At 40.7% G+C, this 54,347-nt stretch overlaps 2 long non-coding RNA genes across 2 annotated transcripts, besides 1 other annotated feature; both read right to left on the minus strand.

The window, feature by feature from the left end:
- Positions 2,132 to 2,301: an enhancer, noted in NCBI's record as "experimental_70957 CRE fragment used in MPRA reporter constructs". NCBI's record gives its function as "activates a minimal promoter by MPRAs in K562 erythroleukemia cells, with activity observed for the non-introgressed 3:66745376 variant allele {active_cell/tissue: K562}" and the evidence as "EXISTENCE:reporter gene assay evidence [ECO:0000049][PMID:34662402]".
- Positions 8,234 to 25,496, minus strand: LOC105377142 (uncharacterized). Its single transcript, XR_940935.3, has 3 exons — positions 25,395 to 25,496; positions 25,209 to 25,291; positions 8,234 to 8,450 (listed from the first exon to the last, which is right to left on the minus strand). It is a non-coding gene; the product is annotated as an uncharacterized LOC105377142 (long non-coding RNA).
- Positions 25,497 to 37,642: 12,146 nt separating this feature from the next.
- LOC105377143 (uncharacterized) lies at positions 37,643 to 45,601 on the minus strand. The gene is made up of 3 exons (NR_135533.1): positions 45,492 to 45,601; positions 40,062 to 40,212; positions 37,643 to 37,870 (listed from the first exon to the last, which is right to left on the minus strand). It is a non-coding gene; the product is annotated as an uncharacterized LOC105377143 (long non-coding RNA).
- Positions 45,602 to 54,347: the final 8,746 nt, after the last annotated feature.

Below are 54,347 nucleotides of genomic sequence, written 5' to 3' on the forward strand. Positions count from 1 at the left end.
CAATATGCACCTCGCACAAAGGGCTTTGCACTTCCTGAAGTTGTTCTGCACTCACGATTTCACTGGCCCCTTTTTCACATGTGGATGAGGGAGACGAGGAAACTCAGGCCAGGCAGAGTTTCTGCTTAGCACTAGGGTGAAAGGATAAGATTTGGAATCAGTGGGCTCGCACTTAAGTTTTTGCTCTGCTTTTCTAGCTGTATGGCCCTGGGCAAGTTACCAAACTTCTCCGCGCTTGTTATGTCTTATTTGTGAAATGTGGCTAATACAGACTCAAAAGGTTATACTCTATGATTTCATTCCTATGACATTTTAGAAGAAGAAAATCTCTATCAGAGGTTTCCAAGGGTCAGGGCTGGGCTGAGAGAAGGCCTGCCTACAAATCTTTAGCACAAAGGAAAGTTCTGAGGTGACAACGGTTCCGCATGTTCATCATGGTAGTTAGGAAAACCCAGAAGTAACTGTACAGCAAAAACAAAAAGTGAATTTTACTGAATGTAAATTCAGAACTATTTATCCGATAAAAAAATAACTAGACTAAAAAAAACTCCTCTCTGGAAGGTTGCTGTGGCATTTGAGTTTATACAGTAAACAGCAGGGAAACAACTGAAACCTACTTCTTGATATTCCTACTCTGGTATTTCTAGGTCTGCCACTGCCAAATAGAAGCATAGGAAATGGAATCAACCAAATTTAATTTCAACTCTCAAAAGCAGTGAAGAGGAAAGAGGCTCATGATCCAGGGCTGGAACTGGAATGCTGATGTGGTGACAGCTGAGAACAGGTGGGAGATGGGAACTGGCAAACTAATCTGTACGTGACTCTCCCTGCACGGTGAATTTACCACTAAGAGAGTTTGCAAACCTTCTCCCTGTCCTCTCTGCTTGTCCGTGGTGTTCTTCAGTGTACCCCAGCCCCAGCTCTTCCTTGCCCCACTGACTCTAAACTTTCTCACCGTTTCACACAGATCTAGTTGTGTCTTGGTTATTTGTTTCAGGCACGCTGCCAGCTGGCATGCTCTGTCTACTGCTACAGAAAACAAATCTCTCCTCCATTTCTCATGTGTTACCAGCCTAACAAATACACTACTGTCTATGTTTTACACTGATTCGTGCAAATGACCTGGCTCTTTTCACGCGGAGTGCTTTCTGCAGGCTGGGATTTAAAAAAGATGGTGTGGTCCTCTGCCTGGGCAAAGAGTATTTTTAGCCGCTAGGTTTTAGTTAATTACACTAGCTGTTGCTCATCATGGCTCTTGGTTTCTTTTGTGTTGCTGAGGGGAGCGGGGTCAGCTTCTGAATCTAAAGCATGTGGCTTTGAAACATAAGTAAATCTTTCTTCAGGGTCCCAGCTCTAGTTCTCAGGGATTTCCTCATTGCATTTTCATTTTTAGGATGTTCTGAGGTTGTTTTTTTTCTTTTTTCTTTTTTTTTTTTTTGAGCCTGTCACCCAGGCTGGAGTGCAGTGGCACCATCTCGGCTGACTGCAAGCTGCGCCTTCCGGGTTCACCCCATTCTCCTACCTCAGCCTCCCAAGTATCTGGGACTACAGGCGGCCGCCACCGCGCCCAGCTAATTTTGTTTTTTTTTTAGTAGAGACGAGGTTTCACCTTGTTAGCCAGGATGGTCTTAATCTCCTGACCTCGTGATCCACTCGCCTCGGCCTCCCAAAGTGCTGGGATTACAGGCGTAAGCCACCGTGCGCATCCATGTTCTGAGTGTTTTTGATGCGTTTGTGGTGGGATGCGAGGAGAGAAGTGGTTTCCTCCTCACACCTTGGGTTCTTTTCTATCTTTGCTTGGGAAATTGGCTTTTATTTGCTTTGTAGCCTCTCCTCTCCTTCCTGTTAAGAAAGTGATTATCCATGCACAAAATGGAAAGTTTTCAGGCTCAAGCATGCTTGTGAAGGGGAGTTGGAGATTTGGAATTGTTTTGGTGACCTCCAGGAATAAAACTAGGAAATTCAAGGGAGCTGGTTTGTGAAGGCTTCTAATTAGAAGTGCCCTCAAATGCCTTCATATGTAGTGATGTCCCTATCAACAGAGGCATTCGAAAGGAGGCTGGAGGGCCACTTGCTGAGGATACTTGAGAGAAGCTTTATGCATCCTAGAGGGGTTGGTGCTTTCAGAGTTCTCCTAAGCTCAAGCCTCTGTGATTCCACATGACTCCTTAACTTGGAAAGTAAGACACAGACACAGAAAGGGCATACAATCAACCTTTTCTGGAAATAGGTTAAAACAGTGTAGGGGCCAGGTGGAATAACTCACACCTATAATCCCAGCACTTTGGGAGGCTGAGGCAGGAGGATTGCTTGAGTCCAGGAGTTTGAGACCAGCCTGGGTAATAGAGTGAGATCCAATCTAAACGACACACACGCGCGCGCGCACACACACACACGCGCCTGGGCAACATGGCAGAACCCCGTCTCTACAAAAAGACAAAAATTAGCCGGGCATGGTAGCGTACGTCTGTAGTTCTGGCTACTCAGGAGGCTGAGGTGGGAGCATCACTTGAGCCTGGGAGGTGGAGGTTGCAGTGAGCCAAGATTACACCACTGCACTCCAGCCTAAGGGACACAGTGAGACCCTGTCTCAAAAAAAAAAAAAAAAAAAAAAAAGAAAAAAGAAAAGAAAAGAAAACCTGAAACTAACAAAAAACAGTACTGGGCTGGATATCTTCTGTCTGTCTTTCTTGCTTGTTCTACTTTCCATCCTTTTAGATTTTTCCGTGTCCTGAGAGGCTGACACATATGGGTCACTTCAACAGGCTCCTGTGCCCTCTGGCTTCCAGGGGATTTCAGCCACTGGGGAACCCAGGAAGATGATCGGAGGGGAGGTGGACAGTGAGGTCGGGGATTTTTCTCATCTCTTTCTCTATGGATTTGGGACATGGTGGGTAAAATATCTCTCTCTCTCTCTCTCTCTCTCTCTCTCACTCTCTCTCCCGTTTCTATCGCCTTCCCTGTCTCAGTTCCACTTCCTTCTCATGTCTTTTCAGGCCTAGGGATAGTGAAACTCTCAACTTATTCAGTGTGAGTAGGCCATCTCTTTCTTGGCAAGACCCTGCCTGACACAAATATTCAACACCTACTCTGTGCAATGGAAAATATGGCATAGTTCTTTCCCTCAAGTGCTTTCCAGGATGGTTATGGAGATAGGATGAAAATCTTGGGAGAGGAAACAGATACATTTTTGTTGTGGTGGCTTTTGACACCATGGGCTCTGTAATCCTAGGACATAAGAACTGTGCCTATATACATGAGCTAACCAGACGAAATTCTGCTAAAAATCAAACAGACCAACGTTTCCATGAATTCGATCAAATAAATGTCTTATTTCTTGGCTTTCTGACAAAGAATTGACCGAATATTCCTTCTGGATGAGCTGTTTCAGCATAGTCTTCAGACATGGCCTCTGGCAGCATTTGTGGAATGACAAAGTTAACTTTGGGGGAATGACACACAATGGGGACCAGTGGTTTCTGGCAACCCCGGTGTGATCTGGGAGGGTCAGGATCAGAGGATGCATGTTGCAGCTGGAGCCCAGGATAAGGTTAGTATATCACACTGTGGGACCCACAGAGCTGCCTGGTCACAAAACAGAAGGAGTCTGAATTTCCCCAAGAAGAGGGAGGCGCCTGCAGAATCATTAGTAGGAACAGAAAGCCAGTGCCCCTTCTGGGAGGAGTGAGCGGGGAAGAAAAATGTCCTCATGTATTCATGAAAAGACAAAGATGCACACAAGGCTTCACCTTTATACCCCACTTTATGGAAATGGGCAAAGTGGTTTGTACATAGAGCACAAAAAATTGCGCACGGGTAGCTTTGACTTTCTGTCACAAACTCTCAGTTTTCCTTTAAACTAAAATGTGTCAAGTCAGGGGCTGTGCTGCATTTGTTCACCTTATCTCCAGGTCTTAACACAGTATCTGATCCACAGAAAGTGTTTAGTGAATCATTGTGGAATGAAGGTAGAATTGCTACGTCTTCCTTCATCTAAAGCAACATTTCTCTTATTCATCAAATTGTACGATTTTAACTCCCCATCTCTCATCATTTCTCCTCCTATTTCTAAGGAGTTCTACCTCCTATGCAAAGTCTGAGAATCCCAGGGGTGTTCACTGGCATAAGTGAGTACTGTCCTCTACAAAGAAGATCTTGGAAAATATCATTGATCTATCCGTGATGCTCATGTTGTGCTACTGTTGTTATTGCTGCCACATAGTATGGCTCTTGAGAGCAAAGGTCCAGAAATGTGGGGTAGTCTTGGACCACAGAGAAAAATTTTCCAGGTATCCATTGCTGGCCCAGTAGCAATCTTGCTTGGTCTTAGAAATGGGGAAATAGGCCGGGTGCAGTGGCTCACGCCTGTAATCCCAGCACTTTGGGATGCTGAGGTGGGCGGATCATGAGGTCAAGAAATCAAGACCATCCTGGACAAACATGGTGAAACCCCATCTCTACTAAAAATACAAAAATTAGCTGGGTGTGGTGGCACGCCCCTGTAGTCCCAGCTACTCAGGAGGTTGAGGCAGGAGAATCACTTGAACCAGGGAGGCACAGGTTGCAGTGAGCTGAGATTGCGCCATTGCACTCCAGCCTGAGCGACAGAGCGAGACTCCATCTCAAATAAATAAATAAATAAATAAATAAATAAAAAAGAAATAGGGAAATAAAGGCTTTCTCTCCCTTGGTTAAATTCATCATAATCTATTCTACACAAACTAGAAGAGCGCTAGACCCTTCTTTCCTGGTCACTTTCTATCTCCTAACCCTGTTTCCTTCATGGTACTTATGACTAGTTGAAACTATATTTATTTGTTATTTATCCTGTCTCTCCTTCTCTAGAAGCTAAGCCCTGTGGGAGTAGGGAACAACAGTATCCCCAGCACCTAGAATGTTCTGGGCACATGGTAGGTACTTAGTAGGCTTTGCTGAAGGATTGAATGAAGGATAGGTCACTTCATATTGGGGTATGGGCTCCCAATAATATATGTAATTCTTTAATATACAGCTCTTTTAATATGTGGGCACTCACACATTCTTACTCCAAGACAATGTTTGGATAAGGAGGGATTGCTAACTTGCAGCCACATATCATGTTCAGAACTAACCTACCCCTCCGTGGAAAACATAATCCTGCTTTGAGGTGAATCAACGAGCAAGTTATGGTGAAATTTCTCCTGTGCTCCCTGGCCTCATCTGATCCATCCTAGTCTATCAGAAATACTATATAAAGCAGAACCTCAGAAGGTAAGAGGTATCACTGCTTTTTCCCAAGATTCCCATTGATCCTTAAGTCAGAGATGACTACTTGTCTACCAAAACCATTTCGCTAACTTTCTGCACCCAAGGTGGACTGACTACCTTTCCCATCCTCACATGCAGAGAAATGTCTCTGTGACAGTCCTACTCAAGGTAATGTGGGCAGAAGTGATGTCCATGGTGAAAATTCTTTTCTTTGAGTCTACGAGACTGAGAGGATCTGGCAAAAGCCACAGGGCATGGTGGATCCAAGATAGAGCTTGGATCTCTGATGCTGTCCTCCTGAACATTAATTTTTATGTGAGTGAGAAATAGAACAATTGACTTGAGCCACTGAGATGTTCAGATTTATCTGCTATGGCAGGTAGGTAGTTGCCCTAATACAGTTCCTACAGAAATTTATCCCCTACTCCATTAGTATTCTAGGAGCTTTACAGAACAGGAGACATGGGGGAATGCTAGTCTTAAGCCATTACAAAGAGGCTTTACTTGCCTTACATCTGCTAACTCCAAAGGGCCAATCAGATTCTCCCCAAGAAAAGAAAATGTGAGTGGATGTTTCCACCACTACAAACAGAAGCTTCTGGAAATGTCTACATGAAAAAAATTTTTTTAAATCTCATTGGCACCTCACTGCTAATGAACAAAAGTACACACATTTTAGTGATGGAAATACCTGCTGTGGGATGAAACTGTATGATGTAGCAGAAAGCATTTTCGGACCAAGAGACTTAAAACCTATTTTTAATCCTTATGGTTCTGTCTTAACAAGCTGCATGAAGCTTGGACCCCTCTCTTTACCTCTCCAGGCTTCATGTGGTATTAAAAATGATCCATGAAGGTAAAACACATTAAATGGTTCAGGTTTTGTATACTGTAATGGGATGGGTAATTCAATTCAACAAACCTTGATTAAGATATGTTGGAGATGGTTGATCTAAATGAGATAAGATGTCTGGGAGCAGTGGCTTATGCCTGTAATCCAAGCACTTTGGGATGCAGAAGTGGGTGGATCACCTAAGGCCAGGATTAGCTGGGCATGGTGGCGCATGCCTGTAATCCCAGCTACTCAGGAGACTGAGGCAGGAGAATCGCTTGAACCTGGGAGGCGGAGATTGCAGTGAGCCAAGATCATGCCATTGCACTTAAGCCTGAGTCACAGAGTGAGACCTCATCTCAAAACAAAATAAAATAAAAATAAAATAAAATAAAATAAATAAGATCAGACATAGTCTGACCCCCAAGATCTTCCAGTCTACTGGAGGAAACAGATAGTTGAATGACAAACTGTAATCCCTAATAAGCTGAAATAACAGCAAACTATCAGCAATGCAATCTGGGTGTGTAAAAGCAGTGATTACTTTTGACCTGGAGAATGAAAAAGGCTTTAACAATATTCCTAATGTTCTTAAGAAAATGGGTAAATTTTCTAAACAGGACTTACAAAGACATGTATGATTTGCCCCCACCACCCCATTCCTCCCATGGGCTTCTTTGGCCTTCTCTCTTGCTGGTACATATGCAATTTTCTGTGCTCCAGTGATAGTTACCTATTTTGAGTTCTTAAATTTGCCACATTCTCTCCTCCAAGTCTTTGCACCCTCCTTTATCACTTCTGCTTCCATTGCATAATGTGTACTATCTTTTATGCTTTAGTTCATGAGTCACCTCCTCCGGGAAGCATTCTTTGACTCTCTCAGTTCAGGTTAGAATCCTTTGTACCACTTAGCATTCTATTAGTTGTAAGTAACAGATACTGATTAAAATGGTATTAAAACATGACAAGAAATATGGAGAGACACAGAGCTAGGATTAATTCTGTGATATAACAATATCAAGACTTGGATTCAACTTTTCTGCAGTTCTCTTGACTTTTGCCTCATGGTCACAAAATGGCTGCTGTAGTTCCAAATTATGGCCTCTGACAAAACAACCAAGATTAGGAAAAAAGTAAAATAACTTGTGTTGATATTACTCCTCAAGAAAAATCCTTCCCAGAAGTGTTTCAAAGATTTTCTCATACATCTCTCTGGCCAGAAGGGGCTTATATGTTCATGTCCTAGCTGCAATGGAGGCCAGAAAGTGAGAGTCTGGGATTTCCAGAGAAGGAGGTATTGCAAGTTTGGAAGAAATAGGATATGCGAGACTGTTGTGGAGGTCAAAAACAGGGCCTCCCTCTGAACTGCCACAGCCCCCGTTCCCACTATGGCTCATCATTATGTTGTATGTAGTAGTTTACTTGACTATATCCACTAGCCTACAAGCTTTGTTAGAGAAGGACAATTGTACTGGATGAATGAAAAAGAAACAGCGTTATTATCACCAACCCTTCTAATAACAAAAGTAACAAACTGAAATCACTTCAGTCTGTGAGTAGTAAGTCTTCACCGTGCAGAGGCTTCCTGGTGAGATCCTATCCGGTAAGACCTCAACCTCAGGGGCTACTATTGATGGACAAAACATAACAAAGTACAATTCCCAGGCCTCTACCAGGTGGTTAAACAAGGTGGGAATAGTGAAAGCAGAAAATTTGAGAACTGGTAGAAGCAGAACTTCACAGCTGAACTGGTCCGGTAGAGACCAAACAGGAATGTGTAAGACTGCGGATTTATTTTGGTTGCAAGAAACAGAAACTAACTAACCAGTTAGTTGAGACAATAAGGAACATTTTTACTCTGTCCATAACAAGAAGCCTCAAGGTAAGGCAGCTGAGGGTTAATTCTGTCTCGTCATCTATAGCTTGGCTTTCCCAGGGTTGCAAGGTGGCCACCATAGTTGCAACCTCTACATCAACAATGTTCGCAAGATGACACATTTCCCCAATGCCTCTTTTTAAGGGAACGTTTACCTTTTCCAGAAATCTCCAGAAGAATTTATTTCTCTTTGGGCAGCTCTGGGTTACATATTTATCTATAAAACAATCACTGGTATGTATAATGAGATAATCATAATTGAATTAAACCAAGCAATGTTTTCTTAATTACACACGGACATCCCAATTTTATTGTGTATAATGAAGAAAATCTTGTTCTCCTCCAAGGAAAAACAAAGGGAAGTGGAATGACTATTGGATAGGTAGCCAATGACATCTGTTACAAAAGGTTACCTTGGAACTAAGCAAATTCCAGTTTTCAGTGAGTAAGTCTTACAAGGCTGAATCTCAATCCACACCTGGCACTGCAAAAACCCTGCAAAGGAAAGAATAACCCAGGTTAGAACGTTTGTCAACTGGTTTCTTCTGCTTCTGTCTTATATAGAGATGCTTATCATTCTTCAGAATTCCTAGGACATGGATACAGAATAATCTACGACATTCACAACCTCTGGGTTACCTCTTTGCAGATGGGCCAGTTTTGTCATTTCTAAGCACCAGGATTCATGTATCCTGAGCTGTTTCAGGAAAGGAAGACACAGGCCCCCGTCTCTACGCCTGTGCTTTAGGTCTGAGCCTGCATCCTACTCATTGATATCTAAGCAGCATCTCCCTTTCTACCTTATCATTTAGAGGAAAACTTCCTTATTCCAGATATGGAACTCACTTTGGTTGTTCTCAAACTCTGAGGCAATATCTTCATTAAAAGTTTTAAGCCAAGAGAAGATGTTTCCCACCAGGTGGAAGCAAAACAGCTTCAGAATAGATCTTGGTCCAGCTGGTCTTAAGGGACAATTAGCGTTGTTTACTTTCCATGACCCAAGGCATGTCTAAGTTCAGGCCAGTAACTACTTCTAAGCTGGAACTTTACCCATGGACACCAAATTATTCTGCTGCCTAGTCATCTGGGTCCCTTTTATTAGATGTTTTGAGATTCTAAGTCCGGGCTCAGTGGACCAAATCTGGCCTGCCACCTGTTTTTTGTAAGTAAAGTTTTATTGGGACACGGCTGCACCCATTCATTTACATATCATCTATGGCTGCTTTTGATCTACAACTGCAGAGTTGAATAGTTTTGGCAGAGATCCTATGGCCTCCAGAGCGTACTGTCTGGGTCTTTGCAGAAAAGTTTGCTGACTTCTGTCCAAGGGGGAAAGAGCAAGTGAAAAGCATGAAGGTTCTAAGCGGGATAGATGCTCCAAATTCATACGTAAACACTAAGCAAAAGCTACAGAGATGCTAGAATGGGTTCAGATGGTTTGAAAGTCAGCACACTGGGTCAAGCTGGGTCTTACGAGGACTCTGCTCAGCCAGTGATATATAATGGGCACCTCACAGGGAGCTGAGCCAGTTCCATGTCTCCCTGGAAGAAGCATTGCACTTCACAAGTGTTTATGTTCTCAAATGTGAAACCTGGAGACGGTTTTCTAAATAGGACTTTAAATGCTCCAGTCTGGGTGTTTTTGCAATCTGACACACACATCCATTAGAGCTGCTCCATGGAGCCTCTGGACTGACCGTAAAAACTCAGCCACAGACCTCCTTGGTTTTCAAACAGGAGCCCAAGAAAGACCACAACAGAAACCTGTTTATACAGTTCAGGTTTTCTTAGTAACACAAGGCAGAGGTCAGACAAGTCTTAATCACTTGCTGTAAGAATTGATTTCTGCTGGAACCTAAGGCAGACAGACTTATCTGCTTAGGGTTGTGGTTTCTTATCCCTTCTTAATAAAAAAATAAATAAATAAAATAAAGCCATGGAAGATGGCTGGATGTGGTATCTCATGCCTGTAATCCTAGCACTTTGGGAGGCTGAGGCAGGTGGATCGTTTGAGCCCAGGAGTTTGAGACCAGCCTGGGCAACATAGTGAGACCCCATCTCTACAAAAAATAAACATAAACGAGCCAGGCATCGTGGTGTACATCTGTAGTCCCAGCTACTGGGGAGGCCAAGGTGGGAGGATCACTTGGGCCCAGGAGGTAGAGCCTGCAGTGAGCTGAGATTGTGCCACCTGTACTCTAGCCTGGGTAACAAAGAGAGTGCTTATCTCAAAAAAAAAAAAAAAAAGAAAGAAAAAAAGAAAAAGAAAAGAAGCCATGGAAGATAATATTAATCACTCTTGTTTTAGACACTGCGCTAAGCGTTTTATGTGCATTATCTTACTTAATCTTTACAATGCTCCCGTGAAGAAGGTACTATGCTATATGACCTCCTTTTTAGAGATGAGGAAGGTGAGGCCTAGCACAGAGTTCCTTGAGTCTGGTGAGCTTGTGAAAATGCAGATCACTGGCCCTACCCCAGGGATTCAGATTCAGCCTCTCTGGGGTGGGACCTGAGATTCTGCATCTCTAACAGGTTCTGAGGCTATGCCCATGCTTCCGGCCAGGGCTGCACTGAGCGCACTGGCCTAGAGTTTAAGGGAAAAGCTAACTCTCATGACCATTTGTGGCAGGATAAGCTCTCAAACCCAGGTTTGAGCATGTGACTTTTCATTCTTTTAATCAGTTTTCATAAACTGCCTCCCATGAGCTCCGAAAATAAGTGAGTGAAAGGCATTTAAACACACACCCAGGAAATCAGGTCAGAAACTCAGTGGTTGCTATTTCTAAAATGACCCAAATCTTTCTCAATTCGTGTCTCGAAATTTTGGCCATGTTGGGAAGTCATATTTGAACAATATATAACCACACAAGCATGTAAATAATTAAATTGGAACTTTGGCCTGGCCTAGAATAGTAGATCTGCTAATCTTCTCCAAATTATTAATTCTAAGAAGTCTTACCCAAACTAACCTTGCCTCCATGCTTTCTTAATGTACTCTCAGGACTTGAGAAAGAGATTGTTGCCACACAATGTTGCTCAATAGTTTCAGCTCTATACATCAGGCTTTCTCTTCTCATAAAGATCAGAAATTGCTTCAAGGGGTTATTTTCCCTGTCTTAACATCTTAATGCTGTATTGTGCCTGAGTAAACAATATTCAAAATGCTATATAGTATACAGAATATCTGGCAGTATGGCATAATGTTAAGAATGTGGGTTTTGCATTCAAACTTTGAATTCACATACAGGCAATGCCACTTACTGTGTGGTTAAGTTCCTAAACTAAGTCTGTTTTCTTATTAGTAAAGTGGAGACCAAAATACCCCTATAAAGTTGTTATATCACATGTAAAGCACTCAGCCATGACATATGGAGAGGCCTAAAAATGTGAATTACAAATTATTGTGTAATTTATTATATATACAATTAGATCATATAAGTATATATTTATATCTTACAATTATATATTGTTACTGTAGTAACATAATTACCTTACTACTATATTAATGTAAAATTAATTATATAGAAGAATCATTATATTAATATTAACCAATATATTATTGATGTAGATTAATATTGATATATAATGTATATTATATATAATTATTTATAATTGTAATATTTTATAATTGTAAACTTTGTTTAAGCTCTAGAAAAATGTGTTGACTAAATGCATCTTTCTTTGTTGCTTTTTTTTAAGACAGAGTCTAGCTCTGTTGCCCAGGCTGGAGTGAGGTGTCAACATCTCAGCTCACTACAACTTCTACCCCCTGGGTTTAAGCAATCCTCCTGCCTCAGCCTCCCAAGTAGCTGGGATTACAGGTGCACACCACCACGCCCAGCTAAGTTTTGTATTTTTAGTAGAGAGGGGGTTTCACCATATCAGCCAGGCTGGTCTCAAACTGCTGGCCTCAAGTGATCCTCCCACCTCAGCCTCCCAAAGTGCTGGGATTACAGGCAGGAGCCACCACACCCGGCTTAAATGCATCTTTGAATCTAGTCAGTTTTAGCTGAAGAAACACACAGCCGTGGATATGTTAGTCAATTAATGTTAGCTGCAGACAAGGCTGTAGTAAAGAAGGTTCCAGGCTTACTGGCACATATCCCTTTGCTAAGATTATTTTCCTTCTGGAATAACCTCTTCTTCACTTTTTGCCTATCCATTCTTCAAGTCTTTCCTCTGCTATGAGGCCTTCACAGATGAAGCTCATACTCTCTCATGTCCATGAACACAACACCATTTGGTCAATTCCACAGATGAATTTATACTCCCTTCAATTTTTTCCTGTGTACAGCCTTGTTCTCCCAGCCAGAATATATTCTCCTTGAGAGCAGTTATTCATGTCTGACTTGTTTTGTACCTGCCAGACTACTCGGTAAGTACTTGAATACAAGCACGGGAAAAAACAATAAATTTAAATATATTTATTGAAAAGAAGCAGGGTCTAAATTGTGATGCAAACATGTTAAGCCCTTGCAGAATAATCATTAGTTCTATTTTGCAAAATAACATTGCATTCAAACCACTACAAGTACAAAGCATGGTTGGGCTTTATAGCTCTAAAGAGGCTAGACAGAGAAATAATGAGGCCATTCTACTGTACTGCCCACAGCAACAACACGATTTGGCATACACTGGAGACTGGTGGTATAAACATTTCTTAGTCCAGATCTTAAAAGGGACTGTAATCCTAAACTCACCTCTCCTTTAACAAAGTTATTATGTTTTGGCATTAGGCTAGATTAAAATATCATATGAATTGAGCAGCTGAAGCTTGGATCTGGTAAAGGGGGACATTAGGGTGATGCTCTGGGAAGCACAATGAACTAAAAACCTACTGGTAGACAAGGTTTTGTATTTTAATTCGAACACTTGGCTCCTTATGTAGAGAATTTTCAACTAACTTGAAAAATTGCTGTTGAGACAGGAGCCTGGAACATCTGATGGCAGTGGTTATGTGTTCACGGAAAAATCAACACTACCCCCTGGACTGATGTAATCACGTTGCTTAGAGTCACTTGAATCAGGATCTGCTGACCCATCTTACTTTTTTGCCCGTAGTGGTGGAAGAGAGAAGTTTCACTGTATGTGACAACTGACAAGTAGGGAGGTGCTTCTCAAACTTTAACATGCACGCAAACCACCTAGGGATATTGTTAAAATGTAGATTATGATTCATTAAGTCTGAGGCAGGACCTCGGAGTCTACATTTCTAATATCTCAGGTGATATTAACATTCCTAGTCCAAGGACTGCGCTTTGAGCAGCAAGTAGGTAGAGGATGCGGGAATAGTTAATACATTGCTGCATACACCAACCAGCCTCGATGCAATGAGGAGGCATCTGCGCTGTTTTAAGGGGGATGTGTATTAGTCTGTTTTCATACTGCTGTGAAGAAATAGTGGAGACTGGGTAATTTATAAACAAAAAAAAAGGTTTAATGGACTCACAGTTCCACGTGGATGGGGAGGCCACACAAATCATGGCAGAAGGCGAAGGAGGAGCAAAGGCATATCTTACATGGCGGCGGGCAAGAGACGTGCCAAGCCAAAGTGGGAAAAGCCCCTTATAAAACCTTCAATCTCATGAGAACTTACTATCAGGAGAACAGCAGCATGGGGGTAACTGCCCCCATGATTCAATTACCTCCAGCTGGGTCCCCCCCATGACACAAGGGGAAAATGGGAACTACAATTCAAGATGAGATTCAGGTGGGGACACAATCAAAGCCTATCAGGATGGAAACATGAACCTTCTAGAAATGAAGATCAGGGAGGAATTCAGTAGACTTTACAATGAGCATCATATCTAGCATCCTTTGTCAGAGACATCAGGTTCACTAGCCCAAAGGACACTCTTTCCTTTCTAAATCTTCAAAGTAGTGACTTTAGAGAAGTAGCTAGTTAAAAGGATGGCAAAAGAGTGCTACTACAGGCAGTGCACATGAGCCTGGAGTCAGACAGCCTAGCTCTGACTCCCAGACCTGCCACACAGTCATCGGCTGTGATCTTCGGAAAGGCGACTTTTCTCCCTAAGCCTCAGTTCACATAACTGGAAAGCAGAGATAATACTCGTAGGGCTGTTGTGAAGACCCCAGAAGGAACACATATAAAGCACTTCATTCTATGCATGGTGCATACTAGTCAATACATCCAAGTAATTTTTTTAAAAAAATTAGAAAACCAATCAATCAGTCAAGAGTGATTGAGTACTTGTTTGTTGGACACTGTCTTGAGGCAGTCCTAGGGAAGAAAGAGTAAGGAAGAGAGAATTAAGAAGAGGAGAAGGAGACACAATCACAGGTCTCAAGTAAATCCCAGAATATACGTGGAGAGGCAAACACATACGCATGTGGAATTATTTAGTATTTCCACAGCAACACGCCAAGACACATCACAAATAGAGTTATAGAGCACACATAAGCCATTTGAAGAAAGCAAATGTTTAAAATGATATCACTGGAGACAGGAAACTGAAGGAGTCCCTAGACAAAGTCAGAGCTGTATTAAGTTTCTTTTTTTAATGTTTCATTTTTCAGCAGGATATTGACAAGAGCTGCTGTCATATGGAAACTATTTTTTAGAAACACCTGGAAGAACTAATTTGGGGGATTGAATTTTTTTTCTTTAACACAGGCTTAACATATAACAAAATACAAGGTGTGTCTGAGATGCAAACCTGGTAAGAGATTAGATCATCAAAGCTAAATTACCTTAATTTCCATATTATTTCTGAGAATAGCTTGAATAGACCTTTTGGGTCACAAGCCACCATTTGTGAAGAACTCATAGACATTTTTGTAAGGCTCACAATATTCAAAAGGCTATTTTGATATTTTTCTCATAAAGACATCTCTGCAAAAAAAAAAAAAAAAAAAATCAAAAGAAGACCAGGAGCAGTGGCTCACGCCTATAATACCAGCACTTTGGGAGGCCGAGATGGGTGGATCATGAGGTCAGGAGTTCGAGACCAGCCTGGCCAACATGGTGAAACCCTGTCTCTACTAAAAATACAAAATTAGCTGGGCGTGGTGGCATGCGCCTGTAATCCCAGCTACTCTCGAGGCTGAGGCAGGAGAATCGCTTGAACCTGGGAGGCGGAGCTTGCAGTGAGCCGAGATCACGTCACTGCACTCCAGCCTGGGTGACAGAACAAGACTCCGTCTCAAAAAACAAACGAAAAAAAAAAAACCACCATAAAACCAATTTAACACTTACTGGTCTAGAAAAATCAGATCTGTTCATATACATGGGTAAAATGGTTTTTAGCTATCCAAAACTACAATTTTTATTCGTGGCATGTGTGAGTGCTGTACAATTCACATAAATCCCATATTTGATTCTCACAAGAAACGTAAGACACAAGGACTATTATCACTTCCACTTTATGGATGGTGACATTGAAACGTAGAGACGTGTAGTAACTTGCCTAAAGTTGCACAGCTAGGAAAAGATGTAGCTGGAATTTGAACTAAGGATTTATGTTGTTAAATCTACTTTCTCTACTATTCTTACCATAGAGCTGTATTTAGCTTCATAAGTGTTTGTTTTGGGGGAAGGTTGCATGTTTCTGATTTATCTTTCAAGAATATTTGCCCAAATCAGTGACTGGACCCAAAAAAAGAGCTGGGATTATGTCTTCGTGAGCTCAATGGATACATAAGAATGCTCTTTTTCAACAGCAGGCACATGCGATCTCTATTTGACCACCTTAATGTGATTCTCCCTAGACAAACTCTTTCCTCTTTATTTTTATTTCTGTCTCCCATACACATTTTCTCAGAGAACAACCCAGTTTACCACAAGCCTGAATGTTGGTGCAAGAGCGTATCTAGAAAGACCCAATATTTGAGAGACTTCATTCTATTTTCCCATCTCCACGTAAGAGACCAGAATGTCAATGTCATGGTGGAGATGGAGGTGAATAGGGGTGTGGTCCCTGTCTATACCTCCAGCAAGTTATGTAATCAATCATGACCCCCAAGATTTGTGACCTTCTTAAGGAAATGATGATGCCCTTCTCATCATTGTACCTTCTAGCACAGTGCCTAGTAGAGAATCCTCAAAAACGATTGGATGGAAACTTGGGCCAGTGTGGATCACTAGAACTTCTGCAGTGATGGAAACATTTATTATTTGCATTGTCCAATATGGTAACCTCTAGTCGCAGGTGACTACTAAGTGCTTGAATTAATGGCTGCTAAGGAACTTATTTTAAATTTTTATTTTAATTTAATCAATTTTTAAATTTGAATAGACCCATGTGACTAGTGGCTACTGTACTGGACAGCCCAGTCCTAGGCTATAAAATCAGGAAAATAATTCCCCATCTGTTTATCTTACAGCTTGTGGTGAGGAATACATGAAATAATGAATAAATTAAAGATAGTATCATATGAGGAAATCAGATGGTTTGGTTTAAATCCCAGTTCCATTACCTTCTATCTCTGTGACCCTTGACAACTTTATTTAACTTCCCTGAGCCTCAGTTTTCTTATGTGAAAAATGGATTTAATGATAACTACCTTTTACAGGGTAGTTAAGTGGATTAAATAATAGGTATGAAAAGCCTAGCACATCACTTGACAGACAGAAAGTGCTCAACAAACTATTTTTAAAAATGAGGGTATTTTGGAATGCACAGAGCTCTGTATAGGGGCGATATATGATTATTAGCAGAAAATGACAGGACCCGTGTTTGCTCCCCTAAACTGTGTCTTCTTCTCTGGAGAGGACATGGCTGTGTTGGCTTCTCCCTTTTCACAGCCACTTTTTGGTCATATACTAGATAGCTCACAAATATCTGATGCTTTAGATGCATCCCTGAAATAATTCTCTGCTCCTGGAATAGCTTGGCTTTCCTGGAGTGACATGCATGCTGTCCCTGTGCCACCGAGGAGGTCAGGATGAGGTCTGCTCCCAGGTCTCCTCTGCCTGCCTCCTGACACTGAAACTTTGCAGAGAACAACTTTGTCTAGACAAGCAGTGGCTCGTCTGGCTGCTGCAGCAGCTAGCATCCTCATTGTTTCTCTCTGTGTTGGCTGCAAATTCCTTTTTCTGTTTATCCCCTCAGGAGCCTAGGCTCTGGGAGTGTAGCATGGGGGTTGGAGGGAGAAAAAGCAGACGTTCCCAAGACTGTCATTGCCATGGGCACCAGCCATGTTTGTGGTGCTGTTACTGATATGGCCCAGAGATGGCATGAACATCAAGTTGTCAAGGACAGCCTACTGGTTCTAGTTACTGAAGCTACCACCAATGTTTTACAGTGGATTCCCTGCCAGCCACCAGACTGGGAAACTTCAAATTGTTTAAAAGAGGCACCTCCTATCCCCCAGCCTGATGCTGGAGCAAGAGAGCTACTCACAGTGCCTGAAATATATCCTGGTTCTCATTTTTCCTCTGCTCTTAACTCTACCCAGAGACCATCGTGCAGATCTATTCTGCAGGTGGGAAATGGAGGCAGAGCAGAACAGACTCGCAGACTTCGATCATTCCTTCAACGAACAGTTGCTGAGGGCAACAATCCCAAGTGCTGACTGTTGCAGAGCGAGTCTAGAAGCCAATCCCTTGGAATCTTAATATATATTGGCTTGTGGCCGGGCGCGGTGGCTCACATCTGTAATCCCAGCACTTTGGGAGGCCGAGGCAGGCGGATCACGAGGTCAGGAGATCAAGACCATCCTGGCTAACACTGTGAAACCCTGTCTCTAATAAAAATACAAAAAATTAGCCGGGCGTGGTTGTGGGCACCTGTAGTCCCAGCTACCAGGAGGCTGAGGCAAGAGAATGGTGTGAACCCGGCAGGCGGAGCTTGCAGTGAGCCGACATTGTGCCACTGCACTCCAGTCTGTGCGACAGAGCGAGACTCCATCTCAAAAAAATATATATATAGATATATATATATGTGTGTGTGTGTGTGTGTGTGTGTGTGTGTATACATATATAGATTTGTTTATTTACAATCTGCCCCTGCCAATAGAATGTGAGCTCGTGGAGCTCGTGGAGCCCAAGGATTTTGTCTACCACTGTAACCCTAAAGCATGGCATGTAGATAATCCTTAATCAATATTTGTTGAATAAATGAAGGACTACTCTTTCCTCATCGATGAGTCTTTTAAACAAAACATGTACTTAGAAAGCCCGTGACTATAGCTCTTCTTCCAAAAGTACCAGCTCTATTGATGTGGCAAACACATTGACTCACTGACTCAATATTTGATAATCATTTCCCTCCTTCCTTCCATCCCTTCCTTTCTTTCCTCCATTCTTCTCTTGCTCACTTTTTCATTCATGTAATATTTATTGAACATCTATGATTGGCAAGGCACTCTGTAGTGTACATCAATAACACAGAGCCTTCAACACATTTGTCTTTGCTTATCTAGTGTGTTTGGAAAAAAAGAAAAAACAGAAATAGAGACCTTTCTGTTGTGTGAAGGATGAAGATTTATTGGTGCTTGGAGAAATTGTTGAAAGATGGAATTAAAACTAGAGACACAAGTTGAACTAGGCAGTTTACAGCGACATCCTGAAAATCACCTAAGGGAAAAATTGTAAGGCTGGAAGGGAAGATATAGTCTTACTGTGATGTTTTCATGGTAGGAATATTTCCTGGACTAAATCACAGGTTTAAAACACACAACACAAATCCATTCTACTGCAAAGACAAACTTAAGTTCATACGATGTCAGCTGGCAGTATAAATAGTCTGGAATCTGGGGTGACAAAGATACAGAGTACATTGGTCTAAAGCAAGGGTCAGCAAACTATGGCTCATGGACCAAGACTGGCCCACAACCCATTTTTGTAAATAAAGTTTTATCGGAAGGCAGTCATGTTCATTTGTTTATAAATTGTCTATGGCTGCTTTTGTGCTGCCACAGCAGACTTGAATAGTTGTGACAGAGACCATATGACCTGCAGAGCCAAAAACATTTACTCTCTGGACTTCTATAGAAATTTACTGATTTTGGTCCAAAGCAAAGATCCTCTCATGCCAAATGAGATTCTTTAAAAGAAAACAAGTCTGGACACGGTGGCTCATGCCTCCCTCACTTTGGGATGCCGAGGTGGGTGGGTCACCTGAGATCAGTGAGTCTCTCACTGAGGTCATGAGTTCAAGACCAGCCTGACCAACATGGTGAAACCCCGTCTCTACTAAATACAAAAAATTAGCCGGGCATGGTGGTGTATGCCTGTAATCCCAGCTACTCGGGAGGCTGAGGCAGGAGAATCGCTTGAACCTGGGAGGCAGAGGTGGAAGTGAGTCGAGATTGTGCCACTGTACTCCAGCCTGGGCGACAGAGCAAGACTCTGTCTCAAAAAATAAATAAATAAATAAATAAATAAAACAAAATAAAATAAAACAGTCCTCACATTTAGCTTGGTATATTGATGTTTATACACCTGCTTTCCCTACCAATGAAAAGCAGTCCACAGTTCATATCATTACATCATCAACCCCAATATGTTATTGTTCTCTCTTTCTGCAATAGGGCTACTAAGCTAATGATCTGAGATAACTTTCCATAAGTGAAATACTGAACGGTCAAAGTATTTTTACTCTAGGCTTCCCAGACCACTGCCCTTTTGTTGTCTCATGCCAGAGCTGGATAAATAATCAGATCAATTCATGTTTGCATTGAGGCTTGATTTGGCATACGGCAGCCTTATAACTGAAGATTTCTTCACCTGTGCTTGCTTTGTGGTTACAGATCTCAAAATGCCCATAAACTTGATTAAACTTGTCCCTTGTATGCCTCCTCATTTCACATGCAGATTGTTTGTGATTCCGAGTTACATAATTCTCAGTTTCTCAATAAAGCAACCAGCAGGTGGTATGCCTTTTTGTTTGAAGAGTTACCTCCCTGTGTAAAAATGTGGAGCCAGGTGTCTCTCACTGAGTTCAACGGATCCAAGCATTTAGACCTCCTAGGACTTTCTTAAAACCTAGCCCTGATTTTTTTTTTCATGTAAAATAAATATTTTGAAAGAGGGACCAAAGCATTTGATCATTCTCTCTTCAGTTACTGCAATGCAAAAACTGAAAAATGGGATCCTTTTCGCTGTTCTGGTAATAAGACCTTAGTGAAAGATAATCATTTAAACAGCAGTTTCCAGATACACATTTACTATAATCCTCACAATCCAATAGAGTTATTTTTACGCTTTTACAAATGAGTAAAGTGATGCTCAGAGTTCCAGTAATTTACCTAAGGACACACAGCGATTAAGATAGAGGGTCCAAACCTATACTCTTTCTACTCTGCTATTCTTCCCAAGAAAGGCATGGAAATAAGGACTACAGAGTTCTCTGTGATCATTACCTACAGAAATGGTGGATTTCTCTACATTTCTTATAGTCCAGTAGGTACAGAACCCTATTACTAATGAAAGTTGGTTTACCTAATCTTAACTAGTATGCAATGACCAATTATTTTTGTTGTTATTTCAAATGAAAATGAAGATGGTGGACATTTGGAAGGTGATGGTAGAATATAGAAGAAAGAATAAATTAAATTTCATTTTCACTGGAGAAGCACTATAAAGGAATAAGCTAGATCTGAATGAGAAGGTGAGGCATAGTCAAAGTTACCTTTAAGAACACAAACGTACTTAGGGAGGCTGAGGCAGGAGGATTGCTTCATCTCAGGCATTGGAGACTAGCCTGGGCAACATAGCGAGATCCTGTCTCTACAAAAAACTGAAAAACTAGCCAGATGTGGTGGCATGTGCCTTAGTCCTAGCTACTCAGGAAGCTTAGGTGGGAGGATTGCTTCAGCTTGGGAGTTTGAGACCAGCCTAGGCTACATAGGGAGAACCTGTTGCTACAAATAATGATAATAACAATAACAAGCCAGGCATGGAGGAGTGCACCTGTAGTCCAAACTACTTGGGAGGCTGACGCAGGAGGATTGCTTGAGCCCAGGAATTCAAGGCTGCAGTGAGCTATGATCATGCCCCTGCACTCTAGCCTAGGCTAAAGAGCAACACCTTCTCTCTAAACACACACACACACACACACACACACACATACACACAAGCAAACATTTTTTAAGACAAGGAATGTTTATTAATTGACTCTTACCTAAAGCTTGTTGATAGCTTTTCTATAAAGCCCCTCCTGTCCTGTTATCCCTGTTGCCTGTTTTCTCATTCATTCACCCATTTATTGAGTGCTGACTAAAGGCCAGGCTTTATGTGAGATCTTGGGACTATCAGGACAATATGGCCTGTATTTGCTCTCTGGAATCTTGAATTTAGGGCCTCCATGTTGAAACCATCCTCCTCATTTCCCCACTGATGAAGACAAAGAAGGCTAGATGAAGAACTACTGAAATACAAACACAAACAGCATGGCACATAGAGAGAAGCTTGTCCCTCACTTTGAAGTTTTATCCTAGAGATTTTCCACAGGACATCTCTTTCTGTCTCATCATGGGCTCTTTCTTATCTCCTGAGCCCTTAAAACCACAACTCCAAGTTCAGCTTCTTTTGATCTGCGGGGATATAGGTTAAGAAAGAGATGGGGAGTAGCTGCTTATTTCAGCTTCCCAGGCAACCCAAAGGCAGGGAGAAGACGCAGAAATAAAATATTGCTGCAGCAAGTTAAACCTGCACTCTCCCTTCTAGGCAGTCATCCTCATTTAAGGGTCCTAGGAAGATTGGGGTCAGTGAAGATGATATCCTAAACATCCAATTCTCATTAATAACTGAGACCATTTTATTAATCCATTCTTTAAAACCTTTAAAAACGTATATTTTAAAAATAATACATGCTGATAGAATGCACAACACCAAGAGTGGACCCTGATGTAAACTATGGACTTTAAGTGATAATGATGTGTCAATGTAGGTTCATTGATTGAAACAGATGTACCACTCCAATGGGAATACTGGCGGTGGCGGAGGCTGTGCATGGGGCAGTTTGGTAGAGGGTATATGGGAACTCTCTCTACCCTCTGCTTAATCTTGCTGTGAACCTAAAACTGCTCTTTAAAAAGTCTATTTTTCAAATGTCATACACATTCATAGGCTCATTATAAGAACTTTAAAAAGTTGTAGGAGAATACAAAGAGAAAGGTAAAAATCACCCAGCATTCTTCCAACCCTAATGTGAGATGAGTAGGATTAATGATTTAGTAAACATCGGCTGGGTGCAGTGGCTCACATCTGTAATCCCAGCACTTTGGGAGGCCGAGGCGGGTGGATCACAATGTCAGGAGATCGAGACCATCCTAGCTAACACGGTGAAACCCCGTCTCTACTAAAAAAATACAAAAAATTAGCTGGGCATGGTGGTGGGCGCCTATAGTGCCAGCTACTCGGGAGGCTGAGGCAGGAGAATGGCGTGAACCCGGGAGGCGGAGCTTGCAGTGAGCCCACATCGAGCCACTGCACTACAGCCTGGGCGACAGATCGAGACTCCACCTCAAAAAATAAATAAATAAATAAATAAAATAAAATAAAATAAAATGATTTAGTAAACATCTCCCAAGGTTTCTCTGACCTTACCCATACGTGTACAAATTTCCATAAACAGGGATCATGTGTTTGTCTATTTGTGTTTCACTCAGCATGTTTTCCTGTCTATTAGTATTGATCCACATGGTTTTTAATAAGTTCATAGTATTGCAGACATAAATGTGCCATAATGTACCAAATCATTCTCTTATTTGATAGCCACTTTGGATTTTTGCTCATACAAATAATGTGACATGAATGTTTCTGAACATAAACCTCTTGCCTATTCCAATATTCTTTGAATCTGTGTATCTTCCCAGTCCCTAGCATGTTTTGGAGAATGTTCTGAACTAAATATTCTTAATATGAATGTGAGGTGGTTCTTCTTTACACAAAGTACACATCTAGGCAGAGGATCTTTATTAATTCTACTTCTGACACTCCTATTGGAGAAAAAAGAGGAAGAAGATTTGACTGTGTGATCACATCTGTAATGTCTTTAGTCAGGGCCTTGCACATAGTATGTGCTCAATAAATAATAGCTGTGACTATTATTGTTGTTGATGTTATTTCTTTTGCTTGGTCCAAGTGTCCTTCCTGAAAAAGACCTGAACACGGCATAGGGTGACCTGAACAACAGAAAATGTGAAGAAAACTACATTTGTAGTCACTAAAAGTTTCTGACTCTGGCTGTAATTGTCAGTTGTAGAAACAACTAATCACCCAGAGAATGCAGTTCACTCAAGCATCCTCTTTAGACATACAGTGCAATGGCTGTGAAACGGAGACACAGACCACATGTTCCATGGAAGCCATGATAATGATCAGATATATTTACTCATTTGTGATGAAGAAAGGGAGCACAATTTTTCTGGCTTTTGACACATTATTATCTCGGTTCCAACTTTCTTATCCCAAGGAAATAGTAAGACATGTTGGACTTTTATCAATGGCATTCCCTGTCAGATCCTGTGGGCTACCACTCCATGTTGGATCACTCCCAGAGCCTTCCACAAAAGCCTCTAAAACTGTCTGCTTTAAACCCTTCAATTATAAAGCAGTTAAAAAAACAAAACCCTCAGACATAACTGCTTCTGCCTAAATCTACCATGCTGTTTGTAAGACTGTATGTTTATGATATGATTTTGAACATCATCTTCAGGAAAAAATTCTTACTGGTTTATGCTCAGATTTATGGGTCTATTCTTTGCCCCAAGGTGAGATGAAAGCAAAATCAATAAGGTTAGTTTTGGATTGCTTGAAGTAAGTAACACAAGCCAATTTTCAGTAACCTCAGATCAGTGAAGTAGGAGAAAATTAGATAAAGAGAGAAAAATCAAGAGGGCACGCTTGTGTCTCTAGGCACATCATTTGTGTCGATGACAGAATTCATTTAAAAATTATAAGCAATCGTGTTTTAGTAGCATTAGAGAAAACAGCATAGGTTGTATTAAATTTGATACTAGAAGTACTAGAAATAACAACAAAAATGTTTTGCCCTGGCACCTCCCTGACCCCCAATCAGTAACCAGCCTCATTAGTCATGGCACCTCTCACATGAGGCCCCTATCACCGCTTTCATAAATATAGTAAGATTCTCTGAATCAAAATCCTGTGTTGTCTCAAAAAATAATTATAAATAATAATTATGATTATCATTTATTGAGCACCTATTGAGTACCTGGCACCGTACTAGGTCCTTTGCACATATGAGTCAATAAAAATTTACTGAGAGCCTACTATGTGCCAGGCATTATTCTCCATGCTAAAGATACAGCAGTGAACAAGTTACACAGAGTTCCTGCTTTCTGAAGGCTTCCAGTCTGAGACAATCAATGAGCTTATGAACAAACAAACAAAGATAGTAAGTGCTATGTAGAAAACTGAAATAGGGCAACATGATAGAAAGAGATTGGGTGGTCTCTGAAGGCAGTATATTTAAGCTGAAATCTTAATAAAAGGAGGAGCTACCCCATTGGGGATGAGTGGGGAGAATTTAATCCTCTTGACAATCCTATCAGTCCTATTCCACAGAGGAGGAAAATGAAACTCAGAGGGGCTAGATCACTTCTCCATAGCAGGCCTGCGATACACAGACTGCTCCCAGTTTACAAATGCCTCTCTAAAGAACTCACACTGAGTGTGGGCTGCCACAAGGCGGGAGGGAAATGGAGAAGACAGGTGATTTGGGACATGTAACCTCAGAGTTTATTATTTCAGGTGCAACCAGCCTGAGTGAAATAAATTTGGAGAGGGAGAGGGAGCTGACTTTTTGGTGAGCATCCAAAGAGCTGGTCTTGTTGGAGAATAGGGAATGCCCAGCATCCACATGAGCAAGGCCAGGCCAGTGTTTGATCCTGGCTCTCTTGGGGCTGCCACCTTTCATTTCCATCGCTGGAGGTAGATGCTGAACATCACATTTAAAATCAATCTCCTCAAGAGAAGCAAACTGTGAAAAGCTTTTTGGGGGTGCCATGACCTGCTTACTTTGGCTCATTAGCTTATCATTGCAAAATATGAAAAAAAATTTCATTGGACTCCAAGTCTCACATATTCTGGACTTGCTGGCCAACCCTGCCTTCTTTCGGGGGTGTCTCTGTTTTCTGCAAGCTTCTGATCAGGGATTTATGATGACTTAGATGACCACTTCAGAGCGGGAACTTGTGTTTTTAAAATAATCTTTGTATCATCCATGTCTACTTGAGGATTGGGTATAGAATGGTTTCTCCTCACATTCTGAATACGTGGATGAGTGAATCCAGGTTCCAGCAGGAATGAGAGGCACGTACCCCTTCAGTCTCCTCATGCATGTCTCATGACTGGCCACAATTCCCAAGGTGATGATTTAGTTCCTTTCGAGGGTGACTGCTTCCTATTAAGACACAAGGAATGGCCTCCATTTGTTGTCTGTGTATTAAAAATAAATACATAGGCAGGAAGATTATCCTTTATAGACCACAGTTACACATTCTTACCTAATCCTCATTTCTTGATTTGGCGAATCATCGTACTTTGAGGATCTGGGACTCCCGCATTATGGAATCTAGGCTTCTTCATCTCCTTCTTCTGGAGTCAATCTGCTTTCATAAAAGGGAGATCATTCCTGTTTTCATAATAGGTAATACCCAAGTACTGTAACCTGGTAGTCCTCAAAATGGCTCTGTAGCTTATATATGTGCATGAGTATGTCTGTGGGGATGTGTGTGACTATATGTGACAGTGTGTGAGTATATGTGACAGTGTGTGGTTATGAGCTTGATAAAAATGAAGATATCTGGATGCCATCTCAGTACTACTTAACCTCAGTTCCTAGCAGGGATTGGGGGACAGATATCTATATTTTAATAAGCACTGCATGTAATTCTTAAACACATTCAAGTTTGAGAATCTGGTCCAGGAGAGTGGTTTTCAACACTGGAAACATACTAGAGTCTCCCAGCGAGATTTAGGAAATCTTGATGCCCAGACCACACCCGGTTGAATCAAATCAGACGCTCTGGGAGGTGGAGCTCAGGCATCCATAATTTTCAAAGCTCCTTGAGTGATTCTAATATGTAGTCAAGACGGAGAACTTCCTTTCAGCATAGCTTGACATAAAAAAAAAATTCAATATAGGGAAGTCAGGCCTGAATCAAATCTATGAGAGTACCTTACTTCAAGTTCTCAAGAACTTCCCTTAGAGCATTAGTGATACTCTGTTCTTTGATCAGAAAGATAACTTTACTGAACAGGTAAAACTCATATGCCTGCAGCCAGCTTTACTGCTATGCTCAATTGAGAAACTTGCTAAAAGCCAGACTTCTGGGACCTACTTATAGACATGGATTGATTCATCAGGGGCCGCTGGGGGGAGGGGGGGGGACAGTGGGCAGCGGGGGAGCCTAGGAAATGGTGTTTTTAACAAGCAACTAGGTGATTCTGATGCAATTAACCCTTGGTCTAAGTCTCAGAAACAGTACCTTAGACTAGCCCTTCTCAATCAGGGGTGACTATCCCCTTCAGGGGACATTTGGCAATGTCTGGAGACACTTTTGATTGTCACAGCGGGAGTCTGTGTGTGTCTGTGCTACAGGAATCTGGTGAGTCAAGGCCAGGGATGCTGTTCAATGTCTTACAACCCAAAGGACAGCCCCCCAAAAACAAATAATAATTATCCCGTCCAAAATATCAAGAGTGCCAAGGTTGAGAAACTCTAATCTCTCTTCTCAATCAACTTCCTTTCTGCTAGCCTCAAAGAAAGGCATCACCCTCTTTAGAACTTCCACAGCTCTTTCTGGTGTGAAAAATCACCTGTGTCTGATTCATCTCCCTGACAGAAGAAAACCCTCCTCAGGCCAGGATCCCCGCTTCATTCATTTCTGAGTGTGGCCTCATTTCTCCTCCAGCACACAGTCCTCCCTCCATAAATATTCCAGCCATTTCAAACAAAATGAAAATACCCTTCAGGACCAATCACGAGATGGCTTTGTGATTGGTAACCATGCATACCCAGTGTCTACAAGGAGAAGGAAAACCCATGGCCGGGGCTCATTTTCAGCCTAAAAGTTGAATACAAATCTACCAGCCTTCATCTAAGAAAATGGCTCTCCATATATATTTTTTTCAACATTCATCAAAAATTCCAGTGGCTTCTGGGGCTGCTTGGGGTCTCTAAAGGGCAAGTCAGTTGTGTGAACACGAGGACCACCCACGGAGCTCAGCCATCACGCAAGGAACCTCGTTGGCTGTGTCTACTACAGTGTCCGGCTACCAGTTGGCAACTATTAAGTGGTTCACTTGGTCCCTGAGCCAACCCTGAATTCCAGAAAGTCAAATCCAGCAAATAACTTTACACAGATCTGTGAGGGAAATGAACAAGGGAACAGTGCTCCCCATGGCTCTAAAAATAACCAGGTAATTACCTCTGAAGATCTCTTAAGAAGATGCACTTAACTGCACAGAATGAAGCAGCAAAGGCCTCATTCGTTTGTTGATAGGAGCTGTCTCTATGTAGTCAGCCAACTTTGGAGTGTTGGAAACCCAATCAATATTTGGGTACTATGGAGTTACTATGCTACTGGGCTGATCATAGTTAAAAACAAGAAACTGCCCTTAGTGAGGCTGACCTGACCACATTTTTTACTAAATTGATCATGCTAGTTTTCCTGACTTTGATTTTTGTTCTGATTTTAATGCTTGGCATGAATGTTGTGGTGAAAGGTATCCACTAATTTTTACTTTATGTGTTGGAGAAATGTATCAACACCATCAATTCTTTAAATGCTACTTTAAAGATATTCCACCTCCAGCAAGACTGTTGAATGCAGAAATGGAATATATCACAGATTGGTGGTGAGGTTCCACCAATTTAGCAATTTTTCTCCCATGGTTAATCACCCACAGAATACACTGGTCTTTCTCTTCTTCGTGTTTTAATTTGCAGTCTTGGCAATATATGCTAAAATGACTTGGAGTTATGAAAAGTATGAAACAGTGTTTGTTTCAAATAGTTGGCTAGGTGCTTCATCAGCCGGAGGCCTAACACAGGTGTGAATATTTGTTTATAATCCAAACACAGCAAAGTACAGTCCCATTTTGCACTCCCTTTTTTCCATATAATGCTTTAAATATTTTCTTCGTGATGGCCAGTGACTTTGTTTAACTTTAAAAAAGGCTGAATGGAAAGAAAGGGCCTGGTGACTGGAAACTGTTTGTACAAGGGCCTGCAGTGAGTGATGCTAAGCTGAGCTGGGCGTGGAGCCCTGACATTTTGTCAGCTCCCTCAGGAGGCAGATGTGATGTCCACGACTCACCTGTCAAGTGCTGATAGAAAAACAACTCTGTCCTAGGTAGCCGTTAAGGCTACATACACGACCTCTAACCCCAGGACCCCTTCTGGAGTTTTCCACTGGGTGTCAAAATCCTTTCAAATACTTCCAGCTGGGCATCTCCTTGAAGTATAATTGCAGCTCAGCATTTTAACACTGGGTCCTTGCGGAGGGAATTTCTCTGTCTTTTATTTTCCCCTCCCCCACGGTAAGGACCAGTTCTGACATCTCACTGGTAGCAAGAGAGAAAGGTTGCCCTCATTGTTTAAAACAGCCTTTGCCTCCCAGTTGAATCCAAGTGTCCTCCTGAAAGTAGAGTATTTTTGAGGCCACTCGAATTCCTGTTCTCATCTCAAACTTCTGAAGCCCTTCATGCATCCTGCATGACAATAAATTTTTCCATGCTCTGGGGCCCAGGGTCTTCCAAGGGCTTGTTTTCATTTCTCTTTTTGCAAAAGAGGCAACAACAAAGAGGAACTCAGATGCCCTGACTCCAAGATTCAGTGTTTAAAAAAATAAAACAACAACAACAACAAAACCTAGTAATTGAATTTCAAGACAATGTGCAAGTCTTTTGATCTCCATTTTCTCCTAACATGATAGAAACCCCCAAAATTATTTTTTTAAAAAAGAAAAAAAAATTGGGGGAAAACCAACATACGATGTAGCTCAGAGAAAAGAATTCATGGCTAAAGCAATACATTTCTCACAAATGGAAATGTGCCTCTTCAATCAGCACAGCAAAAACTGTCAGTTGATTTAGGCCATTCAGAGTAATAAATAATGAATTTCATGGAGGAAGGCAAAATCATCTTAAAATTATATCAGTTGAGCTCCAACAAGCTCTAAGAGTTCTTGGATTGAGCATTTCTCAAGACGAACCAAAATGGCCTTGGACTGTGTCCACAAGGTAACAGATCTATAGCAATCTCGTTGAAGCCACATTATTTCCACTGTTCCTTCAAGAGATGGTTTCTTTTTTTCTCTCATTTCTCAGTCAGACTAAAGGACCTCAGCGTTTGCTAAGCACATGGATGTTCATGGCTCCTCTACAGAAATTTTGATTTAAATGAGCTAAAAATGACCAAAATAAAAGGAAAATCACAAACTATAATCTTTAGAAAGTATTAACATCATTTTCTCCATTTTATGAATGAGGAAATTGAGATTCAGAGAGGTAAAGTGGCCTTTTCTCCCAGGTTATAGAGCTAGTAAATGACAAACTCTCAATGAGCGCTTGAATTTCCTTCTCTTCTCTTCTCTTTTCTCTTCCTCCTCTTCCCTTCTTTCTTTCTCTCCTTCTCCTTGTCCTCCTCCTTCTCTTTCTTTTTCTTCCTTCTTTCTTCTTCCATCCTCCCTCTTTCTCCTTCTTCTTCTTCCTCTTCTTCTTTTTTAGAGTTGGAGTCTCGCTATTTTGCCCAGGCTGGTCTTGAACTCCTGGACTCAAGGTATCCTCCCACCTCAGCCTCCCAAAGTGTTGGGATTACAAGTGTGAACCACCGAGCCCAGCCTCCTCCATTTCTTTAAAGCCCTGGGCTTAAAAGTGGTTCATACATTTCTGGGAAAAATAAACTGACAGATGATTATTGGACCCATGATAGGCAGATAGATAAACAGATGGCACCATTCATGATAACATATCCTTAGGATGGGAATACTAACTGGGCTAGTTTAGGTGCTCAAATTAGCAAAGTCATTGTACAACCTGATACCTGGATGTCATATTTGCCTGACTCTTCTAGAACAACTGCATATGATAAATTGTGTCAAGTGAGGTTAGCCCTTCTGCCCTCCCTGTGGGATCCTAGGCTTAGTTTTCAGGCATTTCCTCCCATTTTCTTTTAAGAGAGTGTGTGCCATCAGCCTGAGTCACTTCAGCTTCCTCAGTCACCAGAAAGCCCCTAGACAGCCCAGCCTAGTTCCCATTGCCCGGCCCAGGCACCAGCTGTGTCCAATCAAAGCAATGGCCTCCGACCTTGTTATTCACATGCTTGGATGTTTAGTCTGATGACCTGGGGAACTGGAAGAAGGAAAAAAGTATAAATCTCTGGAAGAAACTAGAAATGTTCTGGGTCAAACAATATTTTTGTAGATCTGTTGTTTGTGAATACTCTTTCTGAAACCACTTAGCTTATTGTGAAATGCACTGTTGAAGGATGCAAAGGATGGTGTACTACCTTGATAGGCTCTGCACCATCAGAATCAGCATCGCTTGGGAGCTTGTTACGAATGCAGTATCTTAAGTCCCAGACCCACTGAATTAGAATATTAATTTTAATGTTAGGAATGCAGTGTCTTGGGTCCCAGACCTATTGAATTAGAATATGAATTTCAATGAGATCCCTAGGTGATTCACATGTACATTTAAGTCTGCAAAGAGCCCAGGGGCTGAAGAGATCTACAACAGTTCCCTCTTCCACTTTGCCTCCCTTTGCTGCTGGGATGCATGATCACTGGCCAGAAAGTGAGCCCTTCCAACCACTTCCTTTTCTTCTTCACCTCTGCCTTACTCATCCTTTCTCTTTCATTCCTTGTCCTGCCTGTCCACCACCAACCCCCTTCTACTGAAGTCTCTAGAATTCTCTTTGCTTGACATGAAATATCACTATACAATGCAGTCTTTTCCCTAGAAAACTTAATAGCAATCCTTTTTTCAAGTAGAGGTCATTCAACCTTTCTTACTTTCTATAACTCAGGACAAAAAGTAAAAGACAGATTTTTCCCTCACTGATCATGGATGCTTCCAGATCACACTCATTCTAGAACTTTTCCTTTGAGGATTTCTTAAATACAGCACAGAAAAGCCTGATACATTTTTCAATATTAAAATTAAGAAAATAGGCTCAACAAAAGATAGCAAAAATAAAATTTTAAAAAAAGTTTAAAAATGCATTTGCCACTCAGAATTAGTGTCTAGAATATATAATGAGGTTCTATATACCAATTAAAAAATAACACCAATTTACAGAAAATGGGTAATAGATACATTGAAGCAATTCACAGACCAAGAAACATGAATACCCACAAAAATATGAAAAGATTCTTAACCACACTAGTAATTAGGGAAGTAGATGCCAAAACCTTAGTAAATATCATTTCACACCCTATTAAAAAGTTGGATAATATCAAGTGGAGATGACGATATGGAGTAATGGAAACTTAGACTCCTGGAGAGAATATAAATGTTTATGACTACACGAAAGAGCAATTTGGCAGTATCTAGTCATGCTAAAGAAGCCCTCACACTATGACCAAGAGTTTCACAGCTAGGTAAGACCAGAGCAGCTCTCACCCAGACGCACATGAAGATACGTAAAAGGTGTTCACTGGAGCAGTGTTTGAAATGAGACACATTAGAACTGACTTCATGTTCTCCAAGAGGAAGAAGGCTAAATTGCATATTCACATAATAAAAAACTATGCAGCAGTGAACGTGAACTCTCCCTCTCTATATATGTATGTAGATATACCGTACATATATTTTATATATATTATATGTATTATATATTATATACTTGATATATGTATACATACTTTGTGTATACTTAATATATATTTATACTTACATACACTTAATATATATGACATACTTAATATATGTATACTATACAATATATAAATATACAGTATGTATAATTTATATTATATAAATATATATTATAATTAATGTATACTATATATATTTATATATGAAATATATACATATAATGTATAACATATGTATTTTTATATACATATTATAAATATGTATATAATTAAGAAAATAGGCTCAACAAAAGATAGCAAAAAGAAAAATTATAAAAAAGTTTAAAAATGCATTTGCCACATATATATACATATACACATATGTATATACATATAGAATATGTATATATTGTATATACATATTATAGAATATGTATATATAGCTATGTATATATTATTATAGGATATGTACATATTATACAATGAATACATATTCTATAATATACACATATTCTATATATTATACAATATATACATATTCTATATATGATACAATATATACATATTCTATAATACGGATACATATTTTATAATAATATATACATATTCTATAATATGGATACATATTTTATACATTATATATACTCTATATATTAGGGAAAATAATGTGTATATATATTCAGGAAAATAATGTGTATATTTTATACATTATATGATACATATATACTATATAATGTATAAAAATACATATTACATAATATGTATATACTATATAATATACTATATACTATACTATATACTATATATATACTATACTATAATATACTATATACTATACTATATACTATGATATAATATAATATAGTATATATATTATATATACTATATTATATTATAGTATAATATAGTATATATAATATACTATAGTATAGTATATACTATATTGCAGAGCTTTGGGAGCCCAAGGCAGGAGGATCACTTGAGGCCAGGAGTTTCAGACCAGCTTGGGTAACATAGCAAGACCCCATCTCTATTAAAAAATTTTAAAAATAGCTGGGTGTGGGGAAGCATACCTGTAGTCCCAGCTACTCAGGATGCTAAGGCAGGAGGATGGCTTGAGCCCAGGAGATGGAGGCTGCAGTGAGTTATGGAGCACCACTCCACTCCAGCCTGGGCAACAGAGCAAGACCTGGTCTCAAAAAATAATAATTTTAAAAATAAATAACTAAACAAGAGAGAAAAAAAGCAGGCTGGGCACGGTGGCTCATGCCTATAATTCCAGCACTTTGGGAGGCCAAGGTGGGTGGATCACTTGAGGCCAGAAGTTCGAGATCAGCCTGGCCAACATGGTGAAATGCCATCTCTACCAAAAATACAAAAATTAGATGGGCATGGTGGCATGTGCCTGTAGTCCCAGCTACTTGAGAGTCTGAGGTATGAGAATCACTTGAATCACAGAAGCTGTAGTGAGCCAAGATTGCACCACTGCACTCCAGCCTGGGCAAAAGAGCGAGACTCTATCTCAAAAAAAGAAAAGAAAAAAAAGAAAAACAAAAAACAAATCATAGCTTGTGCATTACTAAGACAAGTGCAGTTAAAGGTTGCTGGAATGTAAGAGACCCAGGATATACTATATATACTATAGTATAGTATATATAATATACTATATACTATATTATATATATACTATATTATACAATATATTATATACAATATACTATATTATATACAAATATTATATACAATAATATTATATACAAAATATTATATACAATATACTATATTATACAATATATACTATAATACAATATATACTAATATGTATATATTGTATATATAATATAGTATATATATACTTCATATATATACACATATATAGTATATATACTATATATACTGTATATATAGTATATATACTATATATACTGTATATATAGTATATATAATATAGTATATATAGTATATAATATAGTATATATAATATAATATAAATATAAATATATTATATATACTATAGTATATATAATATATACATGTTATATAAGTAAATATTTTATATATTATATAATTTACTGTTGAATGATAAAAGCATATTGTAGGCCAGGTGCAGTGGCTCATGCCTGTAATTCCAGCACTTTGGGAAGCCGAGGCGGGCAGATCACCTGAAGTTGGGAGTTGGAGACCAGCCTGACCAACATGGAGAAATCCTGTCTCTACTAAATATACAAAATTAGCTGGGCACGGTGGCACATGCCTGTAATCCCAGCTACTCAGGAGGCTGAGGCAGAAGAATTGCTTGAACCCAGGAGGCACAGGTTGCAGTGAAGCGAGATCACACCATTGCACTCCAGCCTGGGCAACAAGAACGGAATTCTGTCTCAAAAAAAAAAAAAAAAAAAAAAAGCATATTGTGGACAAATACATAGTATATCATTTACACAACATTTAAAGACATGGAAAACAAAGCTTCATTAAAGGAAACTTTATATATAGTAAAAAAGTAAAGCAATGCTTGGAAATAATAAGCATCATATTAGAACAGTGGTTATATTGGTGAGAGTAGAAAGGAGAACAAATACGTTAGGATTTACACAGGTGACTGCAATAGTGTTGGTATAAAGCTTTCTTAAGCTGAGTGATAGATACAAAGGATAATAAATACCTTTTTAAATACACTTTTGGGTTTCTGAAATACTGATTAAGTTACAACAAATAATCTTTACTCTTTAAGACTCTGTAACTCAGCTCTATCACCCTCTCCCCACTGTTGTCACCATGATATATTGATGAATTCTCATCCATACCCAGTATACAGTTCTGTCCATCCTTCCTACCACGTCCTGCATGACTTCAGCACTCCTACTGCTCAGCCAGCCAATGACTTCACACTTCCTGGGTCTCTTACATTCCAGCAACCTTTAACTGCACTTGTCTTAGTAATGCACAAGCTATGATTTGTTTTTTGTTTTTCTTTTTTTTCTTTTCTTTTTTTGAGATAGAGTCTCGCTCTTTTGCCCAGGCTGGAGTGCAGTGGCGCAATCTTGGCTCACTACAGCTTCTGTGATTCAAGTGATTCTCATACCTCAGACTCTCAAGTAGCTGGGACTACAGGCACATGCCACCATGCCCATCTAATTTTTGTATTTTTGGTAGAGATGGCATTTCACCATGTTGGCCAGGCTGATCTCGAACTTCTGGCCTCAAGTGATCCACCCACCTTGGCCTCCCAAAGTGCTGGAATTATAGGCATGAGCCACCGTGCCCAGCCTGCTTTTTTTCTCTCTTGTTTAGTTATTTATTTTTAAAATTATAATTTTTTGAGACCAGGTCTTGCTCTGTTGCCCAGGCTGGAGTGGAGTGGTGCTCCATAACTCACTGCAGCCTCCATCTCCTGGGCTCAAGCCATCCTCCTGCCTTAGCATCCTGAGTAGCTGGGACTACAGGCATGCATCCCCACACCGACCTATTTTTACAGTTTTTTTAATAGAGATGGGGTCTTGCTATGTTACCCAAGCTGGTCTGAAACTCCTGGCCTCAAGTGATCCTCCTGCCTTGGACTCCCAAAGCTCTGCAATTACAGGTGTGAGCCACCACTCCCAGTCACAGGTTGCATTTTGGATCTTGTCACCCAGAACATCTCTACCCAATACCCCTGGCACTCTCTTCTGCTTTTTCCTTGCACTTGCCCAGCTAATATTCCCTTTGATCTCCTGGGGGCTCTATTTCCTTGACTTTCTTCCTCCATTCCTCCCCTGAGTTATTTTCTTCTTTCCTAGCAAACTAGGACCTATAACCAACACCTTAGAGCTCTGGTTGCAACTGTCTTACCCAACTCCAGGTGTCCACTTTCTCAAATCCTGGCTTGGGATGCTGAACAATGCTAACAGAAATCATGTGATCGCCCTGATCAGCATCATTTCAAATCTGTTTTCTCCAGAGCAGGGTGACTCTAGGTCCTGATGCCACTCTTTTCACTCACCCCTAGTTGAAATCATTATCTGCCTTAAATATCAGCTCTGGCTCCCCTTTGCCTAGAACGGCGAGCTAACTGTGGCCTGCAGAGCTAATGGCTCAGGGAGGTGCCACAGGAGTGAGCCCGGGAGGAGAACACCTCTTTGGCAAGCTCTGCCTCCCCATCCTTGCTTCAATCTGAGTTGGTCTGCTTTAATCATTTAAAATATTGGTCTTACAAGTAAGATTTCACATAATAAAAAAGGGAGGAGTCCTGCTCTGCAAAATCTTTGAGTGGCTTTCTATTACACTTGGTATAACACATAAACCCATTACTTACATGGAGTTTGTGGGATGTAGCTCTGTCCTCCTCTCCAACCTCATCTAGCGCTATTCATCCCCGGCATCCCACACTGCAGATACAACTCTACTCTCACCTCTAGGCTCATGTGCCTTCTACCGGCACACAGACCTGTTCCTCTGTTCTTTGTATGCCTGATGCTTCGTTCTCAAATTTCTCCTTACGTGTCACCTGCCCTGGTCTTCCTCATTATTCTCTATCACACTACCTTATTCATCTCCTTAACAACACTTCTTGCCATCTTCATTCAACTTTTTTGTTTCTTTCCTCATTCATTGTCTGTTTGTCCCCTCACTAGACTGTAACCGCCGTGATGGGAGGCATCACGTTTGTTTCATTTAACAATTAGTAGCAGAGCCAAGGAGTAGCTTCAGCCCCTCTTCTAAGGCTCAGAGTAGGAAAATGGATTTGAAATGATGCTGATCAGGACCTTCACCCCAAACTGCCTCAAATAAATAACTAAAGGAGAAACAGCATCCTTTGGTGCACATCCTTGCTGTACACATAAGGCTTTGTAGAAGGTGCCATGGCTCTCTCCGTTCCAGTCAGATGCTGCCCATGGACCTTTGTACAGAGAAATCCTGGAGGTGCGCTGGGATCAGTGTATCCCTAGTGTATCCTATTCACATACATAGAAGCACACAGGAACATTTTTTTGAATGAATCAATCTTTGAAAGTTTGAAAAATGCCAGCTGAGGAAATAAAGTTCACCTCTCCTAAATCACTTCGAGGAAGAAAACTAATTGGAAATCAGTTTTCTCACTTCTCCTGATAATCCATTACTTACCCATTGTCCTATTCCAGGACAAAAGACAACACACTACACAAAGAAAAAACTCTCCTTCCCAACACATGTGCTACATTGAATCTCCAGATATGATGAACTGAGACACTTACAGAGTTAAGTGTGAAAGGGCGAACTGATTTCACAATAAATTGGTTAACTATTTAAGTGTTTCAAGATTCTACTTAAGTGTACTCAGTCCATCTTGATGTAAGTAGCAAACTTTCAAAAGTTTGGAATGCCTGTCATTGTGGCAATATGCAAGTGCACTGCAGGACACAGAACAGTAGTTAATTACTTCAAATATATGAGACAGATTAGATATGATCAGTAGTTAAGCAAGCCAAAATCCTAAACAGAAAAATCTCAGTGGTATCCATGTGTGTACACAGGTTGTCATGGCCACACCTTGGCTTGGCAAGTGCATCCAGGAACATTTTCTCCTAGGCTGCCTTTTCCCTTGCCTGTCATGATTGTCCACAAGCCTTATAATAAAACATGGTGAGATAGCAAACGTGGGTTATGTGGGTGTGTTTGTCCTTCTCTGCAAACAAGATTCAGTCTTTCAGAAGAAATACACAAGCAGAAAATGGCTTCAGACAAAAAAAACAGAGTAGTATCTATGGGTAATAGAAGGCACTGTGAAGGCGGATGGGTGCAGGGTGTTCAGGTGTGTGAATAGGGCATCTGGGTCAGTACAGGGATTGGAACTGAAATGGAGGTGACAGTGGAGGTTATACAGTAGGGAGAGTGAGTCTGATTATGATGACAGCTACAATTTTTTTTTAAAATAACTCTGACAAACCAGGTACTGGGCCCTTTACTTAGGTTTGCTTTTTTAACCCTTTCAGAAATACTATGAGATAAGGGCTTTTATTATTCTCATTTTATATGTGAAGACACTGAGGCTCAAAGAGATGAAGTAATTTGCCGAAGGTCACGCAGTTAATTCCACAGTCAGGATTTTATCTAGGATTCCGTACTTCCAAACTTTGTGCTTATAAACACTGTTCCATCAGTGTCCTCTGTTCCACTGTGTATGTTCCATACCGTTTCACTGTATTCTCTATTGGCAGGACAGTCTAGAGATTAGGAGAAAGGTTAAGCTTAGAGCTGTAATTGTAGGGGGAATTTCTTAGAACATAACAAAGACAATGAGAGAGTCAATCTCTGGCATCTTCCCCGAGGTGTGGTATACAGGTGGGACTTGGGGAGCACTGAGAATTTGTATTGGAGAAAGTATGTTCTGTTGTTCCTTAATTTGAGGATACAATAAAAAAAGAAGTAAATCTGTGGCTGAGGTGAAGGGCAGAACAGTAAAAGATACAGGAAAATAGATGTAAAACAATAACCACTAAAATGTACTGGCCAGTTTACTGAATGCTTAGAATTGCTGATATTGGTTTTAGATTGAATTGCTTTTTCTTCAGGTAACTCCATGTAGCAGGGTCTAGGGTGAGATGCCTAAGAGGTGTATTTATTTAATGATAGTTAATGATATTCCTGAGTAGAAGGGAAGAGATCAGTTGGTTCTCCATAAGAGAAGTCAAAAAGGTTGCAACAAACTATGTAATTCCTGCCTCACTATCAGAAGAATGGAAACTGGTATGGTTTGGCTGTGTCCCCACCCAAATCTCATCTTGAATTGTAGCTCCCACAATTCCCACGTGTTATGGGAGGGACCTGGTGGGAGATAATTGAATCACGGGGGGCAGGTCTTTCCCGTGCTGTTCTCATGATAGTGAATAAGTCTCATGAGATCTGATGGTTTCATAAAGGGGAGTTCCTCTGCACATGCTCTCTTGCCTGCCACCATGTAAGACTTGACTTTACTCCTCCTTTGCCTTCCACCATGATTGTGAGGCCTCCCCAGCCATGTGGAACTGTAAGTCCATTAAACCTCTTTCCTTTATAAATCACCCAGTCTTGGGTATGTGTTTATTAGTAGCATGAGAACATACTAATACACACTTGTCTGATTCATTATGACTATTCCATTTCTTTCTCTAGAGCTTTGCTACTCAAAATGTGGTCCATGGAACATTAGCACCATCTGCGAGCTTTAACCCAGACTGATTGAAATAGAGCTTGCATTTTAACAGGCTCCCCAGGCAATTCCTATATGCAGTAACGTCTGAGAAGTACTGCCCTAGACTATGTATTGTGCCAGCTCGGCAACTTGGTGAACTCTTGTTCAGCCTTCAAAGCCTAGCTCAGATATCACCTGTTCTTTAAAGCTTCCCCTAGCAATGTCTTAAAGAGCTAATCCCTCCTTCCTTTCTGCTGTTTCTCCTCCTACTCATCTCTACTCTGCTCGTGACACTGTGTTCTTGAGGAGAGGGTACCTGTGTTACTCCTCTTTGTATTCTACTGTGTCAGCTGTGTCACTTCAAAAAGACAGGTTCTAAAAAGCATCCAGTTATTCGATTTAGTTATTGTTACTCAATTTAAGTCCTTCTTGGACAATGATTTTTAAATTTTTCTATGCACAAAAATGACCTGGTCATCTTGTTAAATTGGAGGCCTGTAGACCTCACCCCTGTGAATTCTGATTCTGCATGTTTAATTGGGCCCCAGGAATTTACATTTTAACTAGCAGCTCTAAGGATTTCTGGTGCAGATGACTGAGGGAAATCTCTGGTTTAGAAACATTTCCTGGTGTCTGTAATATGGAGCTTCTTTCTGGTCTAGTGGATTGCCGCTGTCCTGCATATTGTGCTGGTCTTTATGTCCTCTAGGTATCAAGAATGCCTTAATCGATTAGTATAGGAGATACCCAAATATGTATGGACTATATATCAGTAAGGATGCCTTTATACAGAAATGAAAATATGCTACATTGCAGGCCCTAACAGTTTCAGTTACTCGCTATGGTAGAGACTGTTGTAAAGATCTCTTTCCCTAAGGTGGAGGTTGTAGTGAGCCGATAATCGCGCCATTGCACGCCATCCTGGGCGACAGAGTGAGACTCTGTCTCAAAAAAGGAAAAAAAAAATCTCTCTCCTTAAATGGACTCAGTGGTTCTTAGGACCCATTCCAGTATGTGGGAAACACGTGAATATTTTCCACATACACAGCTCTGATTGTGTGAGTGCTGCTATGTGCCAGGCAACATACGGTAGGTGAATACGTTGATGATTTCATCGAATTCACACCATGATGCTGGACACGATGCAAGGGACACTGTCACCCTTTGAATGATAAGAAAATGAAGTCAGGGGTTCGTGCTTCTTTCCTGTTTGCCAAACTGTCTCTCTGTTTCTTCAGCTATACCTTTTACTCATTATCCATGTAAAATTCCACAGGGATCAGCAGAGGGTGTGGTTGTCAGGCTTCCCTAAAGTTTCTTCACTGCACTCCACTTCTAAGCCTCAATCATAACCATTTTTTTCCAGTTGTAGAACATATCTGTACTAGGCCATGTCTGGAAAACACAAAGAAGTGATTTATTTCCTTTCTTAAGAGAATTTTTAAACAGTTTGATTTTTTCCTTAGCGGTGCTGTCTCTAAATCCACACATATCTTCATGGCTGGAGTAAAAGATACATGGATACATATTTTTGAGTTGTTATAGCAATGGAATCAAATCACAAAAGAGTGGAGACAATCAATTTTTGCAGTTGATTGGAAAGACAATTAGAAAATTAGATTGTCAGGGGCATAGCTAATTTAGTTAATGCTGCAGAGTTCTCTGAGAATAAAGCAAAGTTGTTTTGTCTCGGGAGGATTTGTTATTTGGAGGGTTGGGAGAAAAGAATGGATTAAATAAATTATGGTACATCCGTAAATTGAGACACAATGGTGCTGATTTCTTTCAATGTCTACTATATGTAGGGCACAAAGATGAATACAGCAGGCCCAGTTCTTGCCCTCATAGAATTTATTGTCTATTGAATGAAGTAGAACTATGTAGATCTATATATACTATCATCGAAAGCCATCCAAGATACGCTGTAAATAGTGCATAATGTAAAAACGGTATATGTTTGTGTACAAATGAATTTGCCAGATGGTTACATCCAATGTTATTAATGGCAGTTATCTCTGAGGACTAGTAATGGGTTTGGGTTGGGGATCGGAGGAATGGAAGGGAATGATGAACTGTGCAACTTTTTGTGGCAGGGACTGTGAACTACCTGCCCTCGAATCCCTTCTTCAGTCAAAAAAGAAAACAAAATCAAACCAAAACAGAACAAAATTAATACACAAATAAAATAAACCCCAAATATTTTCCAGACTCCTTATGGCTCGGTGTAGTCATAAGACTAAGTTCTAGGCAAGTAGAAGTGTTGTATATGACAGCTAGAAAGGGCTTCTAGAAAGGGAAGATATTTGCCCTTTTGCCTATGTTGCTTTCTGCTGCTTGGGATGTGGATTCCTGGTATGCTCCCAGCAGCCATCTTGGACCATGAGGAGATCTGGAGGGCAGAAGCCATGGAGGGGAGAACACTAGGATGAAGGACCATGAGTCTCCTTCCTACCAACCTGCTACCACTTTTGCCGTCTGCTATGATAGTAGCAGTAGCCACATATGAATATTTTAAATTAATTAAAATAACATAAAATAAAAAGTTTAATTCTTCAGCCCTACTAAGCCACATTTAAAGTGCTCAGTGGCTACCTGTGACTAGTGGCTACTAAACTGGACAAGACAAATAATAGAATATTTCCATCATCACAGAAAGTCCTATTAGATAGTGCTGCTCTGCTGCCTGGTTCCTGGTTCCAGGCTTTATAAGAGCCAATAAATCCCCATATTTACGTCTTTGTTACTTGTAGTTGAATTAAACATACACTATACCAAATCCATTTTATAATGACCATATATCAATTTTATGATATAAAACTCATATAGTTTTAAATACACAATTAAACATCAAACATGGATTAAAACAGATCAAGATATATTATAAATAACTTGGTTTGATTATTTAAAAAACAGGAATATTGTGTCAAAAATAAAATTTTTAAAACCCTGGGTATAGAAGAGATCTAGAAAATTATAAACATTTAGATGTGTTTCCAAAAGCAAAAGGCTGGGCATCTGAAATTTATATAAGCTTCACTTGGAATCGACATAGACCGCACACCAAGTAGGTGTATACATTTCTATAGAGTTGCTGTCTGCACATTCAGCTATGGAGCATATTAAGAATGTTCTGAGAGATACACTGAACATTCACAGGAGACACTTTTATAAGGATAAGATATGGTCTGGTGCTCTCTAGCTATTTATCAAACTCTCTGCTGTTTGCATTTGAAAATATACAATGACATTACATTTTAAATACCCTAAGTTATATTGTGCTGCCTTTGAACCTGCAGCAAAATTATGATACCATTGTGTATTTTTAAAGATTAAATATTTCTCATATTTTTGCACTACAGCAAGCAAACCAAAGGCTTTTTAGCATTCCAGGTCATGCAGACTCTTTCAACAAGGTTGTTTATTCTTCGTTCAACGTGTGCGGGATTCAGGAGAATCATTTCCATTCTTTTAGGAAGGTGCCACCCAGGTAATTTTTGGCACATAAACGTCAATGCATATTCCATATTCTGATCTGTTTGGAAAATGCAGTACATAAAACCCATTCACCAGGCTAAGGTCACTAAGGGCGGATAAACCAACGCTCTGCAGTGGCTGCTTATAACTAAGTAGAAAAACCTTATGCTTTCAACAGGGCACCAAATTTAGTAAGTCCCTAAGCACCCCCACCTGGTACTCTCTCAGCACAAATGGAGGACATGAGTTGGTTTTTTTTCCCTTCCTCATGTTTGTGTGTGTTTATGTGTGTGTGTGTGTGTGTGTGTGTGTGTGAGAGAGAGAGAGAGAGAGAGAGAGAAACAAAGAGAGAGAATATTTTATTCTTCCAAGTTGCGATGATTTGACATGTGCTGTTTTTACATATTTCCATTTTCTAGTTTCACTGAAAGTCTCAAAGGCTTATGGAGATGAGAATCAAAAGTTGGGAAAGTGTGTTCCTGGTAGGCAAATGGTGCTGTTATGAAAACCTTTCTAAAAATCACATTGGAAAAAAAGTGGTTTCAATTGTGGACTTTATATGACCACCGTGTCACTTTTGTATTTGCCTGAGAAACAAAGGGAGGAGAGCAAGGAGTGAAGATGGTTGGGAGATACAATTCGGAGAGAGGGCCTGTTTCTAATACTCTTAATACTAACTTGGCATTTCAGAGTGTTGTTTATCCCCTTCCAGTTCCATCAGCAGTGGTGATTTTTAGTGCCATCATTAGTAACTTGGTCTACTGTCTCATTCAATATAGCGTGAAGTCCGACATCCAGAAAATATTGAAGAACAATTTAAATTTTTACTGAAGTCTCAAGAAACAATGAGCAAAGGGGATTGCATTTTTAACTCACAGAAATGTTATAAAGTTCTCTTTTCCGCCTTTTATCCCATTGTTTCTGGAGTGCAGCCAACTCTTGTTGAATCTCCCTGCAACCTCCACGCTTTCCAGACTCCCTCTCGCATGGTTCTTTCTTGACTCCTGACCCTTGACATTTTGGATCCGGTATTTTCTTTCATCAGGGTCTTGGTCTTTTCTAATGTAAGGATTTCAAGATTTTCTGTATATTTTTTGACATTTTGGATCTGGTATTTTCTTTCATGAGGGTCTTGGTCTTTTCTAATGTAAAGATTTCAAGATTTTTCTGTATATTTTTTGACATTTTGGAACTGGTATTTTCTTTCATGAGGGTCTTGGTCTTTTCTAATGTAAAGATTTCAAGATTTTTCTGGATATTTTTTGACATTTTGGATATGCTATTTTCTTTCATGAGGTTCTTGGTCTTTTCTAATGTAAAGATGTCAAGATTTTCTGGATATTTTTAAATTATCTTTCTGCTATTCCCAGCATTAACACAACCAAAGGCCCTAGAGGGTGAGCAGGCAAACCCAGAAGCCACTCAGTAAGCACTGGGAAAAGGAAAGCCTGAGAAACTTGCATGCTACATTTTTCCTTTTGTGTGTTTCGGCTACGTACACCTTTTAACATCCTTCTAGTTCATCTTCCTTTCTTCCAGCCTTCAGGCCCCCTTAACTTTAGCTGCTCTGCAACATTAGCTAGTTTTTATCCAATGACTCCTCCCCACCCCAAAGCCAGCCACCTGTTCCTTCCCTCCCCTCTTCCCTCCCTACTGCCTCTGCTATGTGACCTTAAGCTAGTTGCCTCAGTTCCCTCGCATGTAGATCACACACCTTTTCTAGAAGGTCCCAGTGGGGCCCTCCTCTTCTGAGATTGTAAGATTCAGGTCATGCTTACTCAAGAACAAACACCTGACTTGGTTAAAAGTGAACACCTGAGCATGGGTTGCTCCTTCTCCTTTAAAGTATTTTTTGATGGCACAAGTAACAGGTATATGAGTATAAATTCCTATACAAAATGAAAACCATTAAGAATGAGACTGAAATCATTCCTTCCTCTAACCCCAAACTACACCCCCTCAATTTTTTGAGAGATTAAAGAAACACAAAAAGCCCCAAATTTCATCCACTTTACTTTTTTTTTTTTTTTTTTTTTTTTTTTTTTTTTTTTTTTTTTGAGATGGAGTCTTGCTTTGTCACCCAGGCTGGAGTGCAGTGGTGCCATCTCAGCTCACTGCAACCTCCGTCTCCCAGGTTCAAGCAATTCTCCTGCCTCAGCCTCCCATGTAGCGGGGACTATGGGTGCACGCCACCATGCCCAGCTAAGTTTTATATTTTTAGTTAGAGACAGGGTTTCACCATGTTGGTCAGGCTGGTCTCAAACTCCTGACCTCAAGCGATCCACCTGCCTCAGCCTCCCAAAGTGCTGGGATTACAGGTGTGAGCCACCGTGCCTGATCTCACTTTACTTCTTTAGGAGTTTGATCTGTATTTTTGCTGAGAGTTTTCTGTTTTTATACACATATGTATATCCCAAAACTGTATAATTTTGTTTTGTAAAGAATTGTTTAAACATATAAATGCTATTCCTGTACATTTTTTATTTTCCAGTTCCTCTTGAATATCTGAGAGGCTGGTAAAAATGAGATAAGCTGGGTAAGTGTGTTCTTGGCAGGCAATTGGTGCTGTTTTGAATAAAAATAAAAATGGTACACTGTGCTTATTGTTTTCATTTGCTTTCTTTTGCCCTTGAAGTCATTGTTACTATAGAAGAACATAGATCATTTTTTTAAAAACAGCTGCACAGTATTCCATGTAGTAGGAAGAAGTAGAATAATCATACAGGTAGCTAAAATTTATAGACTGCTGTTTGCCAAGAACTGTTATTATTTAATCTTCAAGGAACTCCATGAAATAAGCAGCCAATACTAGTCCCATTTTACAAACAAGATATCTCAGAACCAATACAAAATTACCATGCCTTATTTCATCTGTTGCCAGACACGCCAGTTGTTTCAATTGCTTGCGGTGACAAACATGAGACCAAATCTCCTTGCCGAGGTGCAGGTAGGATGGTGCCAAGATGGGAACAGATGAGGTGTGGGGCATCTGCATTTTTAGATTCAAGAGATACTTCCAGACTTCCCTCATGATCATATTAAGAGAGACTGTAAATATTGAGAAGGGTGGGGGTGGAACATAGAATGGGGAGTGAGCTGGTAGGATGGCCAGAAAGGGGATGGGTGGAGGGATGTATGGCAGATGCACCTGACGGCAATAACTTGCTTAAGCCTACCCTGAAAATGACCCCATATGGCACCTGAATATGTGTCTGGAGTTCCGAGCTAAGGAATCCAGGAGCGGCCAACTGGGAGATTTTTTCCTTGTCTGTGAAGCACATTTGAAGCCCTTGGATCCATCCTGTGGAATGTAAGCTGTACAGGAGATCCGGGCCCTTTGTTTTGGGTTAATTGAAGGTTGCCAGGTGGAGGTTGTTAGGCAGAGGGTGCTAACTGAAAATGCTATATAAACTGCATGCTTTTTGCAAGCAGTTGTGGTTCTTCTGCCCAGTCTGCCGCCACTGGACCGTCCCTGTGTGTAAGTTTCCCACTAATAAAACCCTGTGTCTCATCTGCTGGCTCCAAGTCTCTTCGGCCTCTTGAACATGATACCATCCTTGTTGAGGTTAACAGGGGTCCAGCACAACAAGGGACAGCTCAAACTCCAACTTCATCCACTTTCTAATTGTGCATAAGGAAAATTCTGGGTAAAAGCAGCCTTTTCCCACTATTTCTTCCCACCTCCCTAAACTCCAAGGCATCGTCTCACATTCTGCTTTGTCTCCCCTGCCCAAGACCTTCCACCCGCCCTGCGGTGCATCTGGGCCCCAGCTGTGCCAATGTTGTTAGGCTTAGGAAAGATTTCAAGACTTTCAGTATTTACTTTATCCCAAGAACATAAGGCAGGCAGACAGGCCTCCATCCCTACGTTCCATTTACACAGATGTCAGGCCATGGATGTAGGTTCATTTTTCATTCTTTAATCCACAGGTAAGAATTAAACCATAACCTGCCTCACCAACACCACAGCATCAATATTTTCTCAGACTGGAACATGGTTTCCCCGTTCTTATCCACCATTTAAAAATAAACTTAACATATGGCATTTGTCTTATGTCAACGGAATGCAATGTGCTTTTCTTGACATATGACTCAATTCAAACACTGGGAAAAACTTTGATATTTCAGAGGAGTGTGCAGTGGGAGGGAAGAGGATTGCTACCTTCCCCCATTAAACCGGTTAATCCCTTGAGGCAATTTTCCAGAACCTGAGATGTCCTGAGTTTCCCAGATAATTGAGTTTCTTAAATCAAAATTTGTGTCATACAGACCCAAGGGTAATGCTGGATACTTAGTAAGACTTCTTAAAATCACAGTCAAACCAATAGGTAAAATGCATGGAAGTTGGGAGCACCAAAGATTATATTTATGCAGTTTTCTCAAAGGCCCTACAATGCCAGACCAATCATTCAAACACACCCCAATGACACCACATCAATGAAGGTAAAGGAAAGAGGACATGGACACACAGCAAAAGCTTGCAAGTGGGGAAAACATTCATATACAAGCAGAGCAACAGTGAAAATAACTACCACTTGCTGGATGTTTATAAGCCAGGCACAAACTTAGTGCTTTGCCTATGTGATGATGTTCAATACTCACAACCATCTTCCGAGGCTGGTATCATTATGAGACCCATTTTACATATGGGGAAATTGAGATTTAGGAAGCACAAAATTTTGGACAACGTTATACAGCTATTGAAGGAACAGGAATCCAAGTCCACTTCTGTCTGATTCTAGAGCTTGGCCTGACTCTGTTCATAACCTTATTATTACATGTCATTAGGGAGAGCAGGTTGTACATCCTATCTCTCAAAACATAACTATGATTCTGTGAATTTTTGCCTCCAAACAACGTCTCAACTTTTTTTTTTGAGATGGAGTCTCACTCTGTCGCCCACGCTGGAGTGCAGTGGCGCAATCTTGGCTCACTGCAAGCTCTGCCTCCCGGGTTCACGCCATTCTCCTGCCTCAGCCTCCTGAGTAGCTGGGACTACAGGTGCCCGCCACCATGCCTGGCTAATTTTTTTGTATTTTTATTAGAGACGGGGTTTCACCGTGTTAGCCACGATGGTCTCGATCTCCCGACCTTGTGATCCGCCCGCCTTGGCCTCCTTAAGTGCTGGGATTATAGGCGTGAGCCACCGCACCTGGCCAACAACTTCTCAACTTTCTAACCTGCCTGTTCAGGCACTGAAGTAGCCTCCTAGCTGCGTACCCGATATTCTAATCCCTTCACCTATGTTACTGGAAGAGTGATCTTCCAGGGGACTAGAATATCATCGTGAGCTCACTTGCTCAGAAATCCTCAGTAATTCTTATATATAGCTCTATGGCTAAGACAGTGCCCTACAGACAGTGAGCACACGAACATTTACTGAATGACTAAACATGCTCCAGTGACCTTCCTTTCCCTGGCACAGTTTCTGAAATTAGGTATCCCAGGTCACACCTATAGATCAGGTGATGTTAAATACTGGAAAAACACTCTCTTCCGAGTCTGAAAGACTTGAGCTCTGTCTTTCTGAGCTCTGTGCCCTCAGGCAAATCCCTTCATAGCTCTGGTTCTTTTTCCTTCCGTGCCCCATTACCTGGTCAGTGTAAACTTAGCAGTGGTATATGCCTAAGGCACACAGGATTCTCACAATATCATCATTAATAAATACTGTTGAAACATTTTTTCAGTCAGTCACATCTTAATAAATCAACAGATCTGAGCCATTTCCCCTGTGACTGCGAGGTGGGAGCAGGATATTTAGGGAAGAAAAGTTTTTGTGAGCCAGAAGAGGAGGACTTCTTGGAACATGGTGTCCTGCCTGGTAGAAGGTTGGTGGTGACTAGCTACTCCCCTGGTGGCCCTGGTATTTTAGAAGTTGCTGTGGGGAGGACAGGAGCTCCTGGGAGGGAAAAGAAGAATCCTTAACAAGAACCAAAAATGGGCCAAAGACATTTTACTGACCTCAGAGTTTTGACTACCTGAGACCCAGATTGAGCTGTAGGCCTAGGAGAAAGAGAAACAGTGAGGAGGACACAGCTGCCTTCTCCACCTGTGTGAGCAATTTTTGCCTAAGGCAATTTGTTCCTGGGGACTTTGAGAGAATTTTTTTTAGTTACCAATTGCTGAGAAACAAACCACCCCCAAACAGCAATCATTTATTATTGTCTCCTCATTTGCTGGATTGGCAATCTGGGTGGTTCTTCTGCTGGTCTTGCCTGGGGTCACTCACGTAGCTGCAGTCATTTGACAGCTTGACTGACACTGGAGAGCCCAGTGGCTTCATTTATGTGTCTGGTAATTGATGCCTCAGCTTTCCATGACACGCCTTCTCTTCCTCCCATAGGCAACACTGGACTTCTTGATAGCAGGGACATATCAGGGTTCCAGGAGGGTGACAGCAGAAGCTGCAAGGTCTCTTAAGGCCCAGGTTTCAGGAGTTGTACAACATCACTTCTGCCACATCCTATTGGTCAAAACAAGTGGCAAGGGCAGCCCAAATTCAAGAGGGTGGAACAATGGAGCTGCCTGTTGTTGAAAGGAGTGATGATGCTGTGTTGCAGAGATGCCTGGACATGGGGTGGCATGAGTTGTTGTGGGCCATTATGGTAAAAATCTGTGACAGGGGATATCCTTTCCCACAGTCAGTATTTCCAGAATGTTCTGCCCTTACCAGCCTAAGAATTTTACCTACAGATTATATAGTTATTTGGTTTCCTGGGGTCACCATGAATGACTCTTGTTCAATGTGATTGGGGTTTTGGTGACCAAAGCCAATCCAGAAACCTGCTTCTAGAGCCTTTCTGGGTCTTTGACTCTGCTTCTCCCACCTCCCTTTTCCTCCTCACTGAAAAGCATGGTGTTGACCTAAGGCCTAAACAGTATTAAATAAAGGAAAAATTGTTTTGACACTTTAAGATGTTATTCATCATCTTCAGGAAAGGGATCCAATTCTAGGGACTGTTCTGTAACTGTACTATCAGCTAGCATTCCATGGGCCCAGTCCCAGAGCAATGTCACATTCAAAGATACCAAAACATAAGTAATTCCCATCTAAACTTGCATTTCTTGAGGAGTATTAAAGAGGATCCAACTCCTAACCTAAAGCACCATTTTCTCTCAGTTTCAGACTCCCTCACACCTCAAGACTGCCCCGCCATCTCTGTCTCCCTAATCTCCACTCTTTGTTTCCTCTTCAGAACCTCTCTGATGCTCCTAAATGGTAGGGCCTACACTTCTCTTCCCTCGTTCGTTCCCACATGAGTTTTTTCCCCTCTATAAGTCTCTTTCAGCTCCCTCAGAAGCAAATCCCCCAGTCTGAGCCCTTCTTCCACAGATTGGCTTATGGTTTTGTGACCTTGCTACTAGTGACATTTTGGGCCATATAATTCTGTTGTGGGATTGTCCTGTGCATTGTAGGATGTGTAGCAGCATCCCTGGCCTTTACTCACAAGATGCCAGTAACACTGCCTCCCAGTCATGACACCCCAAAATGTCTCTGGACATTGCCAAATGTTCTCCAGGTGGCAAAAGCACCCCCAGTTGAGAACTGCTATCTTAGCCTAACCTGTATATTAAAGGCTCTTGGAAAATGAGGAGGGATGACAAAATGCATTTCTGTACTGAGAGAGGGGCAATAAACCAAAAATATATTTATTATACATTTAATAACTTGTGTCTCTAGTATAGTACCATGATCTAGCAGTGTCGTCAGGAGAGAAGAATTATACATTTAATAACTCGCGTCTCTAGTATAGTACCACGATCTAGCAGTGCCATTAGGAGAGAAGAATGACCCAAAGATGAGTTAAATTATGCATTATGCACTCCAGTCTGACATGAGCATGGGATGCTAACACGAGCAGCCGCCTGGTGCTATGGAACGCCAGGGCAGTTGGGTTCAGGTCTGAGATCTGCCACTTGTTTTCAGATTCAGCAGAGCTATGCTGGGGGTTGAGTGTGAGTCATTGAAAAGTCTCTTCACATGTTTCTAATGTGAACTTCTGGTTAAGAAATTCATCTTGGCCGGGCACGCTGGCTCATGCCTGTAATCCCAGCACTTTGGGAGGCCGAGGCGGGTGGATCACGAGGTCAGGAGATCGAGACCGTCCTGGCTAACACGGTGAAACCCCATCTCTACTAAAAATACAAAAAAAAATTAGTTGGGCGTGGTGGCGGGCGCCTGTAGTCCCAGCTAACTGGGAGGCTGAAGCAGGAGAACCGCTTGAACCCGGGAGGTGGAGCTTGCAGTGAGCCGAGATCATGCCACTGCACTCCAGCCTGGGAGACAGAGTGAGATTCCATCTCAAAAAAAAGAAATTCATCCTAAAGGCTCAATAAACGGAAACAGCTGTGGTGGAGAGCCTGCTGGGATGGGAGATGAGAGACCTGAGGTCTCTATGAGGTGGTTCACTAGCTGTGTGACCTTGAGAAAGGCATTTCACCCTCTGGGACTTATTTTTATCATTTTTCAAACAAGGGAGTTGAACCACATCCATATTTCTCGCCAAGACCACCTTGGATGTTTGTCAAAATGCCTATCTGTGCCCTGATCAAATTGGAATCTATCAGGGTAGGAGCCCAAAGATCTACATTTTTAAAATACATTCTAAGTTTTTGCTACAATAAGGCCAGCAAAGATGTAGAAATTATTTCTAGGCACCAAACTCTATGATAAGCTTTCTTTGTTTTCATACCTGTCTTGTATTATTATACCCATTTGACAGATGAAGAAACTGAGGCTCACACTGATCAAACAAATTCCTCAAGGTCTTGGGCATAGTAAGTTTGGGAAGCCAGTTCTAACCCTGGGCTACAGAGCCACAGAGCCACAGCGCCACAGCCCCTAACCATGACTCACGGTATAGTCTGCCTCCCTTCTGAATACTGACTTTTGAGTGTATCTGAACTTGAATGGTTTCTAAGCCTCCTGACACTTTGAACGTTTTGACTAATTAAAAATTTTTCAAACTATTTGCCTTTACCTGTAAGCAGTGATGGCTTTGTGAAAAGGCAGTGTTTTTTGGTGGGGTGGGAATAGGAAGATTCACTGAAATAAATGTGAGAAGAACACAGCTTCCAAAGATGAGCCGCTTTCCTCATTAAGCCTATTTTTCCAGGTTATCATGGCTAATTCATTGCCATATTTCATTATAGAAACTAACTGAAAGTTTATAAGTAAGTACTTTTCCGTCAGAGGTTGCAGTTAATTTCAACTTCAATAATCATTAATGTTTCTGTTTTTATGCTGACTGATTCGGAAATCCTAAGAAGTCACATGGAAGCTGGTTTGCAGTTTTTAATCCTCTTTTCTTCTCTCCTAGATAGTCTATTTCCGACAGCCATATTGGAGAGCCTGGGAGAGGCATTTGTTTTGATTTTCTTCATTAATGTTTGATCTGTTCAGGATAAATCACAGAGAATGCGTACCAGGCTGAACATTTGCAAGGAAAATCCGCAAAATAAAGTCAAATTCAGAAATAATTTGGTTACACCAATTCATCATGTCTAGCATTACTGACAATATTTAGACAATGTAATTCCGATTACACCTGCTTTTAGGGAAAAAAATCAGTTACCCTAAATTAAATTAACATTTTTAGTGTATATAATTTGTAGTTCAGAATGAGCTATAATTATCATTTAGGAGAAACCATGTGGAATGCATTACCAGCCTTCTAAGTCTTGGGTTTTAACCATGATCCATGACTCAAAATGCTTTATCCAAACAGGTTGTAAATTCTGAGACAAGCAAGATGCATTTCAGTCATTTCTACTTTAATTCCAAATGAAGAATTCATTGTCTTTTCAAATTATAATAAATTGAAGAGCAATTTCCCACTAAACAAATCAAGGAAATTGAAAAATTACTTCTCTGGGAGCTGTTTTCTGCATCCTTTTAAAAAAAAAAACAAAACCATGGTTTTATTATTCTTGATGTGTATACTAATAGACATCTGCATTGCCAAAACAATTTTCTTCCCCTTCTTTAAAGTAGAAGGTGAACTCTGAAAAATGTTAAATGTTCAATGTAATTTCATTCCAGGGGGAGTCTGGAGCCTGCAATGAGAGCTCACATTTAAGAACCTCAATTAATATTTAGAACATTAGCTCCCAAAGCCTTTCTCTCTCAATGATGCACTTCCTGGGGAACCACAGAACTATGAGTCATGAAGCTAAGGATTCATGTAAGCCATACCTGTGAGCACTCAGATGTCCTCAAAATTGTTGGGATTGTTAAATTAATCTGAGATTTAGATGCACATAACAATCTCGTAGAAAAGAGAGGAAATGGTAATGCACGAAGGACCAAAATGGGGAGCTGAAACCAAAGCCAGGGAATGACTTTTTAAAGTCAGGTGTGCTCTGTCTTTTGAATATCTATTTCTCCCGCCCTTGTTTTTCTCCTTTAGGTAGAGACATGGGGAAGAGTCTTTGATGAACAGAGAACAGGGGTATATCTGTATACTGCCATTTCTTATTCAACCACACCAGCAAAACACTTTGACTTACTCTAAAGAGTGACTTGGTCTCTGGTTAGGTGATCTGGACCCCAGATTGTACGCGCAAGGCTTATTTTTGTGGCTATTGGCACTGTGGAAATTTCTGACTTCATTTCACAATGCTGGGCTCTGGCAAATGAGTTAGGAGCTTTCTGTCCTGTGGGTTGCAGCTTCTCCGAAGAGACTGGTTGGCAGGCACTAAGACCAAAGCACCCTCAGTTTGAAGAAGAGTTTGTTCATCTAGGAGGAGCATGTTGAATTTTAAAGGGCTTTTCTGAGGGTACCACAGAGTTTCTTGGAAGGGCACCCTGTTGGCAGGATTTTGGTTGGGGTGGTCACTGGACATTGGAATATTTTAACTTCATGGTTCCCAAGTTGTGACAAATCAATGGACAGATGTAGGACATCAAACTATCAGTTGAGTGACTATTGTCTCTCACGGAATTGTCCTATTTCTGGAGCATGAAGGCAGTTTAATTTCACTTCGTTTTTATACTCTAAAGTTGGATTAAAAAGACAGAAAACCAGGAAGAGTAGTTTTATGTGGGAAATCAGTAACTGTCACCATGTGAAAAACTTTCCTCATTGTTTCATTATTCCAATCAGTATTCCTAATTTGTGTCAATACAAATACAAACACAGATTTCTTAGATTTAGTGGTGAAAGTCAACTTATATACCAAAGAACTAAGTCCAAAACCAAGTCATAGATGGACTTGGAGATCAGCTACAGAATAATGATGGTTCCAAAGCTCTGTTTCAGATGGGAACCAAAGAGCCAAGCATAAATATGGCTTGACAGTAGCAGACTCTTCCCAGAGGGACTCTAGGAAGTGTGGATAAAGATCATGAGAAAGGTTATTATAGATCTTTACTAAGGATGGAAAAGAGGACATCTTTTTTTTCTAAAATTTTACTTTTCTGGGTGATATTTTAACCATAAATTCTTTTTTCCTAAAGAAAAAAATATTTCTAAGTCCATAGTAATAAAAATCTATATATTTGGGAGTAAATTGAGGGTTAGGCCTGGGAATAAAGATTTTTCTTTTGCCACCGCCTGACATCCTTCCCTCTCCCCTTCCACGTACTAACCAGTTAAACATTGTAGAAATATATAAACACTGGGAAAATGCTGACTATTTCTCTTTTGGTGATTCTCAGAGCAGTGATCCACAAGGTTGTGAAGAAAACTCCAGAGATTCATCTCATTTGTTCTTTGTCTATTTATAAAGTGCTTAGGTCAAGGCCTGCTGCATAGCAAGTGTTAGAAATAAATTTGTTATTATTATAATAATTATTCTGAGAAATAAATAAGATGATGTTTGTAAATATTTCAGCAGAATGCTTGTCACATAATACATGCTCCACAAGTGGTAGTGAATATAGACAAAAATTAGGTTATATAATAAAACATCTAATTATATATTGTTGTTATTGTCTTTGCTTGATAAACTCCTAGTCATCCCCTAAAATCCCAACTTGAGTTAACCTTCAAAAAGAAGCCTTCCCTACCACTCCTAAATATAATTATTCTATCTTCTGTAGCACTTTGGCACTT

Source organism: Homo sapiens, chromosome 3 (genome assembly GCF_000001405.40).
Source record: "Homo sapiens chromosome 3, GRCh38.p14 Primary Assembly".
NCBI classification, from domain to species: Eukaryota; Metazoa; Chordata; class Mammalia; order Primates; family Hominidae; genus Homo; species Homo sapiens.